Consider the following 72,089-nt stretch of genomic DNA (forward strand, 5'->3'; position numbering starts at 1 on the left):
CATAATCAACAACAATGATGTAAATGTACTTTTTGATTCTATAACCCCTTCAAATGGCCTTTTCTGTTCACCCTCTAAACGTAGTATTGGAGGTCATGGAAATTCTGCTTTTTGGTCAGGGAATTTGTCTGACTTTGAGTGGGAACCCTGCAAAACAGAAAAGCTGTAATTAGTTGGAATGAATAACTATCAAGTAAGTAAAAAAAATGGTTTATAGTTTGGTTCCTTAGAAATCTCAAATGGCCCATATAGTGAACAAAACATCACCAACGTGCCCAAGTTGGGAGGTTGGAAATTTCTCTACTACCGCTCCCTGTTCTCTTTTATAGCAATATGTTTGATGTAAGCTTGTTATTAGGATTTAGTACTCTGAGTTAGAATGGCTTCTACAGCCTCTCTCAGACGGCCAAATCACTGTAAAAGTGATTTTTTTTCTTTTTCTTCTCTGACACAGTTGACATATATGCTGATCCCTACCCGTGGACTATCGTAATTTCAGGAGTATTATGATTTTGAATAAAAATGTATACTAATAGCCCATCTAGTTGCATAAATATTCTCTTAACTTTGGCTGCATCCATTAAAAAAATTATCATAAGTTTAAGTGTGAAAAGTCTTAACTGATTTACAAGGATCTGCAACATCAACTATTGACTGTGATTTGAACTGAGTGTCAGCATGACTGAGGCTTAAACAGCATGTAAAGACAGAATGTTGATGTCATCCCCCCCCCCAGGGTTGTTCCAGATAGTGGATGTAACGTATACTTTTTTACAAGGCAACCCCTATAAATAAAATATATTATCATGATTAATTATTGCTACAGATGAAGAATATCATTTTGAAATTCTAAATTTGATTTCACCCCATTTCTTATATACTATTCAGTCAGTCAAGGTGATCCCTAACAGCTCAGGATTCTCTATCATAGATTAAAGCTTTGGGTCATTGTACTGTCCACAGGGTATCATATTACATCTTTTCTCCTGAAAGTCCCTTTCACCTTATACAGATTTCACCACTAAAGCAGCCTCAGACCCTCAATGTTTGACAGATCTTTTAATCTGTGCTCATAACGTATCTCATAAACGTAGATTTGTCAGTCCATAAACCTTTTCCCATTACACTCCGTTGTTTTATAGGGCTTTTTATTCACAACCAGCTTCCCAGAGATGCCTCTTCACTGTAGATGCTGTGCCTGTTTTTTTGCAGGTCCCAACAGGCATCTGTCTCTGAAATAATCCACTGTAATTCATTTAACATTTGTACACTAATTCGTTTCAGGAAAATGGTCTTTGTTTCTAGCCATTCCGTGTTGAAAGTCAAACCCACATTTGCTGATGTATACAAGACAAGACTTTTCAAAACTTTTGATGATTTTTTTACATGTATGTATTTATCACCATGGTTCTCAAAAAGATGTGTGTGTGTGTGTGTGTGTGTGTGCATGTGTCTAGGTCTAACAGGTACCAGAACAGAATGGGTTGTGGTAAAAAAACAATCCTCTCTGACGGAAAGCAAGGAGGAAACATCATGGAATGCAAAACAGGGAGAAAAACAGAGGACAGGCAGGAAGACATGAGAGAAGGAAAATATTTTATGACTCACTTTGAAAGTAAAAAGACCACTGGTTGGTAGAATTCTGTGGTATAACCACAAAAGGGAATAAAGTGTTTCGCCACACAAAAAAGTATTTGTCTTAATGTTTAATAGTCAGCTGGCTCACAAGTTCTTGCATACGTTTATTTGGATGAATAAGGCTTTTTCCAAGGTTTAACCATACCTGCATTGCCTTACTGTCATATAAAAAGATACATTAATGTTATAGTTCATTATAGTATCATATTTACACATCATGTACAGACATTTACAGAAACCTCCCCATAAAGGTTCTATCTAACATAATTTGACATACCTTACTTGTCCCCTTGCTGTTTCTGTGTCCTTCATTAAATGCTCTACGAAATGACTCTTACTAGGCACTAAGCGTCCCAGCCATTCCACAGGGGCTGTGATGGACACATTTAATATCTGCACGTCCATGAGGTCCACCCAGGTATCACTACTGTACTGCAATTTTTTATATAAAATGAGCAGCTTTATGCATAAGCAATACACATTTGCTAAAACTTAATAAGTACATTAACCTGAACAAAACTGAATTTATGTAACTGAACAGATTTATCATGTTATACATTGCAAACATTTTCATTTCGTCAAGAAAAAAATACTTTTGTCAAGTGCATGAGAAGAGCTGTACATATGGTCAGATTTGATTTGGGACACCACCGTCTCAGTTTAGTACCACTTAGCCTGGCGTTTTATAAGGCAGCAGACTGTAGAGGGGAGCAAAGGGTGGGGGGTTGGGGTCTGGTTGCAGCTTATCCGACGGTCCGGGCTGTGAAACGCCCACTGCCATTGCTGATGGGGTGAAATACAGGGAGCCCTTCTGAAAGAAAGAAATTAATCATTTACACCAATTAATCATTTCTTACATAAAGTGCTCTCTTATATAATATCTGCAGTTTATTTTACAAATGCAGTTTTGAAAATGAACTTTATGGTAATGATATGTAACAATATAAAAAAAAAGACTAAAAGCATTTCTTTTCGAGAGGACAAAATTATTACTTTAACTTCCTTTTGAATAATTTTCTTTGATCCGATGACTTTTAGTTTATTGTTTTTACCCTGTAGCACTTATACTTGTATAAAGCGTGGTTCAGATAAAATGTATTATTAATATTACCAAAAAGCAAACATCTTAAAGCACTTAAAACATATTCTACTTTTATGAGGAGAAATACGCAATACACTGTACTCGTTGTGCCACAACATCTCAGCAGGGTTTGAAATCTGGACTGAATCTGTCTGGACTATTCCAAAATATTTCATCTCTTCTTCCGGGATCATCCAAACTTGTTTAGGTGTTTTGATTAACTGTCTTTCTGGATGATGCAGCTGCCCTTCTACGTCTGTACCCTGGATTCATGCTTCCTTCATGGACGGCAATGGCCCACTGCAAAAAAAACGTTCTCAGACCACAATATCACCTCCAACATGCTTCAGTATTGCTCCTGTTGACACGTTTTGACAGACATGCACTTTTACATGGTCTTACTGGTGCACTGAGATCATTGTTCTGGATCAGCCAGATGTTTTTAGCAAACATTCATACGGTGATATATTTTAATGTTCATTTTATTGTTTTGTAACAGGCTGATCCCTCAGAGTCTTACCAAAAGAGAACAATTTCCATCTGTTAAAAATCTTGTTGGAGCAGTATCTCATCCCTAAATATCTGCAGTTAAATTCAAACCAAAACACAATGCAGCAGCACAACCTGTCACAGCCTGTGAAATGGTGCCAAGGTGAACCCATCCGGTCCCTTAACAAAGGTGCCTACAGTGGACGTGTGTGTGTGTGTGTGTGTGTGTGTGTGTGTGTGTGTGTGTGTGTGTGTGTGTGTGTGTGTGTGAGTGATTAACTACAGAAGAGATATATATTTGAGGAATATGATAGGACATTCACTTCATATTCTCTCATATTCAGTTCAAGGTACTGACTGGGTCTCCAAATTTCCTAGAATCTGAGCCAATCAACCATCTGTAGGATGTGATGGAAAAACAACTGGAGGGCCCACCTCAAAATGTTCAGTCCCTGCCTCATCCACTCCGATCTGTATGTTTGTAACAGATTATAGTGAACCCTGTTGCAGACAGATCAAGAAAGAGTCTTCTGCCTTTCATTATCGCGAACGTATTCATCAAAGTAAAGATCTGGGACAAGAGAAGAGGCAAGGCCTGGAGAAGTTTAGGGCTTGTTTGTAACAACAAAAACATTCAAGAGTTCATGTGACACAAGAACAGCATCGCTCATCTCTGTCATCCTGTGCAGAGTCGGCCATCAGGGAGGCAGCATACAGACAATCTGATTTATACTGACAGCAGGATAATGTGCTAGCCAGAAATCAGGAAACATGCTGTGTGTGTGCGCGTGTGTGTGTGTTTGTGTTTGAGAGAGAGACAGAGAGAGAGAGAGACAAAAAGGGAGGGAAAAATATCTGTGAATTTGAATGTAACCACACAGTGACACAATGAAATGTGTCCTCTGCTTTTAACCATCACCCTTGGTGAGCAGTGGGCAGCCATGACAGGCACCTCAGTGGCACCTCGGCGGATTGGGTTTCGAACCGGCAACCTTCTGATTACGGGGTCACTTCTACCATACATATGGCCACCACTGCCCTGTATGCTCTGTATGCCAGTTCAGATTTTTGAATTGGTGCATTCATATTTTCTTGGATTTGAATCTTTTAAAAATTGTATCAGTACATAATGATAATTTTTTTGTGTGGGTTGGTGGACGGAAGATAAATTATTAAGAGTGCTTTATGGAACATTGCGGTAAAGCATAATTCTTCCATGAAACTGACAAGTTTCAAAACAGGGAAACTTGTATCTGGTCATTGCAATAAACTGAGGTCACGTAAGGTTATTACCAGTGGCAGCAGGGCATAAAAACAGAATGTTTTCATTACAATTAGTTCTGAGCTGAAATGTTATTTCTACCTTCCATTGATCCAAGGGTTCTCCTGGAAATAATTACTAGCTAGATCATTATAAAAAATTGTTTAATAAGGTGCCAGGTCTGAGAACGATTGCTTGCATATAAAGTTCTATCACATCAAACATGCCTTTTTACTGAGTGGAAAATGTTATGGTCAATCAAAACGTGCCTGAATACAATAATTTAATATGATAACAATAAACAAAATCTAAAGAAAAAAGAAATGAATGTGTCCTGAACTGCCACAGATTGCTGGACACTGACCGGGTACAGTTGAGATGAGCTGTGTGTGTTGGGATCCATCAGCTGTGGGGCTGTAGGGAAAATGACCGGCTCCCTGGGTGGAAGAAGAGGTGCGGACACTCCTTCACGGGCAAACGGACTGACCTTCTGCTGAACATCAAGTATATCATGTTACTACTGTGTTGCAATAACACTGCTGTAGAAAGTGGTCTGCGTGATATATCACACACAGTAACATATACATCTCCTTCCTGTTCAATTTTGTTCATTTCACCAAGCAATTGCTGATCCCTTCTTATCACGTGTAGAAGTTCCTAAATCACCAAAAGGAAGTTTCACTTACACCCCAGGTATCACCATAAATACTACACCTTGTTTGGTCCAAATACAATTTTTAAGCTATGGTTCAAAACATATATCTTTTTTCAATTCATTTGTTGTGCTTCAAAAAGAGTCAGGGATCAGCTGAAGTGCAGGGGAAAAAATACTCATTTTGAATGAAAAACACTGGCTAACCATACATTTATTTTATTAATATGTCACACCTAATATTTTAGCATTGGAGAAACATGAATAAACCAAACAAACATGCTGTCAGTAGCATTATAATAAAGTTAAAAAAAATACTCATAGGCATCAATTAGTCAGCTAAGTTTAAAAAAGCAAACTAATATTTTGTAACTACTGTAATGAGAAAAAACACATTAAACAATCAACAGCTACGGTTTACTTTTTTCAGTGCATCCATACACTCAGCATAATTGGAATCAGCATAATTTTTCCCCCAAAAAAGTCAAAGTGATCTGGGGCTGTGCTGGCCTACCAGGTAAGGAAGTTGACCTGTCATCAGAAGGTTGCCAGTTCAAATCCTGAACCGCCAAGGTGCCACTGAGGTGCCCTGATCAAGTTACCCACCCCACACACTGCTCCCTGGGTGCAGCCTTTCATGGCTGACAACTGCTCACCAACTCACCAAGGGTGATGAGTACCAGATCGTATCCCTGTCACTCCCCGTGTGAGCCTCTCACACTTCCCACATTTCTCTCAGTTTAAAATATGGATTATTTACCCAAATATACCCATTTTTTTATGATGTTATTATTACTGTTCTTGTTTGTGATTGGTTGTCACAGCCCCAGTACATCACTTCTGCTAGTGACCTTCCCTTCTGCTCGTCTTTGTGTCACCTTGTCACCACATACAGAGTTCAAAGCCCAAAACGTCTAACTTTAGAAAAAAGATATGGAGTTAAAAACAAATATGAATATCTTTAATACATCAAAGACAATAAATACATTCTTGTTATATATTTCAGTACTTTGCAAATTACCTATTATATTGACATGTATTGTGTCATTTTTGCTGGGTTGACACATAATCCATGAAGTACATTCTAAATAGGGTGACAATATTGATTACGTGGGTTATTATATATTATGCTGAGAGCAAAAAAAAAAAAAAAAAAAAACAACCATGTGCCATGTGACTGACAGAAACCCTAAAGAGGCTTGTGGACAGAGTCTGGGTAGAGCCTGTTTTACGCAGTGGAAAAGGTCAATGATATCCTGTAGTTGTGAGGGGCGAAGATTACTGTGTACTGTTTTAGCAGTGAAATGATGCAACTCGCACATAACCCTCAATTAAATTATAAAACGCATAAATTGTTGCTGCTGACCAGTGGCTCTTGACATGTTGGAAAAATGACTAATGTGTGTGTAAGTCACAATGTCTGGACACAGAAAAAGTTGCTGAAAAGTGTTGGTGTTGCCAAATCTTTCATTTTTACAACAGAGCAGTAAATATCTGGATTCAGTTACTGCATCTCACATGTAGAGGAATGTTATTCAATAGTATCTATAAACTGTAAAAAATAAAAGTTGGGAAAATTAAAAAAATTAAGGCTGTAATGCATTTATAAGTTCTCTCAGCTTAATTTCTTAAAGTTTATAAATAAAAAAACTGAAGTGATTGTCACTTGTGTCACACAGCAGCACAGCACACGGTGCACACAGTGAAATTTGTCCTCTGCATTTAACCATCACACTGAGTGAGCAGTGGGCAGCCATGACAGAGGAGCAGTGTGGGACGGTGCTTTGCTCAGTGGCACCTCAGTGGCACCTTGGTGGATCGGGATTCGAACCGGCAACCTTCCGATTACGGAGCCGCTTCCTTAAACGCTAGGCCACCACTGCCCCAAAAATGTACATAAGTTAAAAGTTTTTTCAACTTTTCATATTAACTTTTACAGTATTAAACAGGTATAGTGCGTGAAGTGGGTGTGTCAGTAGATGATGTGATCCGTCCTTGAGAGACTGTGATCAGGTGCAGGTGTGTGTGTGAAAGTGTGAAACACTGCAGCCAGCACACAGTGCACACAACTAAATGTGTCCTCTGCTTTTAATCTATTGATTGAGTGAGCAGTGGGCAGCCATGACAAGCGCCTGGGGAGCAGTGTGTGGGCACGGTGCTTTACTCAGTGGCTCCTCAGCTCCTTCTGATCTCATGTCCATTTCCTTACCCACTAGGCCACCACTGCCCCTGTTACTATGTGTGGTGTGCAGCAGCAGTATGCTGCAGGTCATTACAGGTAACTTCAAGACTATGCCTTCTAAAGCTAGTCACTGAACCAAAGGCCCAAAATATGTAGACTCAAAATAAATAGTGCAATTGGTGCAGTAGTACACTTTGTCTTCTGAGAATGCTGTTAGATGTGCTGAAAAAATGCTTTCTTCACTAAATTCAGGATGCTAGCTTTCCATCAATGCCAAAATGAAAGCATCCTGGTGTAAACCACGGAGAGATGCTCAAACCAGGGTGCCAAGCTTCACCTTGTAAAGCTTGTAAACGTGCTCGTCTTTTAAATAAAAAGCAGATGTCATAAAAAATATGTAGTTGAAGCATATTATCATTATGTCAATACATAATGATCAAAACAAAATAAAACTCCTTGGACATCGTTACGCTATAAACACCACTTCCCAAGATTTCTCCTGAGCCTCATTACACCTACGTGGTGTTCATATTTTTAAAGGTCCAGTCGAGGCGGTGGTGAAGTAGTTGTATATGACCCAATGGTTTCAGTTATAATCATTTGCATCATTATTCTACTGGTAAACACTGAAATAGAACACTAGACAGGGATTAAACATTTCTATCCACCTTTGGCTCTCACTCACTCATCCTCCTTCTCTGTAATGTAATATAGCCATTAATCTTTGTTATCTTGTTGTTTCCATTTTTTGCTGCAACCTGAAACATATGATCGCAGATATCATCTCCTTTGTACAAAGTGGCATTCAGGAGCTTAAAAAAGGCAGAGAGCACATGAAATAAAATTAAGTTTCTTGAATGCTCAGAAGTGTCCCTGAAAAGGGGACCCTAAAGTCCACGCTTCAGATAATTTAATTTCCTTCATGAGTTTTAGAGCTGTGGTTCGCTGCACACATATTAACTTGCAATTGTGACTCATATTCAAATAACTGTCACATTTTAATATTAAAAAGCAGTAAAAAAGCTGGCCAAAGACTAAAGTAGATGAAGCCAGACACACTGCTGCATTCAAAGTGTCGAGTTTTTTACTGGGAAAGCTGGGGATTGATCTATGACGACCCTACCAGTAGAAGCCTGCAAAGCGCAGGATGTGTCAGTGGCTTTTCATGCTGTCTCAGTTCCAAAGCTCAACCTGACTGTCTTGTGTTTTCTATTACGAGCCACAGACAGATAAGTCATCCATTTAATCAAGAAGACATCCACTGACATTTAGAACAATAAATGATTTATCCTTCCTAAAGGCCTTGGTATTTATTAAAAACTATTTATGCAACAATTTATACAACTGCTGAGTCGTCTTCTCTTTGGGACGTGCACTGTCCCTCCCAAGGGGCAGAGGGATGGAGTGACTTGAAACCAGAACTCAAAATTTGCTTTTGAAGATTTTAAAATGGCCTTCAAAAAGTAACAAAAATCTATGTTTAGGTATACAGCAATCAGATAAGTACCCAATATTAAGGCCCATCAATGCATCAACTGTGAAGGTCAGCAGTGGAATCTGGTACCAAGACTTCAGTAGCACATCCTGTAGTCAAGTTCTTTAAGTTGTGAGTCAGTGACTCCGTATACATCAAACACACCCATCCTCTATACCTCCATAAAATGGTAGCAACCTTTAATGCATGGTCCTGCTCATTCTTCACTCGCCCCTACATACCAGGCCGTCCCCCCAGATCAGCTCCTTCCAGTCTTCTCAGCCATGGACGTGTGCCATTTATAAGTCTTAGTTCCAAAACTCCAGTCAGCAGGACAGCAGAACCGGTTCTCTGTGAGAAGTGCAGCTGGCGAAAAAGTCCAAAGTGGAGCGAAGGCAGAAGAACTGTGCTACATGCGAGGATAAGTCTCGAGCCGCCTGCTGCTAATGTCCGCTCATGTGAAAATAAGAAGGGCAAGCCGAGAACCAGAATAACAACTGGTGAGCGAGTGAGAGAAAGGAATGTGGTGCTATTATTTTCTCAAGGTGATTTCTGAGCTACAGATTCATTGTAACTGGAGACTTCAACCACTGCAACCTCAAAAATACAACATCAACATGTGTGCTTTGGTCAGTCAGACCTTGGTGCTCCTCAGCCCGACCTATTCTCAGCTTCTCAAGCTCCCCCGGTAAGAACATGCACTGAGAATATTATTCCCATGAAAGAGCTATTCCACTGCCAAATGCTGGATGAGCTGGGAAATGTGCGATCCCTGTTACATCCTTGCTCAAATGTATTTCCCTCTGAGGACTATAAAATGTTTCAGTTCAACCAGACAGGCCAAGAGACACTGAAGTTGGAGAGAAATGAAACCACTGCTGATTCTAGGTGCACGTGGCAGCATCTGCAACATCAAGACCAACAGAGTACGATGCTGGACACACAAGTCTCTGTATTCTGGGCTCAGAGTGTAATGAACCCACGCAAGGCAGATAAAACGCAAGGTTTTCTCATCAGAACTGACTGATGCTTTTACGGTGGGGCTCTAATAATATATTGAAATTAAACCAATATAGCCATTTGAATAAATGAGATTTTATCACTCATAATAAGTGATCATCACTCATTGGTTAATATCAGTGTTGTTAGGGGAAGAGGCATTTGCAAACATGCTGGGTTGGCTGGAGACAGTCAGTAGGTGAAAGACTGGAGTGTTGGTGACCCCCCTGGGGCGTCGGGGAGGCAGGCAGAATAGAAGCGAGCTGCAGCGACGCCACGGTGGGGAGAACGGGTCCGGGCGAGTGGCAAATGCAGCCGAATGGGCAGAGCGTGGGCAGATGACACCACTCTGGTGTACACGGGGAGAGTTCTGAAAGAGTCCGTACCAAGTTCTGTCCTCTTCGCTTTTTTTTTTTGCGACAGCCCGTCTAGCGCAGGGGCGCATTCACCCCCTGGCTGTAGCCACTGTTAGGTGTGTAGGTCCACAGTAGGCAGAAACATGACAGTTAATCATGCTGCGTTGAGGTCCTTGTGTGATAGACAGTCATGCTTGCCAATCAGACGTGTCCCATGTTAAAGCCACACCCACTTAAAGGAAGCTCGCACTCAACTTGTATGCTAAAACATCGTAGTTCATATTTGTTATTAGTTCAGCCCTATTTGTCAAATTTGTTATTAGTTCAGCCCTAATTCATGGACATTTTTAATCCCTTGTACACACCATCAGATTCAAGTCCACCACCTCTTTTCTCTTCCAAATTAAAGGAACATCCCAGACATCTTGGACACAAAAGTATGCGCGAATACAATTCCTACACTTTGAATTTAATTTAATTTGAACACACTCAGCGCATCATGAATTACTTTTAATTCATTAATAATAATAATAATAATAATAATAATAATAATAATCTCTCACCAGGTCCTTGATGCTTCCCAACACGGCGGTGGTGAGGATGCCCAAGATGAAGGTCAGCACATTGAGGGCGGTAAGCACCCACAGACACACATAAAGAGAGAAGACCTCCTGGCAGCTCCGAACGCCCACAAACTCGTAGTAGGTATTCAGGTATCCACCACTGCAATGAAACAGAGAGACCCACCCATCAGCAGCTGGTACACAAGAATGGATGTCTGTAGAAAGTACATAGCATTATCCAGTGCATATAACATGAGTATTTCTGCACTTAATTTATGACTGTGCAAATTTAGGCTAATTTATGCAAACAAAAACAGAACTTAATCGAGGTTTACTATGAAGTTCTAAACCCTGAAAATAATCTGTTAAATCCTGTGCCAAGGCCTAAAATGAAATAAAAGCGTTCCTGTGGTTTTGTGGTTCCATTCTGTTATATTCCATGCATAAATTATGTGGCTCAAAATATGTCCCTGCTTCATTATTTTAATTTGAATGGATTAAATTGTAATGAAACATTTCCCTGCTTCACATTTAGGATTTTTTTGTGATCTTATTGCTATGTTTGTTTCAAATTCTTGCTCTCACTTTGTTCTGATTTGTGTGAGTGTGTGTGAGCAACTCACTTGGCGCAGTCATACAGGTCACAGCAGTAACACGTCCCACTACGCACCCTCATTGTGCAGGACTCAACCAGCCCCTGACACGGCACCTGATATAGATAAATCAGAGATTTGTAGCCAGATCTAAATGGGTTTTACACTCGTTTTAATAAGCCAGGTTTCTGTGCCTCTTTACAAATAATTATTCCAAGATGTAGTGTTTGCTACCAGACTAGAGGGCATGGCTCTCTATCAGACACATGGGTTGGCGACGCACTTGTGGGTGGAGCTGGAGAGAGAGGTGCCCTGTGAGTCTGGGTTCTCTGAAAGCTGGGGTTTCTCTTCCCGGTGAAGGCAGAACAGGGGCAGTGCAGCAGAAAGCAGGACCCACGGAGTGGGTGGTCGGCAACATTGAAGTCCAAAACCAAAAGATGGCCAGGGTAAAGGGTAGAGTCAGCGGATAAAGCAGTTGGCCTGAGGTAGGTTAAAAAGGGTCAAAAGGCTTACTGCTCGTGATGCTGCAGACGTGATACTGCAGACGTGATACTACAGACCTGATGCTGCAGACGTGATGCTGCAGACGTGATGCTGCAGACGTGATGCTGCAGACCTGATGCTGCAAACGTGATGCTGCAGACGTGATACTGCAAACGTGATGCTGCAGACGTGATGCTGCAGACCTGATGCTGCAAACGTGATGCTGCAGACGTGATACTGCAAACGTGATGCTGCAGACGTGATGCTGCAAACGTGATGCTGCAGACGTGATGCTGCAGACGTGATGCTGCAGACGTGATGCTGCAGACGTGATGCTGCAGACGTGATGCTGCAGACGTGATACTGCAGACGTGATGCTGCAGACGTGATGCTGCAGACGTGATACTGCAGACGTGATACTGCAGACGTGATGCTGCAGACGTGATGCTGCAGACGTGATACTGCAAACGTGATGCTGCAGACGTGATGCTGCAGACGTGATGCTGCAGACGTGATACTGCAGATATGATACTGCAGACGTGATAAGACATCAATATTCAGTGGAGAGTGCTCCCTCCGTTGTCTTCTGAAGTCAACAATCATCTCCTTTGTTTTGTCCACGTTCAGAAACAGATTGTTGACCTTACACCAGTCTGTCAGTCGTTGCACCTCCTCTCTGTACACTGACTCATCATTCTTGCTGAAGAGTCATGTCATAAGTGAAATGTATGATGTGGTTGGAGGTCGTGGGGCAGCAGGGTGAACAACATTGGACTGAGCACACAGCCCTGAGGAGCTCCAGTCCTCAGTGTGGTGGTGCTGGAGATGCTGTTCCTGATCCAGACAGACTGAGTCCAATAAGTCCAAGATCCAGTTGCAGAGGGAGATGTGTTCAGGCCCAGCAGGCTCAGCTTCTCGTCCAGGTGCTGAGGAATGATGGTGTTGTGTCCTTATTGTCCAGGTGGGTGAGGGTCAGATGCAGGGTGGTGGCGATGGCATTGTCCATGGAGTGGTCTGGACAATAGGTAAATTGCAGTGGGTCCAGGGTGGAGGGCAGCAGGGCCTTCATATGTTCCATGACCAGCCTCTCAAAGCACTTCATCATGATGGTTGTAAGTTCAACGGGATAGTGGTCATTGAGACACGACACTGAAGACTTCTTCGGCACGGGCAAAATGGTGGTGGCCTTGAGACACGTTGGAACAATGGAGGTGCTCAGTGATATGTAGAAGATGTCTGTGAGAACATCTGCCAGCTGGTCTACACATTATCTGAGTTTCTTCCAGGGATGTTGTCTGGTCTGGTAGTGGAAATGGCTGTGAATTTTCTGCCTGTGTGCACACTTTACTGCTCTACTGTTACTGTTTCCTGTTTCCCTCAAGCACCGGCCTCAGGCGGCACCGGGGCCTGCTCCTCACAGCAGTACCAACGTGAGCAGTTGTTCACGTAAATCATCCGGTATGTCAGCAGGATGACGAAGCTGGAAGAGTTTTTTCCGATTGCGCAAGTGTATTTTTCAGAACCGCTGTCACACCGCCATCTTAACCAGAAGTAGATGTAGATCTACTAGATCTACATTAAGGAATTTATGAAGGAGCCAGTTACAGACCGGTTATGGTTTCATGTTGTGGCTGATGACACTAAGAAGACTAGATGTATGACCTACCGATGCATAGTAGTTCTCATAGATGTAACTGTTCCCACTTGTGTAAAACTGACATCTTCCTGCTTTCAGGGGACGAATATCCTGTCACAGATAAAACAGGTAAAAGATATTATATAACAACAACAATAGTTATTATATAATATTTATTGATTTTTGACCAGCTTTTGTGTCTATTTTTTATAATTTTCTCATTCAATTTAGGTATTTTAATGGGCATAACCCTTAAATTAAATTTCATGCTGGCACCTTAATTTTGTTAAACATGAATAATGTGTGAACAAACACCATGTGTGATCACAGGCAGTCAACATAAATATAGACATAAAAACAGTCTTGAGTTGCTTTGTTCTTCCTAGAGGCCACAATGTGGAACACATGGTGGTCCAACCCTGACAAATGTGTGACTTCTTGAAATGATCAATTCCAAACTTTGTAGTCTGTTTTTCATTTTTCCAACTGTTCTCATGGATACGGCTATTTGCATATGTATATCTGCATTGATTTCAAGGGTACATGATTATCTTGTAGTTATGATATTCTTACATTTAATATATTCCAAAATGAATTGCCATTAAGAATCTGAAGCATAACATTAATGAGATAAGACGAATCAAGAACTGATCAAGTAACCACATTTTATTAATGTTCTTACTACATGGAATCAATAAATGTGTTTGACTTGATTTGTTGAACACCATTTAAAATCAAGCCGCATGCACTTCTTTTGTCAAAACGTGAAGGACCAACATCTTCAGGGACCCAGACATCTGTTTTCTGTTTATCCCTCTAGTTTCTGATAGTAATAAAGTATAATAAAGTCACATGTGATACACAGCAGCACAGCACACAATGCACACAGTGAAATTTGTCATCTGCATTTAACCCATCACCCTGAGTGAGCAGTGGGCAGCCATGACAGGCGCCGGGGAACAGTGTGTGGGGACGGTGCTTTGCTCACTGGCACCTCAGTGGCACCTTGGTGGATCGGGATTCGAACTGGCAACCTTCTGATTACGGGGCCACTTCCTTAACCGCTAGGCCTCCACCGCTAGGACCGTCCCTGTTGCGGTGGAATGGTTTGTCTGGCTCCAAATGGCCAGGCAGACTACCGAACGCTTTGGTGAATTATCAGGATGTGCCCAAAAAATTTTGTCTGACCACACCCATTGTTCATGTTGGATCTTCTGGCAGCAGATGGTACTGGGAGTGCAAGCCATTGGTCGACAATGTGCACAAACCATGTTAAAGTAGAGATACCAAGGCAAAATATGACTTTAGTAAATGTCACATCCTTTTAAACTGGCAAAAGTACCAGTACCCAAATGTACTTAAGCAACAAATGTTTTTTAAGGCTCCAATATCCTATTACCAATAACTTGCTTAATCAAGCATTTTAGGTGAGAAATCCTATTTTTCAATCATCCATATAACTATACAACATTGGATGACATGAACAATATAAACTTGTGTTTCATGTCACAGATGTGGGATCAAATACATCAATATTAATGATATTTTGGGGGCATTGGCATGTAGAAGTTTTTTCTGTGGTAAAAAATTTGTATTTTGGGTTTATGCCTATTTTCTTACACAGGTGATAAGCCTGAGCTATAAAGTGTTTTACATGCACTGAATACATTTTTTTTCTAGATTTCTGTGATTAATTCAGTTCACATAATTGCCTCTGTCTCCTTATTAAGTTACATGAAGAACGGGTATTGAATCAAGTAGAGTGTTTTTAATGAGCTTCTTCAGTTGTTTCAGTTGTTGTGAGACACTGGTCCTTGCAGTGGCTAGAAATGGTGATAGGTATAAAGAGTGCTTTTCTCATTTAGCTTCGCTGTTCAGAGAATGGCAGCTCAGACAATCAGATCTGGAAGACAATCAGATATGGACCAACAAGACCAATATAAAACACCTTTACCAGAAGGAAACTAACTAAAACCTGGTAGTCCTCCTCTGCCATCAAAGAGCAGAAATACCCAGAGGAGCAATTACTCCATACTCACCATTCCCAACAAGATGAAGACCCCATCCACAAGTACACACAGTGCTGATCCTATGATCCCAAAGCTCAGGAAAACTATGGAAGCAACCAGCTACAAGAGAAAGTGAAAGGGCTGTATTATTTCCAGCACAGAAATTTATTAAACTGATCTCACAATTTAGAAACAAAATGCATTTTCTTAAAAAGGAAAATTTGTAATTAATGCTATTATAATAGGCCTTTTGCATTATTTATACTATAATATAAATCGAATACAGAATATCTAGGATAATCACTTTTTGGCATTCCAACATGTTCCACAGTAAAACACTGCATGGCACAGACACACACACACACACAAAATAAACCACATCAAAGACATAGAAATAGGCACAACTTCATTTTGTTTATTGATTTATATGCATATACACCTACACAGATTTTTCCCCCTGGAGGCTCTCATTTGTTGGTCATCACCACATTCTGTTGTAGTTTACAGTGTTTTGAGTTTGCAGACTTCATTTCAGGCCCTTTATCCTGTTGATTAGTTCCACAAATGTCTGCCCATCCTGTTGATTCGGCTCATCTGGTCAGGACTGTTCCAGATGTCCAGTCAACAGACTAACAAGAAAAGGTGGCCTGCATCATGGCACAACATGAGGACCAGAGGAGTCCAAGGTGCAAACATTCTTTACTCACGTACAAGTATAGATACCTGTGTTTAAAAAGTTGAAGTATTGGCTGATAATTTTTACTCAAGTTAAAGTCAAATGTACAGGCTCTTATACATTCTTAAAGTATAAAAGTATAATGTACTTTCTGAAGGCAAAACCACCATCTTTTCCAAGTGCAAGCAGAGAAAAATGAAGTGAAATGAATTCAAAAAGCCCAGTTGACCAACACATTCAAAGAATAAAACTGCTGTAAGCTGCTGATTAAGGGATTGGAAACTCAAACTTCTGGTGTTCTAAAACTTCATTGGTATCTACACAGATATTAGCCTACACATTAATATTGTCTGGCACGGACAGCAATAACAGGAGTGAACACAGCCTGTAAGCAAAGGATTGTTTTTGGAAGCCTGTCTTAATTTTTAGTTTTAGTCTTTGCTCCATACTCATTTTAGTCTAGTCAAGTTTCAGTCGACTAAAAGTCTGAGCATTTTAGTCGAGTTTTAGTGTATTTTAGTGTCTTTTTTTGGTAATGCAAATCTATTTAAGCCAGTCATTATAGTACAAGTACCCAGTATAATGCACAAAAACAAAATTGACTTTTAGTCAATTAAAACAAGGTTGTTTTATTATATTATTGTTACCTTATAGACTCATGAATACTCTACATCCATTCCAGACACGGAAGACACTGATTTGTTCCACACATTCTGCTTTCTTTTCCACTTCATTTTTAAAGAAAGTGCGTCTAATGATCGCTTCGTCATTTCCTCCCAGCCATCTGCTAAACCATCACAAGTATCCTGAAATCGAATTAATTAATATTGAGAAAGTGACATAATTTGTGTGACTGAATGTGAAACACAGGTTACAGATATACTGCACAATACTTAAATGAGAAGAAATACTAACGTCTTTATATCATCTCGTTTTCATCAACGAAAATGAAAAGACATTTTAGTATAGTTTGGATGATATATTTCATTATAGTTATCATGATGATGACCAGCATTTATGTTGCATTTCTTCTCGCTTCTGCCATGACTACAAGGTTTGTTGACAAAGAAATTTCATCAGAAATTTAATTGATGAAAACAACATTAGTTTTAACACAAACTGCAAAGCTTCAAATCAATGTGCCCTGTACTGTGTGAATCTGCATTTCAGAAGGTTCTTGTCCCATTATAGGTTCATTAGTTTGATTCTGGTCAGGACAACCTTACATCCATGCTGAGTAATGTTAATACTGAGACATGAGTTCTCACAAATATACAGTGTCTTTCACACCCAAACGCACAATGCCGGACAAAATGTCCATGACCATCCACTGACCTTTTCCCTTTCAATAATTTCTGTACAAATTCGAACAAAAATGAGTATACTTCAGTGTGAAGTGCAGACACTAGAGGGATAATCTGCATGTCTGCCAAGAAAAGCTGAAAAAAAGAGAGGGAGGCGAGGACCAAAGAAAGAAATATGATGAAAGATGTCTCAAAAGAATGAGTAGAGGTGAGTAGAGATGAAAGAAAATTACAAGTCTTAATCTAATAACTAGAGAAAGATAAGGAGGGAAGAAATGATGTTTTATGACATTCTCAGTTGGATGAAAAAAGCTGTGAAACGATGAAGGAATAAGTGTGATATGTGCATCCTCCTGTCCATGTTTAAGAACTGTGAAAAAGACGAGCAAGGAGACAGTCATTTGGAATCAGTTTAACTGCCACTGCATGCAAAGTCTTCACATCTATCAACAGTTCAAGTGCACCTTAGAAAAAAAATAACAGTAATAAGAGGAGCCCTAGACTTGGCTTACTTACCCTATACATCACATACTTAGCATCTGAGTTCTGACAGATTTCTACAGGAGCAATGAATTATGAAGCTGTTCATAGTGGGCTTTGGCTTCCAGCCCAGTGCTCTACATGCCTTGTTTAACTCTTACAGGTCTGGATAAGAGCCTGGCTGGAGTAATATGGGGCGCAACATCCTAATTCATGGAACACAAAGAGATATACAAAAGCTGCTAGAGCCTGAATTGCTGGACACCATCACATAGTGGGATAGTACAACTTTGTGGTACATCTTTTTAGGGAATTGCTGTGGCCTAAAATGTCAGATTTTACAGCAACTAGTGGGTAAAACTAGTTGAACCTATGTACCAGAAGTCACAAAGTCACAGGTTGAAACCCCACTTACTACAACAAGATCCTGAGCAAGGCACTTATCCCTGAGTGTCTCCATGGGGACTGTCCCTGTAACTACTGATTGTAAGTCGCTCTGAATTAGGGAGTCTGATAAATGCCATTAAAAAAAAGCTCAGCCTAAATGGCTAAATCCCATCTTCTCTTTCATATTAAAGTTCTATTACTTATCACAAAATTTTGGTTTAGGGTTTGCGTTTTGCTTTAATATTAAGATCGGAAAATGAATAACTTTAAATGTGCAGTGCTTACAACATAAACACTAACACTTACACACGCACATGCGTACACATTGCACAAACAATACAAAAATGTATAAATACATTATAATTTTTCTTCGTCTAGCACCTAACAATCTCTGAGCATGCTCTTCACTGACAAGTCTAAGCCTTATCAGGGCTCTTAGTTTGTAAACTCAATATTCTATAGAAATCGAACGAGAATTGCTGGTGTCTTCCTCTTGTAAGTCGCTTTGGATAAAAGCGTCTGCTAAATAAAGTAAAGTAAAGTAAAGTTAAGTAAAGTAAATAAACATGTTTAAATAAGATACGTCTATATTGTAACTCATAGTTTTGAGATCAATAAAAATATTTCTGATATAAATTGCTAAATCCCTATCAGATTTACACAAGTCAAACCAGTAAACCAACATTTTCCATTTTCTCACCTCATCAGTAGTTTCAGGCTCAGAGACCTTTGACATTGATGCTGCTTCCTCTATATCCATGCTTTTGTTCTGTGTTTGGCCGATTGGATTTTGGGCCATTAAACTCTGTAAAATGTGACTGTCCCACATCATATTCTGTCACTTCATTATGTCACAGTCTCCCAAGAAAATGTCAACAAGTAAAATAATTGCAGATGTGGATGAACATTTATACTTCTGCTGTGGTGGTATACCACAAGTTTGTATAAACGCTTATGGCAGCGCCATGTAGAAGTCATAAAGTTCCTATTTATTCAAACCAAAATTATTCTTTATTGTGGAAGCATTAAAACATTCAATTATAAAAGTGCTATTATTTAACTTTCGGTGATTACGTTTTATATGCCATGAGCGTTTCTTTCTATTCCAAAAAAACCCAGAAAACTTTGGGAACAGTTGCACCACAAACTCAAACCTGGCAACGAAACAGGTATAAAGAGTCAGGGGTGTGTCGGGCATCCCGACTTGTTTAGTTGGTGGAGGTCTGGCAGCTCAGATGCACAATATAGAGTCAAGGATAATACTTCTTATCTTGCAGGACTGGTGGTTCAAATGAATTCATGCTTAAACCCATCCTCCTTAACAGCATTCAGGCGTGTTCGAAATACTTCTTTACTGTTACAACACTACTACAAGTTAAAGACCACACACACACACACACACAGTGTAATCTACACACTGCTGGTGCTGAGAACACAACAACAAATATCTGACTTTGCATGTTTAAGTGAGTGTGTGAATGCTGTTGACCAGACTCCATGCATGACTTCATTTTCTGTGTGTTCTTTTCTAATATAAAATGTCGAAAGTGGCCCATTTGGTGAAGTCATGCTGGGAAATTTGGCAGACAGCTGTGTTCTATATGATATATTAGTTATTTTCCATTTATTTCCTTTGGCGTCATCTTTTTACTGTAGTAGAAAACTGATAATCACAGTGCATAAAAAGAATTTTCAGTCCGCGTAAAGTGTGATTAAATGCAAATGCACACCAGAAAAAGAATGGCTCTCATGCAGTGATAGAAGCAAAGCAGATGTACAAAAGATTTCCTGGAATCACCACAGGACCGGTTGTGCACAAATGTGAGATTCTCACACTAAATCGAGGAATGTTACACATCGAGACAGCAATTAAACTAGAAGCACATGTAACGTTTTTCAGGAACTAAGGCAGAGAATTTGAGCTGAACAGGTTAGTCTTTATATAGCACACACATTGTCTGGAAAATAATGCAGCTACAATACAAAAAATTTAAAAAGAAGAATACAGTCAGAGCATGGCACAATAGGGCAACTTTAAGTAATTTATTTTGAGTTTAACCCTAACCCTATTTTTTATTGTACCTTTATATAACAAGGATCTTCTATGAAAGTAAAAAATATAAACAGAATTCATTAGAATTATTTCACTTGAACGTGATTTTTCCATTTTAACCATCAGTAATGATTCCTCACCAATGACTAGTGGTCTTTGAAATAAAACAATATACTGATATACCAATAGCTAAATATACAGATGAATCAAGTACAAAATGTCATTTAAACCCCATTTGATTAGTTCTGAGGAGCACGTCCAAAATGCACTGATTCCCAAAATGTGTGTATGTGTTTGTAATGTGGTTATTCTGACCAATGCTAAAGATTGTTCACATTTTTGAAAATTAAAGAGAGTTTTTGATAGTTCTAATGAACTCTTAATAGTCCAAATGCAACACAGAGGGCAGAACATTTTACTTATATCTGGAATTATAGACTGGACTATACAAAAAAAATAAAAACACATCTCATTTCAGTGACCAGATCCTGGACAACATCCTATATGTTAGTGATATGCTGATACCATTTTTAACATATAACATCTTGAATGGTTATAAATGTACAAATGAAATGACACATTTTATGTATATAGCCTAGATGTTGTCCATGGTGTAATTTTGCTGCTTCTATGTTAATATGACCTCATGTCTTTGTTTTTACTGAAAAACATGCACATGACTTCAGAGGTTTCACACTGGTGTGTTAGACGGCATGACAAGAGAAAGTGAAGTGGCACAAAAGCAAAAACTCAAAAGACTGATTAAAAACCTGTAAATTGTGATTTTGCACACTGCTGACAGTTTCTCACATACAGCTGAACTCACATAAACCATCAGGATGTGAGCCCAGTAACAGGCAAAACTTGATACCGGTACAGGGGCATCCCTACTGTTTATTTTGCGCGTACTGATGTGCACTGAATCTTGGTGTGTGCTGAACGATGACATCCACCTGGAATTCATTTCGGGGGTGAATTTGGTCAGAGCTACTGGGAACCTGCAAGATTTGCCCTGTGCCTGACTTGTCAATGTCAATTTGAATAAAAATTTGGCACAGGATAAGGTACAAACTCACTATATCACCAAACATATTGGGGCACTGCTGAGTAATAAAAGTAATGAAATCCATGAATTTTACACTGTTGCATTTCTGTCCAATGTAAAGTGACGGGTGCACTGTGCAATGTAGACTTGTTCGCTGGAGTTACATATTCACGCTTCTCTGTCTGATGGCAATTAAAACAGAGATTGAGAGTCAGTCCTTCCCAAAAGAGTTAAAGAAGTTATAGATGGGCCAACTCCATTTTAAAGCCTGTGGATTAAAAATTGAACGGCATTAAAGTTCACATGCGTGTAAAGGCAGGAGTCCCAAAACTTCTGGCAGCATAGCAAAGTTTCACACCTTAACGATAAAGGCTGATATTCCTGTGAATACTACATTCATAATGCATTATAAATATATTCACAGCACCCTCAAAAATTATTGCCATTTCAAGTGTAATGGCAATAAAACTCAACTCAATATTTGGTTCTTGAAGTTGATATTTTTGGCAGACAAAATACTGGCAAGCACAATATTTGAGCAACTTTAAGAGAAGCTAAAAAATCACCACCTGATCAATATAAACTGATATTAAAATGGGTGCCAGGTATTTACAGAACGGCTTCAGCTCCATGCCTGGAATGCCAAATGATAATATGCTTTTCTCTTTATGGCTTCATTTTAATTGTGTGATATATATATAAAACTCTAATCCATTTTCAAATCTTGTCAAATATGGAATGTCATAAATTTGTTTGTGCACTATTTATATTGCATTATGTGCTACAAGGCATATCATATAGTTTTATCGTGAGTTTTAATTGGCTTTAACCATTATAAAGCAGCTTAATTAACATCTTATGTTCCTTTTCTTGCCATGAACTCACATGTGTATTATTTCATATGCTGCATGTGACAAGCACTCCAGAAGCACTGTAAATGCCAAAAATCTAAGAACTCCTATAACCAAAACATCTAACTGGAAAATAAAGATTTATTTTATTCTATTTTCTCCGGGTAAACAACATTGCCTCTTTCCACCCACATAATCAAAGCCACCTATCTGCTTGCTGTTCCAGATTTGGTACAACATGCAAGTTCTGGAAATGCCTCCCAAACTCTTCTCCACAACATATGCGGATCTGTTTGCCCAGCAATAAAATTGATTTGCTGGTCCAATTAAATAGAGTGAGAGGACAGAACATAAATATAAATCTTATAAATCTGAGAAAAAAAAAACCCATTTGGCTGAGAATGCACAGTAGCCAAGTATTTACCTGGCTGAAAGAGTTAAAATGTTACATTATACTCGCACACACTGCCAAAGACTCTTCCACGCGCGGCCGTACCGTTCCAGAGCCACGTGCAGCCTCTCACCATACACCCAGCGTGAAAAAAAAGCATGTCCCACCGTTGCTGTCACCAGTAAAAACAGACATTGGGCCATGAGACACTCAATGTGTTATGATACTGAGGTCTACAGAGACTCTGAATAAGCTGTGAGCATTTTTAAACAAATGAAATGAATAATCTGAAACGTACACCCACAACCGACTGCGGTGTTGGCTGAAAAATGTATCTCCATTATGTAGAAAGATAACAGTAGACTAAAAGTGAAACTTGAAACTGAAATTTGAATCTGGAAACATCCATTAGAAAATAAATTGAAATGATAAATGTTATTATTCATATTAGTAATCGAACGGATTCTACGTGTAACACAGTATGGTGTACATAATCAGATTATAAGTAGTTTCCAAAATCAAAAAAATATACCGTACAGCGAACGCGATTCAGAAATGATTTTCACATTTAGCTGCTGTGAGCGCTGCTGGGCAACTTCTGTTACTGACTATTCCTGAACAAAATCTTTCATTCCATCTATGTGCATGCGCTTCAATCAGAGTCTAGAACAGGGCGTGCTTCCCCACGCTTGTGAGGTTCGTACACGTGAGTGTACATGCACGCACACACGCACGCACACACACACACACACACACACACACACACACACACACACACACACACACACAGAAACAAATGTTGTAACTCAAACAGAAAAATGTCACAGTCCTGTTGTTTGTGTGTATCTGCGTTCAGGACACGCTGTGATGGGGGCTCACAGCCAGTCGCGCCACATTTATGACATCCATGCGCCGAAATTTACCGTCTCATCTAATAACAAGAGATTTTTACAAGCATATTGTACAACCAAAGTCCAAGTACAGTGTTCCACTGGAGCCATTCAGCATCTTCGGGAAAACTTGAAAAGTCTGTCCGACTATACAAATCACCACATTTATTTGTTGTAATGGCACTTTAATGGCCTGAATGTGGACATGCTTTTATCAAGGGAGTGATACAAGTGAGAACTGTGAAACACATAGAAGCTGAACTATGTGGCAGTTTAAGTGGGGCCTAGAAGCACTAAATCAACATAAAGAGTGAAGCGGAGGTGACACAGTCTGGGACGTAACCTCACACGATGTGCAGGCTGTGGAGCTAATGGATTACTGCAGCCCAGCGGGAAGACCTCTCCGTTCTACATTCCTGAGGCCAGTCCTACACTGTGTGCTGTCCATAAATCAGGGCTCACGTGACGCCCGGAGGGCACTACTCGCCTCCTCGTGCGTGAGCGTTAATACATACATGTAATGGGAATCCCCATGACTGATGGCTAGGAGAGCAGAACAAGCGATCTCGCAATCTTCAGCCGCTCCTGCGGGCCCGGCTACCACGCGGAAAGACCTCAAGCACTCTGTATTATATCACCCATCCACACGGCAGACTTCCATGCGTCCATTCCAGTGTGTCGTGCACATGATGCATGCAGCGGTTTGCGTATTTACCAGCTGCTTGCGGTTTTCTTCCAGGCACAATCCAAGGAGCCCTAAGAACGATCCAAACGCCAACTGCGGAAACAAACAGAGGTGCGACTGTTTAGCTGCAAAGGCTTCACAATTGTCCCCCTAAAGCCCTCATTTTTATAACTCACAGTTCCTGTAAATGATTTGGATGTCATTGCACGGTCCATTGTTCCACAATGTGATTTTTGAAATCAATGTTTTAAATTATTCTAGACAAGTTGTGACTTTCTGGTCTTGCATAAGCTTGCGGAATGTCAAAGCAGTAACCAAAGTCATATTTTTTTTTCCAGTGCACCCACAGGCCCAAATGATGTTGGTGTTAGATGAAAGCCCATGTCTTCTGACTGCACTCACACCCAATCAGTCATGCGACATGGTAGCTCTTCATCCCAGCTACCATAACCATAAACATCACAGAAATCGCTTCCAAATGACAGAGGTTCCTTGGTCCGTGCTGAGTGTTCCTTTTTAAAAGCCGACGATGGTGAGAGTGAGACATGTAATATGCATGAATGTACAATTTGCAATATCTTGCAAGACTTTCTCATATTGCAAATTGATATCCAGCTGGTCAAAACAACAGTCAGAAACCCCCCCAAAAGAAAGAAACGGAGCTCCACTTACAGACAAAACACAGTGGTCTTGAAAATGAAGAATTCAGTGTGACAGGGATAATGAAATAATTTCAGTGACATGAGCCCATAAGCTCTGTTTATGGCTTGGCTATAGAGCTGAGCTGAAAGTCAGCTTTAAGCAAGTTAACAATTAAAACAAAAACCTTCATTGGAGCTGGCTTATTTTGGTATTTTGTTATTTTTCAAATTTATTGGTTTTCTGAAACCATCGGCTTAATGGTTTTGCTTCTGAGATCAAGTTCTGGTAGGACAGAATGCAAATTAGAGGGGAGCAGGCGCTGGTTCCACGTTGCCCATGGGAAGTCACTAGGGTTGGCAGCAAGGTCAAAGATGGCTGTGGTTTTGGCCATGGATGGAGACTGACTCAGTTTCCGAGAAGCTCAACGTTAAACACGGAAATTACAAGGATTGTCAGACCCTTAAGACATGTTTTAGCAATCTCCCATGACAATCTCTGCAGTTGGAGTGTTGATCCCACATCTGCATCTGCAAACGTGGACATGGATGTTACCAATTAACAAATTGAAATTAAAATTAGGCAACATTCATGAAGGCACATTATGATTTGTAGATATGAAAAATAGAAATAAAACAGAACAGTACTTTCTTGTTTTTGATCTCTTAGGTAAAGAGAATGAACAACGCAGACCTGTAATAAACTCCTGGAAAGGAAAGCAACAGGCCTTTTTACTAATAAAATAATCATAAAATAGACACACTGTCTCAGCACACACACGTCAGAAGCACAATCACTCAGAGTGCAGAAAAATAATTCAACTCAAGCTAAATGGCTGCTGGTCGGCACGAACAATGTTATTAAGCACAATGTAAATGGATCGCATTTTGTGTTCTACATCATTATTGAAAAAATGTATCAAATAATCATGTGCTTTATTGTAAAATTGTATTTCAGCAACAAACCATGCAGGTGTTATTTTTGCATGACATTACATTAATGGCTTTTTTTTTTTTCATCCAGTAGTGAAAGGGACAGTCCCTGGAGACACTCAGGGACTCAAGTGGGGTTTTAACCTGTGAATTTGGGGTGAATTTCTGGTTCATAGGCGAGTATGTTACCCACTAGGCTTTACATTTTTTTTTTTTTACCTCTTTTTACCTCTTTGCAGGATTGCAAAGGATTCTTTTTTAAACGCATGGTAAATGCCATCAGTCCTTTGGCATTTATTATCTTGCCCATGCCATGTTCGGCCCGAAACCCGCTTATTACGTTCCACGGTGCAGTCCACCACGTACTGTTCCTTCGAAAGCCAGGCATGTGTGTTGTCACGTACATGCGGCCGTATAGAAAATTCCCACCAGATATGCAACAGCTTTTATCCACAAGCTAAAGAGCAGGAATAGAAATGATCTTTACTGATGATTCCTGCTGAGATGGTCACAAAAAGCACTGTAACCCTTTAACATTTCTTCATAAAAGTTGTTCGTGTCACAAGATGCACCAGTTGATTAGGATCACAGAGATTTCTTATTTTACTACTAATGTCAAGTCATTCTAAGAAAAACAATGTCAAAACAACTGTTTTAATCTGATGTCAGTCATACACTGTCAGTTGCTAAAGTTTCTAAATGTCAATCTTAATTAATTGATTTTTATTGATTATTTACCTATGATGTTAATTACCTTGCTTACTGAATAAATGTTTGGTAATTGTAATAACGATTTGTGATTTTCAAATTTGTCCATGCCATGTTTATGATTTGAAAACATGCTTCATAACATGACATATTTTTAATATTGTCTGCTAGATTGCATTTTTATTATTTATAGGTATAAAATAAAAAATGCTTGGCACTGGACATGGTTAGTACATAGCAACACTCCCTTTGGCAAGTGTCACGGCCTGCAAGATATTTTTGAAGCGAGCTTGAGGGATTTTCTGTTAGTCCTGTAGCAAGAAGCAGATTCTAAGGCTGCCTTGCCTGCACTTCAGATTTTCAATGACTTTTTGTGGTCAAGTGACAGTGAGACTGCGACCAAACCTTCAGATTCAGTTATCAGCAGTGAAAAAAATACTGAAAAGAATCATACTGATTTCATATCGCCCCCTTGTGATCTCCCTGAACGATAACGCCAAGCCATAAGGAATAAAAAATATACGTATTTAATTTCTACTTACATATGAAGTGGCTTACGTACATCGGTAAAATTTCATTTGATTATTCCGATAGTGAACTCTTTTGCATGAAAATATGATTATATTTTCAGATTACTTCCTTGGGTTACTTTTGGTAAGGTCCAGATCCCTGCATAACATTATGAACCAGAAGACCCAGGTTCAAACCCCACTGACTACCATTGTGTCCCTGAGCAAGACACTTAACCCTGAGTGTCTCCCCCCCTGGAGACACTCAGGGTTAAGTGTCTTGCTCAGGGACACAATGGTAGTCAGTGTCCCTGTCACTACTGACTGCTCTGGATAAGTAATGTAAATGAAAATGACTGTCCAGGTTATACTGACTTGCTGCGCTTTCTGCTGCATCCTGGTGCTCAAACGCTGTTACATCTGGGAGATTGTTGGTTATTCTAAATATATAATCAAGCGTTTTCGACACTTCCCTTGACATTTCCCTTGATAAGCTGCTATGTAAAAAACATCCTTTTTTTCTTCTTCAGTGGCTCTTTGCCACTGGACTGGGGAAGCAGCCAGATGTTTCCAAATATTGGATATTGCATCATATACTGATTAATGACAGTATTTATTACAAATACGTGACACATACATGGACATGTTTTACCTGAAGGGATTATGTATCGATGTGAAAGTCTGCATTTAACCCATGTTGCCCGGGCAACAGCGTGAGGAGATGGTCCGTCAGCGGAACCTTGACAGTTCGCAAATTCAAAAGCGCAAACGTCTGGCCAATCCTTCTCCACACATGTGTGTGTGTGTGTGTGTGTGTGGGGGGGGGGGGGGTGTGGGTGTGTACTCACTATGACTCCAGAAGAGTAACCGGTGATGCTGAGACTCTCGGTGCGGGTGGTGGTGTAGACGCCCAGCGCGACAGTCAGCAGCGAGAGGCAGAGCATGCCAGCCACCAGCCACAGAGCCTTCATCCTCCTCTTCCTCCGCAACACCTCTGCCAAAGCAGTGAACGTCCTCCCATCAGTAACCCTCATTCCGCTGTGGCTCAGGTTGAAGGAAAGCGTCTACGGGTGTTTACTGCTGTGGGGTAGAAGCGGAAACGGCCGCAGCTCTGGTGGAGCAGATGCTCTTTTATCCGATTCGAACAGAGACTCGGGGGGGAGGATGGCAGTCAGTGGGAGTCGAACCCGCAACTAGCGCTTCCCACATCCTGCGACCACCCAGAAAATCCCATGAAGGGTGGCAGCAGCCTAGTAGGTAACACACTTCACTCTGAACCAGAATAGCACAAAGTCCCGGGTTCAAACCCCACTTACTACCACCGTGTCCCTGAGCAAGACACTTAACCCCGAGTGTCTGCAGGTGGGGACTGTCCCTGTAACTACTGACTGTAAGTGGCCCTGGATAAGGACATCGGTCATTAAATGCCATAAATGTGAACGTAACGCCCCATTCTGAACCCATCTTCTGATTTCTAAATGTAAATAAGTTTATTAAATTTTGTGTTCATATTGCAGATTCTGCTTTCTCTTGTACACAGTTTTGAGCAGGTCAATTTTTATTTTTGCACAGACAATACCAGGTTCCACAGATCGTACCTGTTCGATCCATTTTAATGCACTCGACACAACCGACACGCAACTCACGAAACGGCGTGAAAGTGCGCGCGCACGCACCTGCGGAGCGTGGGTCCCCGTCCACCGTGTCCCGTGTCGCGGCCGGCGCCATGTCCCGTATATCCCGCGCGAGAGCGCGCGCTCGCGGGCCGTCCGGCGTTTTATAGCGCGGGGGCGCGCACGCCGTTCGCGCGCATCGCCGTCCGCATCACACTTATTCCCGCAAGTCGGGAGTCGGCGAATGAGCAGCTAAATGAAACGAAAAAACGAGTCTAATAACCACTGAGACATGAATAATCATTTATTCATTATTTAGCACACACACACACACAAACACGTTGACCCTTGGGAAGGGAAAAATAATAAAAAGAAAACAAATAAATAATATCATATATTATTAAAAAGCAATAATATGGATAACTATTTGAAAGACAGGAAAATTAAAAGTGGAGTCTTTTACTTATTGGATGAATTGACGGTGTTTTTACAACAATACGGACAAATATGATTAATTTCATGTTATTATTTCATGTTCTCTGTCTCTTTTTTAATATATCACATATTACAACTTAATATCTGTTTTCAGAAACAATGTTCATTTTGTTTCAAATAATTCGAGAATGAATGCATTTTTTAAAAAAGAAAAATGAACATAGATGACATTTTTTCTACATTATAAGCAGGTTAAATGATTTATATTAACTGTTTCAAAGATTCAACGTTCAGTTTTTGGTTGCAATGGTAATCATTTGTCATATTATTCAGTGAAATGATTTCCCTTAAATGATAATAATAATGAGAAGAAATAGAAGACCAAGATTGTGGCTTTCCAAACCAAAGAGAATAAAACATAACAATATTAATATTAATAATAATAACAATAATACTAATAATAATAATGAAGAACGCTTAATGCGTCAGCTGACATCTGGGTGGAATTTGAAGGTTAACCCGTAGAATCCCTGCAGTCACAGACTATCGTGGAAGGAAGCAGATCCGTAATCTGAAGTTTCTGGGTTCCAATCCCGAACCGCCAAGGTGACACCGAGGTCCCCTTGATGATCAAAGTAATGAAAGTACTGCTCCTCAGGCGCCTGTCATGGCTGCCCACTGCTCACCAAGGGTGATGATTAAAAGCAGGGAACACATTTCGTTGTGTCACCGTATGCTGTGCTGCTGTGTATCACAATGACAATCACTTCACTTTCACTTTTACTCGTACATAGAAGCCTTCAGAAGAACGTCTCAGCATGTGTCGCCGCGCCTTCCCATCATGCAGTACTGCACGTCGCCTTTTACCAGCTCCTCTGGCCGTCTTTCTGCTCAACATTTGGTATCAATTCGCACGCAAATGCAACCACCCAAGGTCAGACAAACAAAGTGTGTTTTCTGTCAAACAGACAGAGGAAGCAGGACGCGTTCGGACGTCCTTCACCTGGAACATCAGGATTACAATCTCCTGTTTAGATCAAATTCAACAACACACACATACGTCACGTATTCCTGAACTGTCTTTTAACCTGGTGCCAATGACCCAGTACCGCTGCTGAACGGCTGCGGCTGCTGGCTTTGTTGTGTCAGTGTCACATGTGTGTCTGACACCTCTGATCACGTTCCACGGAGCTCGGTGGAGATCTAAGGGAAGTTAGTCTCTTCTTTTTGTTGAACGTTTACGTCAGCCCTTGTTGGGCCGCGTGTGCTCCAGCTGACAGCATCTTCCTGTCCTCGGCCCCCTGGATGCGTCGAGGTGAGCGCCCAACTATCTTTACTGTCGGGTCATCGTCCTCTTCTCCGGATAGCCCCCTTTGCCCAGTAATGACGCAAAATGTATTTTGTCTCATTCAGAGCAGCGTGTTCTCTGTACATCTGGACTTTTTACATCTAGAAAAGACACTGGATGAAAGACGGGCTTTCAAATTTGTGAAGGTTCCTTATCAAATTGATTGTTAACATCAAAAATATAGTATTTGCAAAAATATGATCATTTGCCACATCAGCAGATTTGACCAATTTAAAAAGGTGTCACTCATGTCCTTTAGAGAGGACAGAAATGCAGGGCAAACGTCATTTGTTCACATTATGAACTGTTAGTTGGGCTTTTTAAACAGCTTGGACGATTCCAAATGACCACAGACATGGGGTTGGACGCTCTGCGGGGCGGCACTGGGAGTCTTCCAGAAACCGGCTGCGCTCCTCTATCCAGATCTGTTCCAGTTGGGGTACCGCAACTGACCCCGGAGCCATTATCAGCTGACGCGCCCTTCACCTCCAACACCGGCGATGGTTTCTCAGCAGGAGCCGCTTACCGAGGGCCCTGTACTACTTGCATGAGAAGCAACACATGGAGGGTAAAGTGGGTTATTGAGCAGGTAAATATGCATCCAGATTATTATCCGTTTTTCAGCTGAATTGCACAGGTTACACGTCTCATTAAAGGCAGGGAAATGATTTATTGTTGTCTGATGTTTTACATCACAAAAAGGCATTTTAAATGCTGTGCACACTGCCCAGGATCGGGCTCTGGCACCCATGACCCTGAGTAAGTGGTTATGGAAAAGCATGAGGGTATATTTCTCAAGTTCATCGAAAAGAAAAATTCAGGCAAGACTGAAGTGCATGAAATGATGAAACTTGTGATTTACACTTTTATCATAAATGCACCTCAGAGGAAACTCAATGTTTTCCATTTGAAAGTGTCTACCAGTGGATATCAGCTGCTCCCTAGACTGCTGTAAAACAAAGCCTGAGAAAAGGATGTAAAAGAGAATGAGTAATTCTTAAACGATGAAGGCACTGCTTTAGAAAGAAGTAGCCAAAAAAAATGGAATGAGAATCTTTTTGTAACCTAAAAAAGTAATGAGATCGCTGAGGCAGGGTGTGGGGTCACCAAGGCCGGCGGGGCTTTTGATACATTTACATTTACATGTCGGCCACCGCTCTTTTCCAGGATGACTTACAATCAGTAGTGATAGGGAAAGTGTGTGTTACACACTAGGCTTCTACTACCTCTTCACTCTGGATAAGGCGTCTGATAAATGCTGTAAATGTAAATGTAAATGTACCCTGTTGTCCCATCTCTGCTTCTAATATGTGCCTTGATGCAGGCATTGTGCAAAAAAAAAAACCACCTGGTTTTAATCCATCCCAAGACTGTTGAAATCTCTGATAAGAGCGATGTTACAGCAACCTGGACATGAAATTCTGATCATTTTTAGAGTTCTGGAGTGGGCACGTAACCTCCAGTACAAAAACCGACAGACACAAAAACAGATCTATTTCATCTGCAGTTACTTAGACAAGGATGTTCGGTCCCTGCGAAATTTGCTCAGCTAAAGGTCGAAGGTCCTTTATTCCAGACAGCCAACTGGCAGCATGAACAGTGATAAAACTGTTTCAGTCTTGAAACATCCCAGGCTGTGCATAATGTCCATTCATGCACCGCGAAGCTTCCCCTTCTGCTTCGATGGCGATCTACACTCTCTGTACCATATATCTAGACGCCCGGTTTGGCAGAGAAAACGGGGAGCGCTTCTGTAATTTACTATCATTTTCAACACATGCGAGGAAAGCTAGAGCAATCTCAGCAAGATAACAGGGATCTGGACATGTGAGAGATGGATAGACAGGTAGTGAGAGAGACAGCGAGCTTTGTGATGAAACAGTAAACCACTTGTTCTCTTGTTCTGGTTTTCATCCACTGAATGGGATCACATCATATCATTCCAAAACTTTCATCTCTCTGTTTCCATGTTAGATACAATACAAAAGAAAAGGCCAACAGCCCATATAAATAAAAGACGAATTTGGGTTTACTAACCTTAAAACAAAAGTTGGACAGAGGCTTAGGCGGGGAATGATAGGGAGATTAAATAAAAAAAAGCTGCAGCCAATGACAATAAAAAAAAAAGTGACGTCACATAAAACTTGAGCTTGTTTCAATAGTTCAGTCAGAAGAACTTTTAAAACTGTTTTTATTATTTTAGATGGTCCGGCCTGCATCTGGTCTAGCCTGATTTCCATTCCCCACGCAAGCACGATGCTCCCGTGTTTGACCAGGACATAAATTGCAGCTATTAACGTGTAAATGTTGACACCCCTAATATATAGTAGTTGTATGGATGTTACAGTGTCTACCAAGAGCCAAGAAATCATTATTTTGATGAATATGGGCTTCAAGATGCTTCTTTTGGCAAACCTTCTGTGGAAGGCGCAGAAGGTTTTAAAATCGATGCCTCACTCCCAAAACTCTTCATGATGCATGTAAACTGTCTGTGCACTTTTAGTCTGTGCCCAACAGAGGTCCCTACAGTATTTACAGTAATTACAGTAATATTCACTTGAATACCAATGGTTCTGTTAAACGGTTGTATTAAAAAACCAGCCAGACTCAACTTTTATAGTTCCCTGCTGATTTGTCCCCACAACAGGATGTTTAAATCTCCCTGGACAACCCCCAAGCCACTGCACGCATCCTTGGGGTGACCATGGACAATTCCCTCTCCAACTCTTCTCTCCAATTCCCTCTCCTATCTCTCTCACTCATGTTGATTCCTTATCTACAACATTAGAAGGATTTGTCCATTTCTATCAACTGAGGCTGGTTAAATATGTCCAAACTGGACTACTGTAACTCTTCCTCTTAGTGGTACCCAACATCTCCAGCTAATCCAGAATGCTGCAGCAGGAATTGGTTTCAACCTTAATAAATTCTCCCACACCACCCCACTGTTGCATTCCCTCCACTGGCTTCCTGTAGATGCCAGCATCTGATTCAAAATACCGATGCTGGCCTACAAAGCCAAGGAAGGGCCAGCACCCTCCTACCTCTGATCTCTCATCACTCCATCACACTCGCTCTGCACCTCGATCCCTCCAATCCTCCAGCCCTGCCCTTCATTTTGGGAAATGATAAAATAATAAAAACAGTTTGGGGTTTGGGTTATTAAGCCAGTGGTATTTACAGGTCGGGTCCTAGTGAGCCAAATGAGGGATTTCAATGATGATTAAATTTTTAAGCACTTATGAGGGTTGCTCTGGATACAAATTATGTAAATAAATACATTTTTTGTATTTTTTTTGTAGAATTTACTAATGACCAGTGCACTCTTTACTGCAACTTCTTCATGTTTTCTGCTGACATATAGTGATGGGGCAGTGGTGGCCTAGCAGGTAATATGACCTGTTATCAGAAGGTTTTGGGTTCGAATCCGAAGCCGCCAAGGTGCCACTGAGGTGCCACTGAGCAAATCACCGTCCCCACACACTGCTCCCCAAGCACCTGTCATGGCTGCCCACTGTTCACTAAGGTTGATGGTTAAAAGTAGAGGACACATTTTGTTGTGTGCACTGTGTGCTTCACAGTATTTCACAATGACTTAACTTTCATGTCCCGATGTCAATTCACTCACTATTGCACTCGCATGGGACCTAATGAGCTTTGAGATCTTTCACAAAAATATAATAAATAAAACACACCTCTACAAATATGCATGGCATCAGAAGAACGCAGAGCACACAATTGCCACCTTCCATATCAGCTAAATATGTGTGAATCAGTAGAAATCTAAATTCACACCTACGCCTGGGGGAGAAGCCACTCTTGCCAGATACAGGTGATTATTAAACCATTTATAAAACCTCTGAAAATATTAGATCGGTATTCGGGTGTGTGTGTAATGGTAGCCATGTTATTTAATTGTCTGTCAGAGGGAGGGGGGATGGAAGCAGTGTGGAGAAGAACTCCTGACTTGCATCTAGGTGCGCTCAGTCCTCTCTGTTCTGATACTCCTCTTCTGGGTTGAATGCGATTCCGCAATGTTTCTCTGCTTTTTCTCACGGATGCTGTAACATGACCGTACGCTTATCAATATTAAATCTTCTTTCAAATTATATTTGTAGATAATGGTGATGTAACTGAAATTTATCAAAAGTTGTTCACTTTTGATGCCAAAAAATTTCCCTTTGGCTGGAAGAGCCTCCATTTTCATACAACGTCTATCAAGATCAATCAATCTCTGACATCGATTGGCAGAACGTTTTCCCCAAGTCTCCAATGCACAGCCTGTTTCAAATCACCCCACTTCATCTCAGTGGGATTCTCTCTGCTTTCTTTTGGGCATTCCAGAACCCAGAATTCCAGAATTTCTGCTTCCAAGCCATTCATTGGACAGATGGACATTATCAAGCACTCTCTGATACAATTAAGAAATCAAAGTGGTAAGCTGGCCAGGTCCTCCTGCAGTAAAGCTCCCCTCCCCCATGATTGACAGTTGGCATGAATATCTTCTGTTCAAAGAGCAAAAGTCATTGGTTTACACCAAACATGGCTGTGTCCAAATAAATAAAAATTTTATTCATCTGTCCAAAGCATGTTTTTTTAAAAGTCCTGGTCTTTTTATACGTGGACTCTGTCAAAGTTTCAGACAGCACTTTAACAGCGCTCCAACAGCGCTCCATCTAACCGCAAGAAGCGATTAGATAAATATTTTACCTGAAGATTTTACCCACAACACCCCATAATGACAAAAAACATCCCTCTCAAACACACTTGATGCTGTAGTTGCTGCAAGACTGTGAATACAATATGTACATGATTCATTTTACATTTAAGCAAAGCAAAGGCTGTAAAATAAGAACTCTACCTTGACTTCCTGTCCTGTCCTGTCCGGTCCTGTAATGACATTTTCTGATTTTTCGTAGACCCTGTCCAGTATCTTGCAGTGTGTACGTGATAGGACAGCATGACCTGGCCATGTTGGCAGCTTTTTTAAATGGTTCCAGGTCCGAACCCCCATCCACAGTCCAGACGCCGGCGGGGTCGGCGTGGCCTATAAACATCCGTTCGCCATTTTGAAACCCGTCCGTTTCTTTGCCTTTGTTGTTGCTAGCTATTACTACTGAAAAACAAGTCTTTGTTTGAAACCTCTGTGTCCCACGGCCTGATCTTTTTTCCTGTCCCGGATTCATGTGCATTTAGAATTTTATTTTGGATCATGATATCACTCACTTCAGCAACGAAGAAAAAATAATAATTTCATGGGGTGACCTAATGTACACCATGCTGTTGCAACATGTCCACAAGCAGGGCTAAGGAGACACTGAACAGCGATAAATATTCAGCCCATGTCACAAGGCAACATTTATTTACATATATCAAAAATGATATCTGCTTCAAAGGCTGAGAATGAGAACAGTAAAAAAAAGGATATTCAGATTGACATTTTGTTGCTCAAGTGCCAGTTGTGAAATACAGAGTTTTCTAGAAGTTCTATAGTGAGCGAGTGAGTGACTCACATTAATGTCTTAAAAGTCACGTGCACGAATGTGACTACGGTCCAGGGGTCGGAAAGTTGTGATGACACTACATGCCGACGGTTGTGTTGTGGTCTGTAATAGTATAAACACAGGAGGAATCTTTCTAGAAAGGGTCAGAGAGTGTATGACAAGTTATTGTTCTCTTTGATCTCCCAAAAATCTGCTGCTGCTTGAACTGAGAGGGGATCTGCCTGCACACCACGGACCTGCATGTTCTGCTCGGCTTTGTGAGACTCTCTGTAAATATAAAAGGCAGGGAGTGTGCTTCTACAAGCCATTCTTTTTTAAAAAAAGACACAATACGAGCAGCGTTGGCAGGAAATGAAGTACCATTCACAATATTTCTGTATCACAGGGTTATTCGGAGTACAAAATATCACCAACCACACGGCTGCATTTATTTATCTAACCTCTGCTTTACAAAAGACTGGTTTAAAGCGAATGCCAAGAGAGGGATGATTAAAAGCAGGCGCTGTAAAGCAGAAATTCAGATCGATATTTGACAGCATGCCAAATGATATGATGGATTTGGGGGTTTCTCTCGGGTGTAATGGGACGATCATACTTGGCCACGGTATAGGGGGTTGTAATAAATGGATCCAGAGGATATGTACGAGTGTCCACGAGATATGCAACATGCCGCTCGATTTTTTTCATGGAGCCCTGGGATCTGCAGAGGCCACCCCTTGAGACACATGGTGTACTGTAACTTTTAGTTTTTTTTAATTTGAACTTTTTTCTTTGACCAGGCATAAACTGCCTGTTCACTTTCATGTCTAAAGTTTACATTGACTGTCTCATTTCTGGCTCATGTAGCGGTGGTGGCCTAGTGGGTAGGGAACAGGTCCCCTTGATCAAGGTATCGTCCCCACACACTGCTCCCCAGGCGCCTTTCATGGCTGCACGCTGCGCACCAATGGTGATGCAGGGTTAAATACACATTTCGTTGTGTCACCGTGTACTGTCCTTGCTGTGCATCACAATGATAAAAAAATATATACAATTACGCTCCTTCTGGAAGCAGCTTACAGGAGAACTTAGCAGGGACCCGGTGGATCAGTATCAGAGCATCAATAAGAATGAACTTCAGAACAAAGTGTTCTGTGAATGCATAGCTCTGTTTTCATTGTTTCTTTGGTTTAACTCTCCTTTTCACCGATGAAGAATGGAAAGGAACGGAAAGGTTCTGCTTGGGCAGTCCTGTATGGTAGTGCACATTGTTTAAAAAGTAAACATGCTGCCCCTTATATGGGTTACCACACACTGCTGGAAATGTGAATTGATTTTTTTTAGAGATGTTGCAATATCTGACAGATTGTTTGGTGGTCTTTCTGAGGCAGTGCCATGAAATGTAAAGGCTGAAATGGGATGAAAGCTGTTTGCTCAGGGAGCCACAGTATGTGGTCCAGGAAAAGTACATTCTCTCTCAAACACACACACACACGCCCCCACACACATAAATACATTCAGACCACTCAGATAAAACCCTTGCATCGTGCAAACTTGGTCCAGGGCTGTCTCTAATGTGTGAGAGATGGAAATAATTATGGCTGATAAACGGACACTGTTTATTATGAAGGATTCCTTTTGGGATGTGCATGAGAATTTTGTTTCTGCATTCTCTGCTCCACTAAACAACTGGCATCTCATCTAACGGCATCATACCGATTAATATCACTTTTTATCTTTAACTGTCAGAGCTCAGAATGCAAAAAGTTTTTAATTGAGTTTTAATATAAAGGTAATATAAAGTAATTAAATTGAACACTTTCTGATTTGTTTCATTCATTTCATAAAGTTGTTAAACAGAACAACATGCCCTTATAAAACAACATGGCCTTATAAGTCTGTTCCAAAACTGTCAAATTTTATTTTAGAGCGCAGATGAAGGGTCAGATTATGTTAAGTTGCACATGCTGCTATGGACACGTTTGTTGAAGCAGACCCCCAGACCACCAGTTACGCCCTTGAATCTATTCAACAGCACGTTCTTAAGGATCTGGGTTTCACTAGCATCATTATTTGCTTCAACAAAAAGCTGAGAACAACATCTGAAATGTTGAGCCGTCAAACGTGAATTTTATGGGAATTCAGTTATGATGCATTCAAATTATGATATTAATATTTCTTTCCAACTGTATGTGGTTAACAGTTCAGAATCAAAATTTGTACTTCAGTCTAACAGCTTATTCAATTATTCAAACTGACATGTGGGGAGGGATGGTGAGTATGTTGGGAGAAGGATGCTCATACCAGGCAGCAGGAGGAAAAGAGGAAGGCGTGGGAGGCTTATTGATGTGGTGAGAGAGGACATGCAGGCGGTTGGTGTGGACGAGGAAGACAGCTGTGGCGACCCCAAACAGGAGCAGCCGAAAGTAGTAGGAAAATGACAAAAATTCCTCTGAACATATACCGCTCACTAAGCCATCTAATAGCGCTGTATTGAAGAAAGAAGCGATTTTCTTTCAATTGCAGAAGCTGCATGCATGCTATCTTGCACGCTAGCTTGCCGTCCTCTAATTTGGGGGGCTGGAAGAAGGGCAATTAAATGCATTCCAGACCACTTAACTGCTGAAACGAAGCAAGCCGCAAACAGCAAGCATGATGAACAACACATGCTGACATGTATAACCCTGGCTGTGACAGAAATAAAGATTTTTCAGCATTTCCACAACTGCGCTCAGATTTCAGCATTGGAGCTGTTTACTGTGAATCACTTAGCGTCGTTTTGTGCTCAAAGCTGAGCCAAGGCTGAAAAAAAACATCTATTTCAACATTCATAATCACTCGTAAAGAATCTCTGGTCTACGTTTGGATGAATCCTCACAACATTTCTGTTTTTATAGTGTGGTTGTATTAAACGGCATTAAGCTATTTTGATATTCCAATAAGTGGGGATTTTAGCACAGCTTCATGCGCCAGTGTAACATGTGGGGGTGACTGGTTTATTTCATTTATTTATTTCTTTGGTCAGAGCTTCAATCTAGTTCAGTTTTGTTCATTAATTTTTTACTTTTTGTAATTGGACAAACAGCAATTCAACAAAAGTTACCTGACAGCTGCATTTTCGGCCCTCAGATCAGGATTGGAGCTGCGGTCTTGTGTAAATGTTTGCCTATTGTCTTGTCGTGTCGTAAGACCTGTGTTGGTGTGTGCTCGTGTTTCTTGTGATAAACATCCTGTTTGTTCCCAGTCGTGTGGATGCATCCGTTCGTGCATCCCGTCACCTGTGACGATGTATCATTATGAACAGGCAGAGATGTTTTTTATTGCAATGAGATGCAAGAACACACGCACAGACCTGCAATTTGGATAAGATGTATCTGGTGTGTCTGAGGCATCCTATTCCCAGGCATCATTATAATCATATTCATATTTTGTGAACATATTTATGTCCTATCTAAAGGCCTTCTTGGATCCTCTACGAGACTTATGAGCTCCTTTCTGCACTCCCATGCCTGCTCATCACTACTTTAGTGCTGTTGCAAATCACACCATTCCGTCACAATGAAAGCCACTAAATTTACAGTGATGCAAGCACAGGCCCTTTTGAAGATACGACATTCTCTTATTTCCATACATCAAATGATAAAGAAATACTACATGTGGAGATGAGATGCAGGTTAAATTTCAAGCTTTAAAGGGATCTGAATGCTTCCCAGAGATGAACAGGCTCCCAAAGGAGAAGTCAGCAGGTTAAGCAAATAGGGTGTAGTCGTTGGCCACTCTTCAGAGGGTGATGAGTGAGACTTTGGGAGGAGCTCATTCCTTGATATTATACTGCCTGAAAGAAAGAAAGACTTTTTTGTTCATATTACCTGACAGTAGTATCCAAACTAGTAGAGAAAAGAAGTACAAAAGTAAATAGAGAGGAGACGAGCTAGAACGTAGTGAAAAAAGGGGCATGGGGTCTTACACAATGCCTGATGGAGCTGCAACGCGTAGGCATGCAAACACCACCATTCCGGCAGAGTGCTTAGTATCAAAGACAAGCCCCGCCCTGTCTCTACAGTAAAAATGCACTAAACTAGTCCGCAACATTTTACCCCTCAACATCAACAGAGCCAAATACATCCTTACTGACTGCAGGAGGATCTGTCCGAACCCCCCCTCACTCAGCATCACCGGCGCTGCTCAGGAAACTGTAAAGAGCACCAGGTTCCTCGGGGTACGCATAGCCGAGGACTTCACCTGAAGCAACATCACCATAGCCAAGAAAACACTTCCACCTATCATCCTCAGCGCCTGCTGTATTTATTATTTTTTTGATGCACTGCACATGTTTTATTGCTAGTACACTTTGCACAGCTGTTTGTATTCGAGTTTGGTGTCGAGTCATGTGCAGTGGTGGCCTAGCGGGTGAGGAAGAGGGCCCATAATCTGAAGGATGCCAGTTCAAATCCCAGGCCCTACAGTTGAAACCCCACACACTTGAACCTTCTGCACACAAGGAAAAACTTCACACAATAAAAAAGTCTAGGAGAGAGAAAAGAAAGGAAGAAATGTTGGGAAGGAGTGATACAGAGAGGGGTCCCCCTTCCAGGGTAGAGTGAGCCTGCAAATGGTGTCTGCAGGGTTTGTGATGGTCTGTCCAATAAGAGAAAAAGTCCTACAGTTGTAGAGGTGGAGAAGTCCAAAGTGTAGTATAGAGCATCTGTTCATGTTTGGAGGTACTGGACAGTGCAGAGTAGGTTTTAGTGCCACGGTGTACATTACGTGTCCATTATGATGCTACTGGTCCATTTGAAGATCCCTGATGCTTTATTTGTTACGGTGGTGGTGGCTGTGGTGACCCTCTGGTTGGTTTCATGCTAAGTCCTCGTTTAGCAGTTGTCAGGAACAAGGAGTTATCTGGTGGTCTCTTCACTGGGGTCTGCCAGTAGTCTGTGCACTTGATTCCGTGTCTCAGAGAGAACAAACAGGAGCAGCGGCAGACGGTGGCACTGTACGACCGATACTGAAATATGTGGCTTTAATGGTATATTTGTGGCCCGGTACCCTAACTGAATTTAACACTGTCTGTGCTCGAATCTGTGTAATTAAGTGGACTTAGTAAATGACACTGTGTCTGGGACTTTAACAGAAGGCCAGAGAAAACAGATAAATGTTTTCAGTTTAGATTTAAACACTGAGACTGTGTCTGAGTCCCGGACACTGACGGGCAAGCCGTTCCACAACTGCAGAGCTCTATATGAGAAGGATCGGCCCGCAGCTGTGACCTTCTGTACTTTTGGTACCAGTAGTGACCCCGCACCCATTGATCAAAGGGGGCATGACGGGTCGTAAAGAACTAAAAGTTCACTCAGGTATTGCGGGGCGAGACCATTTCGAGCTTTATAGGTCAAAAGTAGGATTTTGTAGTCAATCCTAAATTTGATGGGTAACCAGTGCAGTGATTGTAAGACTGGGGTGATGTGGTCAAATTTCCTAGTTCTAGTTAGAACTCTGGCTGCAGCATTCTGAACTAGCTGGAGTTTACTCATGCACCTACTAGAGCATCCAGACAATAATGCATTGCAGTAATCTAACCTTGATGTAATAAATGCATGGACCTACTTTTCTGCATCGTGCATTGAGATTATGTTTCTTGTCTTTGCAATATTTCTAAGGTGAAAGAATGCTATCCTAGTGACATTATCTACATGCGAATCGAATGAGAGACCTGCATCAATGATGACACCTAGATCCTTCACTTCAATACTTGGTGAAATAGAAAGGCTATCCAGAGTTATGATGTAGTCAGCCATCTTACGTCTGGCTGCTTGAGACCCAAGTACGAGAGCTTCTGTCTTGTCAGGGTTTAACAGAAGAAAGTTGATGAGCATCCTTTGTCTAATGTCCTTCAGATAATTCTCTATTCTGCTGCCTCTCGTCTGGCATTGCTGATAAATACAACTGTGTGTCGTCAGCATAGCAATGAAAGCTAATACCTTGTTTGCGAATGATGTGACCTAAAGGTAACATGTATAAGAAAAATAGCCATGGACTGAACCTTGTGGAACACCAAACTTTACTTTACTAAGTGAATACGAATCACCATTGATGTCCACAAACTGATACCGATCAGGAAGTGAACACACTGGTCTAAACTGAGAATGCTTAGTGAACTTTATCTTCTCCATCATATCCATGGTGCTACTGCTCTATTTATTGTCGTATTGCTAATTGTGTTATTACATTGTTCTATATTTCTGTACGATGCATTTAGTTGATTGTCATGGTTCCCATTCTATCTCCCCGCCTGCAGGGGGCGTGCGGACGTCCAAGTTGGCCACCTTGAATAAATTTTGGACTAGCCCTTGCCTGCCTTACTGTTACTGTAATGTTACTGCCCTCCCACCTGCTTCCCACCACCACTTCTGTTCTGCGCTCTTGTACCTTCGCCAACCCACGGTGAAGATTCTTCTACCGCCTGCTCCAACTCCCCAAGCCCAAGCCACGGTAAACTGAGCCACTGAACTGTTGCTCCCACCATCGCCACATGGTCTCTGTACACCAGTTCGTCCTCTTCTGCAGTTCTCTCACGCCAACCTCAGCGATCTCGCACCTCCTACCCCAGCCTGCCTGCATCTCCAGCCTCTCCTATCATGTCTGCTAATGCCCACCCGGCACTTCCCCTTATACTGATGTATGTTCTACATGTTTGAAGCACACTGAATAGTATGCATTTACTTGCATTGTTGTCTATATTTGAGTATGGTCTCCAGGCTGTCTACTCATAGCGTGGTTTATTTATAACACCAGAATTGTGTTGTCTGTCCATTGCACAAGGTCCAGCATTTTTATGAGCACATCTTGCTGGAAGTGAGTTAGGCAGACACACACACACACACACAATCTGATATAGAATATCTGAGGGAGGGTAGCTTGGAAAATCTTCATCCACACCCTACCACCATGAAGGAACATTGCTGGGACAGGAGTAAAGCAGCACCTCTGCCCATGTTGGACAGAAAAAGCAGACACAGGCCAGGTCAAGAGAATATGATATGTTTCAGGCTGGAGCTCTCCAGACGCTGGATGGATGGCTCATGATAGAGCTCCTGTTCCGAGAGCAGCCCAGTGTGGGACATGGCACTGCATCACACATATGTTATGTCTTTCTACATCTGCTGGGGAATGCTGCGCAGAGTCAGCTGCATTGACCACTCCTGAGCTGGCGTCATCACCTGCTGAGCCCTGCTGGCATGTCCATGTGGTCAGACATGGCTGACAAGCTTCATTTAGATCTTTCATCCTGGAGGTCTCTGAGGTAAAAAAAAAAAAAAACTACACTAAGAAGCTCCAAACGGGCAATGTGTTTGTCAGGTCCACAACATGTTTTCTACTCTACTGATGTGTATTTAATAGGGCTGTAGGAGTATATGTTTTCAACACCACACTTTGCAGTGAATGTTCGAAGATTGATTCATCTAAGGAGAAACCAAATTCACATGGAATCCTTAGCATGCAGCCCTTACCCACAGGAAGAGCTGATCTTTACCTGATTCACATGGAGAAGGTACTGTAACACTGCAGTGGCATTGAATGAATGACGCAATGCTTGTTTCTTGCATTAAAGACTGACTATGTACCTGAAATGTCCTATCAATACATCTTCAGTCTATCTTCAAAAAGGATGTCCAAAGCTTGGTTGTTCTGAATGTGATACATTAAAATTTTACAATAATATTTGTCTTGTACAGTTTCAACAGTTTTTAAATGTTATTTTTTATTGTTATTGATAATTTACCAAGACAATATGATGACAATAACTCTCATGAGTCAGGTGAGGGTAAACGAGACAGACTGGCCAAGATAATATTTATCTTGATTAGACCGTTTTATTAGTACGTTGCAGCAGTATTTTCCATACAGTTTAATAAAGAAAATATGTGTTTTGTGTCTTTTGCCCATGCTGAGTTGAAAACCACTGGAATAAGTGCAGTTACATTCCAAGTATATGATTTTCTTTTTTTTTTCATTTACAATTATTTTTATCCTGACTATCCATTATTAGAATCAATGCCTTGAGCTCCACCAGGGCACTAGTGGAAATGTAACTATATAAATTACATTTTATATTACATTACATTTACGGCATTGATCCGACGACCTTATCCAGAGAGACTTATGATCAGTAGTGCCAGGGACAGTCCCCCTGGAGACAATCAGGGTTAAGTGTATTGTTGAGGGGCACAATGGTAGTAAGTGGGGTTTGAACCTGTGAAGCCCCGGGGCCATGGGGGCCATCACAGCAGGTGCCAATGCACCTGATTATGGAGTCCTGATGCCTCCCAGCTGACACCAATGGGGCTTAATGGATCTGGACTCCATAAAACCTGAAACGCAGTATACAGACAGGGCTGCTGCATTAATGTGGACATTTATGTTACCGTTGTGTGTCAGTTTATGCTCCTGGCCTTGTGCCTCAAGCCTGTGGGTTTGCCTTTGTTTATTTCCTTTGCTTTGGCCGTCGTGCCATTTTCATTTGTGTTATTGAATAAATTCCTGTCTGCACTTTCTTGGACCCGTCAGTCCGTGGTCATGACAGAACCTGGGTCTTCTGGTTCATAGTTACCCTACTACCACCCTTAATATTCCAAATGAAACATATATTATATATATAATATATTATAAAATATAGTGTATTCATATATAAAGGATTTAGTGTCATTTGGTGAGAATATATATTTTGCCAACTAAATGCTACTGTGTGAGAGATTTAATTGTACATGCCTCCATTAAATGCTATTTGTTCTGAGATTCATTTGGGGCTAAATGAGTTTGAACCAATCACTCTTCCTCTACTCCTAATAACCTGACCATCCTGCAGACCATCCTCCCTTTAATTCATACACATGTCTTCATTCCTGTCCTCTTTAGAGCACCTTACTCTTTACAAAACACAATGTCATCAGCATCATCATAGTCCATAGGGACTGTATGATCTGTCAGCCTGTCCATCACCTGTGCTAAGAGCTGATCCTTGGTGTAAACCCATCTCCACCTTGAACACATCTGTAATTCCTACTGCAGACCTCACCGCTGTCATGTTCTGAACTCTCACATACCTCTGTGCCACTCCCTTTCTCACCTATAGTGCTGTAGTGCTTTTTCATATCATGAAACTACACTGCTGTACACTGCTCCACTCATCAGGCATCCTCTCACTTTTCCACTCCAGAAAAACTCCACTTTCTTTCTTTCCTAAACACCTCCATGCTTCCACAGGTATGTCATCTGGACCAACAGCATTTCCATTCTTCTTCTTTCTCATAGTTGTATTTACAGGCTTATTTTCTGCACCTTCTGGTTCACAATCTCCACCTCATCCAACCTTGTCTCTCTTCCATTTTCTTATTTCATCAGCTCTTCAAATTTCTTTCCATCTGCTCAACACACACTATAGTGTCTACCTTTTATGTTCCCCTTTGCTCCCCACTCTTCTTTTTTTGCTAAATCTACCACCCTCTGCATACTTCTAATTTTTACCATACCTACCCATCACCTCCTCTTCACTGTTGTTTCCTTCACCATCATCACTAATCAACACTCTCTCTCCCTTGGTCACACACTTCATCCATCTCAGTCAAGATCTCCTCTTTCTCACCTGCTCGTGGGGCATGTGCAGTAATAACATTCATCATAAACCCTTCATCTTTATACTCAGCACTCGGACTGACCCTGCCACTCACTCCTGCCATTCACCCCATGGTTGAATAACCTGAATCCTCCTCCAACACACCTGATCTCATTTCACTTCCATCTGGTCTCCTGCACACACAACCTTCCTTCTCTCCATCATATCAGCAGGTCTCTCCCTTCACCAGTCATACTGCCAACATTCAAAGTCCCAACGCCTCTCCCATCTTCTTCTTCAGCCAACAGTTGTCCAACTTCGACTAACACCCTATCAGCTAAGTGTACTTTAATTTATATACAATGCCTGTCCACACACTTGTTGGACTGCCTTTAGCCCTGATTACTGCATGCATTTGCTGTGACATTTTTTTCAACGAGCTTCTGGAATGTCCCAATATTCCTTCTCATGCACAGGTAAAAATGTTTGTTATATATGGAAGATTTGTTGAAATTTGACTTGTTCCCTATTTTTGCATATGAAGGTTAATGGGACTATGAGGAATAGTCAATGGTGAGTATCACCCACTGCTAATGTTCAATACTAGTAGGGGTCATTTTTAGACCTAGTGACCTGCACTGTCTGCAGGCCCTCTCTTTCAGTCATAAACACCTCAGTACAAGTTCATCACATAATAACAAGCTTTGACCACACAACCACAAAAACTCTTCTGTAAATGCTCAATGGCATATATTGTATAGAATATGTTTAGAGTGCATAAACAGGGGAAGATGAGGTCAGACACACTTGACAGATACATATGCATATAATCAGATTTGTGAATCTCATTAATATGAGATTTTATTGTCCTTGGCATGTCTGGACAATGTAAACTCCCAGTGGAGTCTGGGTGAGGATGCAGACCAGACAAAGTTTAGGTGTGGCTTACAGGGAAGTGCACAACCCTGTTAATGAATATGATCCCTATTCTCTGCTGAAGAAATTGAGCATAGTCCGATTATTGAAATATATACTAAACAGAGAACACACATACCAATGTATATACAGTGCGCCCAGAAAGAATTCAAAGCACATCACTTTTTCTATGTTATAATTTTTATACAGAATTCTACACTTAAAACCCCATAATGACAACATGAAAAAGTTTTGGCAAATTTATAAGAAATCGCATGTACATAAGTATTCACAAAATGAGCCTGGAGTTTGGCAAAAGGGACCTGAAGGACTTTCAGACCTTGAGAAACAAAATTCTGTGGTCTGATGAGACAAAGATTGAACTCTTTGGTATGAATGCCAGGTGTCATGTTTGGAGGTAACCAGGCACAGCTCATCACCAGGCCAATACCATCCCAACAGTGAAGCATGGTTGGTGGCAGTATCATGCTGTGGGATGTTTTTCAGCTGCAGGAACTGGGAGACTAGTCAAGATAGAGGGAAAGATGACTGCAGCAATGCACAGAGACATCCTGGATGAAAACATGCTTTAGAGCGCACTTAAACTCAGACTGGGGCAACAGTTCATCTTTCAGCAGGACAATGACCATAAGCACACAAATATCAAAGGAGTGGCATCAGGACAATTGATTGAACATGGCTGTGCACCGACACTTCCCATCCAACCTGATGGAGAATGAGAGATGCTGTAAAAAGGAACGGGCCAAAACTGGCCAAGGTTAGGTGTGCCAAGCTTGTGGCATCACATTCAATTAGACTTGAGTCTGTAATTGCTGCCAAAGGTGCACTGACAAAGTATTGAGCAAAGGCTCTAGTGTGATTGTAAATGTGATTTCTCAGTTTAATTTATTTAATACATTTGTCAAAACCTCGTTATTATTATAGGGTGTTGTATGTAGAATTCTGAGGTGGAAAGATTCAATAAAAAAATCAATCATTCAATCAATAAGGCTGTAACATAACAAAATGTGGAAAAAATGATGCGATATGAATACTTTCTGGATGCACTGTATGCAGTATGTATTAAGACACACAGGTCCTTGTTTTCATGAGAAGAAAAAAATACCAGAAAGCAGATATACTGTTTTTAGAGAGACCCACTTGTACTGACATGGGTGGGCTTATATGAGAAGGGAGTGACTGAACCTGATCTGTTCCTATCTGCCAGGACCCCTAAAGAGCAAAAGCAGAATTCCTTTCTATATGAGGGTTCTGCACCATTATTTAACCATCGATTTCTTTTCTGCTTTCCTTTGTTGCCCCCCTCTTCCCTTATCTGTGACATTGAAAAGTGTAGCAGCATAGAAAGCACACACACAGAAATAGTCTTAGAATTTTGGATTCTGACATTTTAGATATATAGCAAAACTCATTTTGATACATTTCAATATATTTTGTTGCTACCCTTAAGTTAGTGAACATTTACATTTACAGCATTTATCAGATGCCCTTATTCAGAGCATCTTAAAAATAGTAGTAGTTACAGGGACAGTCCCCCTGGTGACCCTCAGGGTTAAAATGGGGTTTGAACCTGGGTCTTCTGGTTCACAGGCAAGTGTGTTACCCACTAGGCTATAATCTATGGTTTAAGTATATATACAATATACAATATACTGTAAGACTAACATCAGATCAAGTCAAATCAAAGCACACTGTTTCTGTTTATATTTTATTCTGAATGCCATTTACCTATGTAGTACCAGATGTATAATGTAATCGATATTCACCTCTATGTACAATGTGCAGAACATACAGAATGATGGTTAATTTTTGTGCAAGTGTCTGGTGTACAGTGTATATTTTGATATTTGAAATCTGTTCAGCATTTTTTTATAGCTGTATTTGTTTTAAATATATTGGATCTTGACCACTGAGGCATGTGTGCACATGTGTTTTTAAAAAAAAAAATCAGTGAGAAGTGTGGGAATCAGGCCTGTGATTGAAATCTATTGATGATTAGGCTGATGGCTTACATGAACTTTTACTTGACTGTTTTATTTGGCATAGTAATAAGACTATGTATTATTAGCCCCTCCAATGAATGAGCTACGACGGCTTGGATGACAATATTTTTTTACGTTTAAAATATTCGTCTGGCTAGGACATTTTATTTTTAGAACGCTATCAGAACGCCATTTTTAAACTTTAAGTCAACATCACAAATATTGCAAACAACTGTTTACTATCCCCAAAAGGCACCAGATTGTGCTGCAGTGTATCAAAATGACAATCGCTTCACTTTCACTAGTACTAACTGTAATCATGTACGTAAATGGTGTACGTCGTGAATGCGCTTGCAACGTCACTTTTAATGCAGTTAAGTGTCACCCAATACTGCATTTTACAGTATTGTACAGTAACAATCTCTGCCCTGTGTGCTTCAAAACTGAGCTAACAATGACTAGGTGATACTTGATGGCCAAGTACCACACCTTTACGGTAGCCAAGCGCTGCAAAAACGCAACCTGTTCCCCTTCTGATGATGTGTGTATTTCAGCAGGACGATGAAAAACCATATATAACAGCATGGTTTATTTTGATGACATCATTGCAACTGGACAAGTTAACAAAAGCTGTATTAATGGTACTGAAGTATCTTCAAAACCAAAATGTAAATATTTCAAATATGTCTTGAGAACCCTGTTGCTTTCTTATTAAAAGGCAAGTGACACTAAACCAGAGACTTTTTTTTATTAAACAGACTTTTAATAAAAGAAACATTCATAGCACAGTTAATCCCATCCTAGACAACTATTAATATTTCCATTTTGATTAGCACTGACTTCTGATTTATTTAGTTTCCAGTTTCATCTCACAGATTTCATCTGACATAGAACACTGGGGCAGAGAGCAAACAGCCCACACATACCATTCTCCTCTGGTCTGCAAAGATATTGCAAAGAATGATGGCCCCATGGTGACTTCAAGCAAGTTCTAGTCAGTAAGAATTGCTGATTAATGGGTTTGCTCAACACACACAAATAAACCTTTAGCACATTAGAGGGTGCAGAGACATCGACAAGTCCAGAATTAAGAAAAAATTACAATGACTAACACAATATTACTTCTGCTCTCAGTAACACGCAGTGCAAGGGATTACAACATCCAAAACAGAAACTAATGCAACTAGTAAAGTCTAAATTGAAGCTTTTTTTATGTCTTGAAAGTTAAGCTGTTAAAGCTGGTGGACCAGCAACTTTGGCTTAATGTATGTTAAGATAATTTAAGGTGTGTTGGCCAGGTTTGAACGTGAATTCTGATCCTCTTAAGTATATATTTTTTAATTCTGGTAATGTTGGTTTACGGGGCTCTAGAGTGTGACCATGCAACTTAATTTTCAATTTTTCGACCAGCTGCACGGGGGAAAACTCTCTGTAAACGGCCAATCAACAGAAACATATTCTAAACCAATCAGAGATTGTGAAGAGCGGGCCCACCTGATTGGTCTAGATGTTCCTGTACGTTTGAAAATGCGCATGCTGCAGTCGGACAGAGGTGATTAAACAGATCATCAGGCCGAGATGATGACTTCAGGCCCTTAAAACACTTATCTTGTTTTAATTTCATTTATCTTGTTTTAATTTTAGCTCGGAGAAGCCCTTTAAGCAACAACACATTTTCAGTAAGTTTCCTTTCTTGTAGAATTGTGCTTCAAATAAGCAAACTTTACATGAATCAGATTGTTAGTTAATAATTTACAAGTCAATACTATCTAAATGGACAGCAGATTTAAAAAAAAAGAAAGTGAACCTGTAAAACTGCGTTGTTGAACGCAATCAAAAATGTATATGTGCTTTCTGGTAATTTTTTTATTTTCAGGAAAACAGGTGTGTCGCAATACATACTGTATACAGTGTATCTGGAATGTATTCACGGCATATCATTTTTTTCCACATTTTGTTATGTTACAGTTTTTTTTTTTACATTTACAGTTCTACACACAACACTGAGAACGTGACAATGTGAAAAAAAGTTTACTTGATGTGCAAAAAGTTAGTCTAGAGCCCTGGTCTACCAAAAACGAGGTAAGACCCGGTTTAACCTGCTAATCAGCAGGGTTGATGGAGAATAATAAAAAAATAGTCAAAATATAGTCATTCATAAAAAGGTGGCACTGACTGTAATATAATATTTTATGATTTTTTTGTATTAATTTGTATATAACATTTCAATATTGTTGCATCCTTTACAAGAAACTAGTTTTATTGCTTTTTTATGGGACAGTGGGTGTTGAAACTGATAATATAATCAGTAAAAAAATTGTTTCTTCCAATAACAGCACAACTAACATTATCATCAGTAAAAAATAACTTTATTACGTCTTCTGTGTACATTGCTCAAGTCAGTATGCTACGCTTTTAATTTAATTCTTTAGCTTTTACTTAAGTGAGATGAGTGGAAGCAACAGGTAAAATAAACTTTGAGCCATATATTACTTTGGGTTGTTGTCATAACACCAGGGAGACCTGTACCTCTACACGTTCTCCTCATAAATCAACAGAAATAGGGCAAATTTATGTTTTTCATCTGCTCTTAAAATCAGCTACTGTCAGGGATGAGAAAGGAATTGTGTCGGTGCAGAGCTCTTTATATGGTGTGGGAAAACAGGCACAACCAAATGTAGCAAGTTTAAACGGTAAATCTGCCTGTCATCCATTATTGAGGGGAATGTTTCAGAGGTCTGCCAAATCAGAAATAAGTTCTGACTTTCATTTAGAGGAAAATAAGTGTTCTCACTTTCCACCAGCCCACTGAGAATAATACTCTGTGCAAGTCTTCTTCATATTTACCGGTTATTGCCATTTAAATGCAATGGTTTTAAGCATCTGCCACAAGTTCATTTAAAGTGCACGTAGCAGCACACACACCATGCTCTTAGAGTGCATCTTTAGTACCTCAGGTTAAAGCTGCAGCATGGACTGGTCAGGAAAAGTCACCACCCTGACTCCACAGTGGATTGTGCTGATTACAGAAAAGAAAAAAAAAAAAATTATTTTTCACACTCTCTACTCTCCCTTCTTCCATCTGGCAAAAAGTTACACAGCATATGGGCCTTCAACATGGGAACTTTCTTCCACTAGGCCATCAAACTCCTAAATCGGGCATGTAATGATTGCTCTCACAAACACACTTATCTATCCTTATCTGAACCTTTTCCAATTTCACTCATAAACAAGAATCAATGCTAACTCATCATTACACCATAACCTATGCATCTGGGCCATAAAGCTGAAATCCTCCCAGTATGGAAGGAGCCACCCCACTGCAGGTCCCATCTCATATGAAGTTGTCCTGTTCCACACACACTTGGTAATTCCTTTCACACAACACGACGCCCTACCAACCACGGCACCATACCCACGAGTGCACCATACACAGGATAACGCCCTACCAACCACGGCACCATACCCACGATGGCACCATACACCCAACGACGCCCTACCAACCACGGCACCATACCCACGATGGCACCATACACACAACGACGCCCTACCAACCACGGCACCATACCCACGATGGCACCTTACACACAACGACGCCCTACCAACCATGGCACCATACCCACGATGGCACCATACACAGAACAACGCCCTACCAACCACGGCACCATACCCACGATGGCACCTTACACACAACGACGCCCTACCAACCACGGCACCATACCCACTATGGCACCATACACATGACGACGCCCTACCAACCACGGCACCATACAAACGATGGCACCATCCACACAACGACACCCCACCAATCACGGCACCATACAAACGATGGCACCATACACATGACGACGCCCTACCAACCACGGCACCATACAAACGATGGCACCATCCACACAACGACACCCCACCAATCACGGCACCATACAAACGATGGCACCATACACGACGACGCCCTACCAACCACGGCACCATAAAAACGATGGTACCATACACACAACGACGCCCTACCAACCACAGCACATACCCATAAGTGCACCATACACACGACAGCGCCCTACCAACCGCGGCACCATACCCACGATGGCACCTTACACACAACGACGCCCTACCAACCACGGCACCATACCCACTATGGCACCATACACATGACGACGCCCTACCAACCACGGCACCATACAAACGATGGCACCATACACGACGACGCCCTACCAACCACGGCACCATAAAAACGATGGCACCATACACACAACGACGCCCTACCAACCACGGCACTATACAAACAATAGCACCATACACACAACGACGCCCTACTAACCACGGCACCATACCCACGAGTGCACCATACACAGGATGATGCCCTACCAACCACAGCACATACCCATAAGTGCACCATACCCACTACAATCCCATAACACAACAGCACCATTCAGACCTCGGCACTATACCCACTACAACCCCTTACACACAACCTGCCATGCCGACTGCGGCACCATTCCCACAACGACACCATACACACGGCAGCCCCATACACTCAGCCTTACCCACGATTGCCGGATGGTAATGGCCTCAATCAGCAGAAACTATTTTCAGAAATAGTTTTTAGCACGGTCCTGCCAAGAATTCTGACTAATTTTCTTTCTTTCTTTTTAGTTGAGTTTCTTGATTGTATTTTTGGAAATACCCTTCATACACAACATGATCTGGAATCGTGATTTGGAAAGGTCTTTATCCTAGGTTGATATGTTGTGTACATAAGGGAAGATTAGTGGCAGACATTTGTTGTCACTCTGCTCTTCTATTTGTTTATCCTTAAATATTCAATCTAAACAATGAGCTTGTGGGTTACCGAATAACCATAATCTTGGTTACAAACACTGACACTTGATTACATTTTATTTCATAACCCGTACCGTTGTGCCAATATGTTTTGGAGACTGCTGTTCTTGTGGGATATTCCTGGTCAGATATCATCAGTGGTGAGTTGGTTACCGGTTCATGGGTGGCCAAAGCCCGAGCACAGGAATACTTTAAGTCTTTCTCTCACTATCCTAAAGCACTCAGCCCTGTTACTCAGGGTCACGGCTGCCGGAGCCCACGGGCTGAAAGTGAAGTGATTGTCTCTGCACTTAACATCACCCCTGTTTCCATCACTATTACCAACCTACATTTATCGAAAAGGATACCTGAACCTGTACCTGAAGTTGTTATGTGTGGGTCTATGTAGCCACAGACCAAAGTGCCCACGGCGACCTGTGTTCCCACCACAAAGCCTTAAAACTGCTCCTGAGCATCAGAATTGAATGATGGTTTGATGAATGGATGCAACATGCATATCCATCAATCGTTTTGTTTTTTTGTAGTTGTACCAGTATATACAATAAAATTAATTTGATTGCACATATTTCAGTACCTTAACACTACTGCTGCATCTTGGACTAGATTTGAATGCTGCCCTGCTATAGTGTACTCCTGTTAAAAACGTAGATTCTTGTCTTTCAATTAAGGTTGTTGGCTCACAGATAAGAGAGGGTCGTCGTCTGATGGTGTGACAACGCCAGTCACTTGCCTTCTGATCACCAGTCACACCTCCAGACATGTGTTGTGTATTTAAAACACCCCGGAAATCTGATGCCATCCTTCGTTCCACCATCCTGCAATTACATTATAAGGCCAACATTTGTTTTGTTCTATTGAGTTACAGGTAAACTAATCTTGAACTTTAATTTACTGGCTGAACGTTGTCCTTTTTATTGTTCAAGTCAGAAAGGGTAGTTGTAAATTTTGGACAAAATCATTTTACGCACAGTCTGACTCAAACAAACAAACCTTTTTTTTAACCGATTTATGTAAAACGGCCAAACGGTCAAAACAACCAATAGTTACATTCTAAAGTACTATATTGATATACCGTATAAAAATTGGAGTACTGATAAAATCCAAAGGATGCCCATCCCAACAACAACAGGACAAAGGCACAATGTAAAATGGCCCACCGCTGTTAAGTAAATGGTCCTCCGCTGCTAATGAAAACAAACCTGGGCAGCTTTGGTCCACAAGACGCCAGCAGGGTCTGAGTCTGTCAGTCTGAACTGCAGTCAAAATAAATCACTCGGCCAAGGAATCTGTAGGCCTGAACTTTTTCTGGCAAATACTACTGTGTATACGTGATGCAGGCAGACGTCTTTTCCAAGAACAACACTGACTGCTCTTTTTTTTTTTTAATCCTTTCTAAGATTATGGTAGCTAACTTGGTGAAGAAAGTAAAGATTTACCAATAATCAAATTGGAAGCATGCGTTAGTATCGCGTTTAATTAAGTTTAATTCAAACGTCAATTTGCTAATTTGAACTCACGCTCAAGACGTTTCTAGTCCCGTGGCGCCACCGTGTGGCCGATGTGATGTACTACATTAATCAGTCGTCGCGCGTTTTCTGACGGTCGCAATAAAACCACAAACGAACGTTCATAGGAGCATAAATACTGAACAAACTCAACTTCTAACGAGTATAAAAACACGCAAACAATATCGTTCTAGTTCTATCATTCTTTTTATTATTATCGACTCCTTTTGATCAGTAAGGCTTATTTTCGTTGAATATTGCATTTGGCTGCACGTATTTACGATGTGAAGAGGACTTGCTGCTCTGGTTTAGAATATTATGGTCATGCCGCTGATCCAATTGGACTAGAGCGACATTGTTCGTGTTGTTGAAGTTATAGAAGCTTTGCGAGGAACAGCTACAGGCGATGAACCATGCGCACCATGAGGAGCTGGGACGTGGAGTGTGACACCTGAGACGCCTGCACGGTTCAGGTTCTAGTTACGTCGTCAGCAGCTAATACTGCTGTATTTAAAGCCTGTTCGGAGTTTTTACAAGAAATAATTAATTTGAATGCATTTCGTTTTAAATTGGGTGGTAGTAGCCTAGTGGGTAAGACACTCGCCTAAGAACCAGAAGACCCAGGTTCAAATCCCACTTACTACCATTGTGTCCCTGAGCAAGACACTTAACCCTAAGTTGCTCCAGGGGGACTGTCCCTGTAAATACTGATTGTAAGTCGCTCTGGATAAGGGCGTCTGATAAATGCTGTAAATGTAAATGTAAATTGAGGTTTGAGGCGACGTGACGTCACACTGTCGACAGAAGAATGAATCAATGAATGAATAAATCATTTCAGAACGAATCAATTCAAGTGCATCAACGAATCAAGTGCATTTCGTACCTGGGACGCAATATCAGGTGTGCTGTATCATACTTCGCGTTCCTTTATCTCCTCTAGATGCATGCCTGATGTGCCAGGCTGTGTTGGTGAGTTCAGCATTGTGGTTATTATTTGACAGATGAATCAGTTTCCAGGTATTTTTCATTAAACGAGAGAATGCTGATTTGTGCTGGGGATCTTAGATGCACCTTTTACCTTTTCTCCCCCACAGTTGTATGGGGAGGATGTAACCACTGTGGGTGAAGCAGAACAATGGCTGTACGTGTTTTGTTGCTGAATTTAACAGTGTTCTGGTGATGGCGGTGCATTGAGAGCTCTGACTGCTCGGGGGAAGAAGCTCTTGCAGTGTCTGGCAGTTCATGTTCTGATGCTGCTGAACCGTCTGCCAGACGGTAGGAGGGAGAACAGGGCGTGTGAGGGGTGGTGAGAGTCCTGGGTGGTGCAGCAGATTGGCAAGTGACCGCCATTGACGGCATCTAACAGGATGAAGTCTTTGTACTGTTTGTCTTCCTCTGCGGTTTTGGAGTGATTTTTCTGGAGATGAACGTGATCATTTTTAACTGGAGGTACAACGGTTCTTGGTAAAATACCGAACCATTCACTCCGCCCTGCATGGTCCAATATGGCCTTACGTACCGCAGGATACGTTCATTTTTAAATTGCTCCAGACATGTCCAGTGATTGGACATTAAATCGCAGGGAGGGATTTTGCCAATGGGCATTGTAACAGAGCTGGGGCCTGTTACCAGCATAAACACTCTGATCAGCCCAATAATGGTAACTGTTCTTATTGGGTTTATAGTTCTTGCCTTATCTAGTGTGCAGTTTTAATGGGGAAGGGCAGGGAATTTTAAATGGTTCCCAGGTGCTGGGGAAGGGCGGAGCTAAGAATTTATCAAAACGGCGTCAAGGCTTTATTGGTAACGATGTGGAAGGATTTTTTTAATTTATGAGAATGTGCAATTTGATTATGAACTTTTTTGATTATGAAAAAAATTGTGTATAGATAATTAATTTATTGTCTGTCTCATAATGGTTTCAGGACCATAAAGACTGGCCCAAGTTTTCAGAATAAAGATGAGATGAAATTGTATTTTTCAAATGATTGACTACGTTATATTACTTTTATTTTAAAAAATACCATTTAATAAACTGAGTCTGCTTCCGAAGGGCAACCCCTTTTATCTTCATCCCTTCCACCATCACCGCTCAGATGTCCTGCACAGGGGGATCTTCCTGTCCCCACTCACAGGCACTTACAGTTTAACAGGGCCTGGTGCATCTTCTTCTGTGTTCCTGGAACAGTGGACGTCACCGAAGCACCAGAGCCTGATAAATTGTAAATGATAAACTGCTCTTCTCACACTGTTATAACTGGAGCTGAGCTGGACGTGATGTGGAGAGAAGAAGGCAAATCATGAAGAAAAATCAGATGCTGGGATTTCCATCTTACTCACCATTTATTAACGCCTGGTTGAATGACTATGTCATCAGACATGAAATGATGTAGAGTCACATGTTCCTTACTTCACTTTCACAAGAGAAAGTAAAATACGGAAATCATTACAAGCCGCCTGGTTGCAGTTTGACGTATTACTCAACTAAAGTAAATCGTAAGGTGCATTTTTGCTGTTCCGTCTCTCTTTACATGTAAAATATTCACTGCAACGGTTCACTGCTGTAAATTACCATAATTTAGACACTGGCTCCATCTGCTGGTCAGCACGATGTATTGCAGTTGGACCAGAGCGCTAACTCGTCCACGTGATATCAAATGTATACACTTCAATTGTAAAATTTCCAAAACAACATCACTGTATTGGTTTAAAATAAATAGTCATCGTAGAGAAAATCTCATCTCACAGCACCACCCCCAAACTAAACAGACAGAGATCTCCGCTTTAACTAAACTAACATTCTTTCCCAAACTAAACAGACAGAGCTCTAAAGCGCTCTTTAAAGCCACAGGGAAAAAAATATTATAAATAATGGCAGTTGTCTACGTCCACAGATTTGCAGAGAGTGATGAATCATATCAAACTGTCTCATAATCGTCATAAAAATCATAAAAAAGGTCTTAACTGCAGGTCTCTGAAATCCATGAATCCTTGAAAGACACTCCTACTACCAGTAGCCTAGTGGGTAATGCACTTGTCAGTGAACCAGAAGACCCCGGTTCAAACCCCACTTACTACATTTGTGAGCAAGATATAAAGCCGCTCTGGACAAGGGTGTCTGATAAATGCTTGTTTGGTTGATGATCTAGCATGCTGCGGGACTGTACATGCGAGAGAGAGTATGTGTGTGGTAGTTTTAGATAGAAGCCATTCAGCAAGTCTGGTGGGTAGAGCAAAAAACATTTTAGGTTCATTTAGAAATGTTCTTATTGTTCTATGAAAAACACCACGAACCCACATCTGATGATGCAGTAGATACTGTAGTAGTGTGATGAAGGCCAGTTTTATTTTGATTTGAATTGAAAAGGGTTTTGAAAATGACAGGCTTGGATTGATCATCAACAGCATCATTCCACTGGATCTCAAGACTAATTGATAAAGTTCTAAGTCACCCTAAACATTTTCACACTTTTCCACGAACAGAGTATTTTATTAAATAAATGAGTTTGAGTACACACTGACACACATTGAAGTGCGCACACACACACACACACACAAGCATGGTTTTCCCTTTCATGTGCATGAAAAAGATGAAAGCTTTTACTTTTACACACAGACACAAATGTGGTTTAAATTCAAATCAAAGAGTCATAAAAGTTTGCCAGGAACAGCTGTGTGTGTGTACAGGGGGACATGGTATCTGAGGTGTGAGCTCACATTTAAGCACTTCCCTCGGGAATGCTTAAGTGTATAAGCCCCTGTGCACATGTTTGGAGTGTGTGTGTGTGCACAGATCCTGTTTTAGAGTGTCTGCCCATGATGTACTAAATGTACAGATGTAGGTCTCACTATGTATCAGTGTGCAAGAGTATGTCAATATCATATGTGCTGCATAAGTGTGTGTGTGTTTGTGTGATTTTACGTGTTTTGGAGTGAATGAGGCTGTGTGTGGGTCTGTATATGAGGCAGAGTGTGTGATTGGGAATGGTCTGGATACTGCTCACCTCTCCATAAAGGCCTCTTTGAGTGGTGGGGTGGCAGGGCGGGGCTGGTAATCTGCTGCAGATGTGGGTAAAGTGGCCATCAGGACACCTGGAGCTCCACCACCTTCATAACTTCTCTTCACATGTTGTTGTCCTCTATCTCTGTGTTCTCCGTTTCATGTTCTCTCCATCACTCCCTTTGCAGTGTTCCCAAATGCCTCTCATTCTAATCATTAAGGTTTTTATGGAATGTCATTTGTCTTGCGATTATTTCTTTCCTTTAAAAAGACAGATTTCCCTCTGCAGAATGTCCTGAAGATTAATCTCTGGATTAACCAGGTTTACTGCTTTACATTCTAGTAAAGGGGCTGATGTTAGTAAGTAGATCCTTGAAATGGTACAATACAGTTGAAAAAAAGACATCAAATGAAGACAGGGAAGGGGAGACGGGCGGAAGGTTTTCATCACAACTGATGCCTCATAAGATTTATATAAAAAGAAATAACACCCCACATGAATTTGGCCATGAAGGACGACCCCTGAGAAAAGGCTGGAGCCAGATGTTGGGGCAGCCGTGCTACAGATCTGGCCCTGCCCGCTGCTCTGTGAAGGAATCTGCTCACACTGTCGTTTGTCGGATTAACAGGGCTGTGGATACAACACGTAGATCCTGGTTCATATTTCACACCCTCCCTCTCTCCGTTACTCACTCCCCATTTCTTTTGCTCGTTCTCCCACTCACTTTATCTGTCCAGCTGGATTTATTCTCTTGAGTTTGTTTTTGTAGTCAAACTATGGACATCTGTTTAATTTAGTTGCAATTTCTTTGTGTGGGTGTGCGTGGGTGTGTGTATGGGTGGGTGGCATAATAGCATGAGGATTGAGTGTCCCACACTGATCCCACATTGACCACCCGTTTTTGGTGATCAGCAAAAAACAGACATGGACACATCTACTTCAGCACCCTCACCTCTCCTAAACCTAAAACCTCCTCTATCTTAAATCATCCACAGCATTTACATTTACTTTTATATCACATTTACTGCAGACCATATGCCAGATGCTTTGTCTCTGTGTGTAAAAATTGTCCCTCAATAGGATGTTCTGGAAAGCAATTGCCAGAAGTAATAAGGGTCAGGTCATATGAAACACTCATTTCAATGACTGTATTAAAATGTCAGCTTTGCACATACAGGAATATGTGGCATAGTGCTGTGTAATTTGTTAATCACCCGGATCCATTAAATAACTCACGAGTCATGAATCTGAGGTCTCCATTGAACCGAATCCTTTTATGCCATGACAAAATTTTAAACTCCATCAGATAAATACATCTTATAATCATTTAAACGTCAATTAACACCATTAAAGGTGCATAACTGACCATTTCTTTGCACCATTTGGGTAAAATATTACAGTATTACAGGTCTAATGCGGCATCAGTTTGGGCGAGTAAGTATCTGAGAACAACACTAGTCTGGGACCTCTGCAGAGCCATCATATTGGCCTCAAATCCTTTTTTTCTATTACAACATGCTTACTCCAAAAATATATATGTGTGTTTAACTTACGATGCAACTTACGATGTAGTAAAGGAAGTGCGAGATGAGTGTGGCAGTAGAGAGATGGCTCTGTCAGCGGGACCAGGCTTTCAGGGTGGGAAGTCCTACCGGAGACAGTTCTGACGTCTCATTCGTTATTGTCAATACAAAATGCAGCTATTGAACAATGCCCTTCTCATAAATCTAGTATAAAGTGTATCGACATCAGAATTAGTACAATAAACATTGAATGGCAAGCTTCATGTTTTTGAAGAAAGACTGCCTTATACCAGAATAAAGGATTCCTTTTACCCAGAAAGCCACAGCTCCATCACTATCCACTGCCAAACCAAAATCCTTGTGTGAGACTGATCCATTTGCAGCTGGAATGATTTTAACAGGCACCTGAAGTTCCCTCTGAAAGAACAGAGGCTCTTTCTGGGTAGGCGGTGGGCGAGATGGTCGGTGCCATACAACAGCAGCGTGTGTGTGTGCGCGTGTGTGTGTGTGTGTGTGTGTGCGCGTGTGCCTGTCGTCCAGCCGTTGCTTTTCAGTCCACTTGAAAATGACTTAATTGACATCTGGGTTCCCTAACTGACTGCACTCATCACCATTGGACCATCAGCTGGTTGGACCACAAACCATGATTGGAGGTCTGATGGGTTTGACCCTAAGTGGTCAGAATTTGAGTTAACTTATAAACAACTTCTGGGTATCGTGAGTGTTTATTGTGGATGATCCTATAAAGTTGATGGTAAGTTTTTGCCAAGGTCCACTGTAGAGCGTGGACATGTCAAGAAGTTCATACTGAGCTTCAACTGGACAGGCTGCTCCTGTTAGGGGTCACCACAGTGGATCAAACGGTCTGGTTGTCCACTCAATCCAACGGGTTGGAGCTCCTCTCTCAGTGACTATCATTTTTGTCTGATGTGATGTTTCACAATGACAATCGGGGCAGTGGTGGCCTAGCAGTTAAGGAAGTGGCCCCGTAATCAGAAGGTTGCCGGTTCGAATCCCGTTCCATCAAGGTACCACTGAGGTGCCACTGAGGTGATTGTCACATGTGATACACAGCACACAGTGAAATTTGTCCTCTGCATTTATCCCATCACCCTGAGTGAGCGGTGGGCAGCCATGACAGACACCTGGGGAACAGTGTGTGGGGATGGTGCTTTTGCTCAGTGGCACCTCAGTGGTACCTTGACGGAACTGAATCCTGAATCCAGTGGTACCTTGATGGACTGAACTGAATCCTGAATTTCATCATCCTTCTCCTCTGATGATGATGATGAAATTCAGGATTCAGTTCAGTCGTAACTTTGAAACATTTGCTTTTTTGGATTTTACAGTAATTAGACTATGTTTGTAGGGTAAATTGCCTGGCCAACAGCGTGTACTCTTGCACAGTTATTCCAACATTTTTGGACTGTTTTGCTTTCTGATTGTGTAATGACTTGTTGGTGTCATCATCTTCATGCAGTAATAAATAATTGTCATAAAAATTATTTTCACCCTTGAAATATTACAGGAATTCTGACATGTAATTATTTTTTTACAGATTATCATATATCTAACTTGAAAAGAATGGTAATATTTTTTTTTTGTGGATAATAAACACAAACATTTTATTAAAGGTTTGTGGTATTTTTGATGTGGGTGCTATGATTTAACCCCAGTCCCCATGCCACTAGGGGCCACCACATACAACGTTGGACTTTAGTGCATCACACCACATCTTATTGCGCCTGTGTTGGATTATCAGCTTATGTTGTTATGTTGCATTTTGAATCCAATATTATTATTTTGTTCATCTGCATTTTCCCTCCTTTGTACTGTAACAAGAAATTGTCAAAAAATTATGTCATTGAACCATTTTTTTGCAATGTGCATAATGAACAAGTGTGCCTAATTTTTATTGATTAAGCTTCATATGATCTCACCAAATATTCAAGGGATAAATTAGCAGGTAATTTACTAGGTACTAGGTCAAGAGGTATTAAACATCACATTTTAAACACACTCACCAGATGAACCAGAAGACCCAGGTTCAAACCTATGTGACAAATAAAATTTGAATTGAATTGAAACCCCACTTACTACCATTGTATCACTGTGAAAAGAAGCACTTATGAGACACTCATGCAGAAAACATAAAACTGGCTACATTACTACATTTCTACTAATCTTCATCAAAGTGTAAAGTGGCAGTGTATTAAACCACTACACATGCTGCTTATGATATCAAGATCACGCTTATGTGAGTGAACACCTACAGGGAATTTGATTCCGGTCGATGATGTCTGTCAAGTGCAGCTGCATCGTGTGTTACAGGGGAGAGAATCTGTTCTTGTGTCGGCAGTTCATGGTCAGCAGGTCAAAAAGTCTGTGTCCAGGACGTGTGTTCATTTTTTCTGTGCCCTTTTCCTGGTTCTTGAGACTAACATGTCCTGGATGGACAGCAGGGGGACAACTTCCTGTCATTATGCAGATTCATAACCATGCTGCATGAGTCAAAATAAAAATGAAGTAAACACTAAACAGATTCCAATTTTGTTTTAAGCACCTCATGAAACACGCCATCCCAACATGGCCCTGAGCTCTCCACTGTACCCGGGTTAATGGAGTAATGTGGCCACTCACCATAGAGGTGCAAAGCAATTTGGCCAGGCATGTTAATTAACGATGTGTCTGATGAATTGTAGGAAACAAAACACCCAGGGAGCTTTTCATTAACCGTAGAGCCTTCAAATTCACACACACACACACACACACACACACACACACACACACACACACACACACACACACACACACACACACACACACCACCTGGAGAGACTATTAATTACACATGCGTCTTTCCCTTAACACACACTTGCCCATCCCCCTTGCCAATTCCCCACTGATGGCATGACCTCCCCGCCCCTCCTCCCCTCCCTTTGTTTGAAATGGTCTTTGTAGTGAGTCTATAGAGTGAATGAGAAAAAAAAGGAGGGCAAAACAGAGTGATGGATGGATGGTGAATGAAGTGGTGTCTCATCAGTCACATCTATAAAACCATCAGCTGAACTTCAGTTGTGAGGTGGGACACACACTTACACACAAATGCACAGACTCACACAAAACATCATCATTTAGTATTCTGCTTTGTGGAAATGCAAAATAGTCTGAAACTCATGATTATAAAGACATTTCTTTCAGTTACAAACATCTTTATTATTACTTTTATCTTCTAACCATTCTATCATTCACTCACAACACCCCTCAGAATCCACAGCAATAACATACAGTAAAAAAAAAATCCAGATGGTTTGGGGTGAGCTGGACCAACAAGTGCTAAACACCTCTGGGAACTCCTTCAAGACTGTTGGAAAACCATTTCAGGTGACGACCTCTTGAAGCTCATCAAGAGAATGCCAAGAGTGTGCAAAGCATTAATCAGAGCAAAGAAACTAGAATATAAAACATGTTTTCACTTATTTCACCTTTTTTTTGTTAAGTACGTAACTCCACATGTGTTCATTCATAGTTTTGATGCCTTCAGTGAGAATCTACCAACGCAAATAGTCATGAAAATAAAGAAAACACATTGAATGAGAAGGTGTGTCCAAACTTTTGACCTGTACTGTAGCTACCCTGTAGCAACCTCCTGAGAACCATACCAAGCATCTCAGACAGCTAGTGCTGACCTAACGTTGTACATCAGGACTGTATGGTGGGACCATCACTTTTCCTTTGACGCTGCACTGACGCTTCAGGTATTTTTTGGTGGGGTTTTGGGGTCAACCTACTCCAGACTTTGAGACAGCCTCAGGAGCGATTTGTCTGAATGTTACAAAGGTTGAAGATTGCAGAGTCTTATTTAGATTAGCTCTATAAAACTGCTTGAAAACAGGATGAAACAAGGTCTCTTTGAAGAACATATTCATTAGATAGTGAACAAAAGAAAGAAAAACTGAGCTGAACGTTTCATCATCAAACAACGATTCACACTGAGTTGGAATATTTTTACATTCCCCGAGGAAACCAGAGATATTGAGAGAAAAGAAAAGGGATAAAACAGGAACACAGAAAGGCACAGACAAAGATGTAAAATGACAGTGGTAAAGGCAGTGGCTGCGCTTCATTATTCCTTGTACATTAAACAGTTGGAATAATGCAACTATCCAAATAAAAGTTATGGGGAATTTGCATCAGTGAAAAAAAAAGCTCCTAGTCGTCTATGGATCTTAAATAAGTAAAATGGACTGTAAGGGTGAGAGATGAGAGAGCAGCAGAGGGAGAGACTCTGCATTTTGAGTCTTTGATGGAAATTTCCGTGTGACAATGAAACACACACACACACACACACACACACATACAATAGCTCTCCAGCTCTCTCTCATATAGACACCAGGGCTACCATCCCACCACTGCACAGCTTCCCTGTTAAACTCAGGCCCCTCCTCAATGCTGGATGCCACTCCATGCCTGAGATTAAAGGGAGCGCCGGTGCCACCGACTCAGGGGACGACAGAGGAGTGAAGATGGGCAGAGGGGGCGGAGAAAGAGATATTATCACCTCGTTCCTCGTTTCCCCCCTTTCTTAGCCACTCTGAAAGAATGTCAAGATGCTCTGCCGTTTTCCACCCTCTTGCTCTTTCTCCCCCCCCGACCCCCTTGATCCCTTGTTCGCTCTTTCTCTCTGGAGAGACTTTGGTTCTCCAGATTAGAGAGGGGTGCTGCCTAGCAACCGAATCAAAATGGCAGTGATGTCCTTCCCTTCCCGCCGACCTACATAATCCCGCGCCTGCGATCCTACCCTCTGACAGCCGAGATGAGAAGGCCTCATGTCTTACTGTCATATTGTCGCACCATCGTTTTGCCGGCACACCTCTGGGTTCCTCAGAACCGATGGGGTCTGGAAGCTTTCTTCAAAAAAGCCAGATGTGAAACTCTACTACTCAAAATGCTCGTATAATAATAATAATAATTATTATTATAATCATAAAATTGAGGACATTAGAATGTATAAAAGCACGAAGGCCCCCCTGGCTTGTGAGAAGGATGGAAAGAGACGGAGAACGTGAGCGAGAGATCAGAGTGGCTCATGGCGGAGACTCTTAGCCCCGCTCTCTGAGTCATGAAAGAGGGGGATGAATCGTGCTGAGAGGGGTGGGGCTCAGATGAGTTTACTCGCCGCTGATCAAAGGCAAAGCGGCAGCAGCTCCGGAGAGGATCAGGCGGGGAAAGAAATAGCATCACACCGCTGCCAGTTAATTGTTATGGTGTAGCTCTTGTTCTCCTACTCCGTATCTCCACATGCTTCTTTTCAGTTGAATCCACGATGTGTGTGTGTGTGTGTGTGTGTGTGTGTGATATACTAAGGATGGACTGGCTGATATGAGTGGAGAACGTGTGTTTGATGTCAGAAGATTCAGACGTCAGTTTGGGATTTCTGCTGTGCCTCAGCGGAGCGCTGGAACCTTTTGCTGCTCTAATGCCTGTGGTGACAGAATATATTTATGGAAAGGCTGCCATGATGCCCGGAGCGTCACACACATTCCGTGTGAAATGAAGATGAACGTTGGTTCTGCTTTTTAAACTAAGCTCTAACTCTCAGGTGATCACCACGGCCCTGCGCCCAACCCCGTCCAGGAAATGCCACTGTGTGGATGTGTTTTACCTTTACCACTGAACCAGTGAACAGAGGCCAGCTATAGCCACTGAGATCATTCCGTGTTTTTATGATACTGCATTCAAATGCTTTCGTTTTTATCCTGACCGATTGTGGAAAACTGACTTTTGGGAGAAATTGGAACGAAGGAGCCACTTTGTTGCACTTCAGATTTCTTTGTACTAGAGATTCCTTTGACTTGCTCCCCTTATGTTAATTCTAACTGGTTAACAACTTGATAGGAGGCGTTTTATTCCAATAATTTTCCAGGTCTTTCCATACCAGAAAACATCTAAATGAGTCCACCTCAGTGTGCATATTAAATAAGTGCATGACATTTGGGGTTCGATGTGAGTGCAGCCATGAATGCGGTATGTGGAGAACTTCACGCCTGTTCGGCGTCTCTGACGCGGATAATCCACTTGGACGCGCATCATTTTTATACACTTCACAGCTTTACAGCATCACAGGCAGGCTGACAAAGACCTCACTGTGCCACACACGGGAGCTTTCTGGTGAAATCTTCTGTGCTATTCTGAGAATTTCACACTGTGTTTATTTGACGAATGTTTTAGCTCTTTCGTTCCCGTCTAGGAAATTCCAGCATATTTTTGCACCCTAAAAACCATTTGCCAGCAAAGCCTGACTCTGGTGTTCCATCCTACAGGGATAAAAATAAAGAGAACCATTGGATGACGTGTTTTTGACCTTCGAACATGAGTTCGATCTATAACCGAGATCTATAACCGTATGAGTTTTTTTTTTTTTAGTCCACTATTTACCAGAATTTAACAACATAGACGATGATCTAGCAAGCAATGAGTGGGGGGGGGGGGGGGGGGGGGGGGTGGTTTTGTGTGTGTGTGTGTGTGTGAGAGTGATCTCAGACCACTGCATTTTCATGGAAAGCATCTCTTTAGGTCCTGGAGCTTTTCAGTGATCTCATTTACACATCAAAACGGGCCAGGAAGGGATCCGCACTCAGGGGGGTGGGGATCACAGTAACGAGGGACGCTTTATTCTCCACCACCCTCACTCTCCCTTTCTCTCTCTTTCTCTTTAGGGCTTTGATGGAACTGTGGCAGAGGGAAGGGACAATTGGTGATGGCAACATGAGATGGATCGTTGAGGGCTGATACCACACCATAATGCTTTCTGCTAATCGGCATGAAAGAGGAAAGAATCCCCCCTTCAACCCCGCAGACAATCAAAACCAGTTATCCATGCAGAGGACGCCATCCCATTTACATTTACAATCTCTTAAAAGCCATCTCTACTTCAACTTACCTACTTCTGATAGAAGATCTAAAAATGTCAAAGCATTTAAGGTAAAAACATTTTAAAAATTACCCCAGACCGGTGTTTGCAGAGCATTTTCTCTCCAATTTTGGTCTTTTAAGGTGACACCACAAGCCATACAGTTCATGTACTAAACCTAAATAATAACTATTTTTATTAATATTATTAATATTATCCTTGTGTTTGTACCCTTTTCTTTTCGAAACATCATGTCTTTTTAAGTGAAGTAATTGTCATTGTGATACACAGCACTTAACACGATGTCACAATGAAATGTGTCCTCTGCTTTTAACCATCACCCTTGGTGAGCAGTGAGCAGCCATGACAGGCGCCCGGGGAGCAGCATGTGGGGACGGTGCTTTGCTCAGTGGCACCTTGGTGGTTCAAGTTTCGAACCTGCAACCTTCTAATTACAGTGTCATCATCATTTTCACATATTCATTGGAACATTTAAAAGTCTTTAAAAGTCTTAAAACCCAACGGGAAATGAAGTCTACTACTAAGTTGAAGTTGTGGAGTCAGTTTCATGACAGGTAGAAGAACTGATGATGTTTTAAAGGCATGATGTTTTAGATGTGTCTTCTGTTCCTTCATTTTGTTAACATACACACATTACCGGACTGAAATATTACCATACTGTAGAAGCTGTAAAGGACTCCAAACAGGAAACTTGGTCCCAAAGATGAAAGCATGCACTTAAGCTCTTCCAGCCAATGAGACACAGGTGAGACACCCCACTTTCCAGTCCCCCGTGGAAAGCTACCTGCATTCACCCTTTTAAAATCCAGATAAACAAAAACCCCGCACAAGGACTGAGTGTGTGTGAGTTGGCCCGGACCCGTCCTTCAGCAACTCCACCTCAAACATCTTATCTTATCAGCTGGACCGTGCTGAGCCTGTCCTTGGCCGAGGCGGAGCACGGACACACGGGACGCCCTCGAGAGCCGAGGGGGTCTGTATGCGCGCAGAATCACACGCAGGCTTCCGAAGACGCTTTCTTTGTCACTGCAGAACCCCACACACACTGATCACTCGCTTCAGTGCTTCTCACACACTTTCTCTTTTCGACTCCAGGGACATGGGACTCAAAACTACGCAGACAAGAACAAACTCAAACTATGAAACGTTCAAAAGAAGTTTATTTCCATCTCAACACAGGCAGCCAGTAAACTGGCCGAGGTCAGGTGGGTGTTTACATGGATTACGCCACATAATATGCTTCCAGTCTATATATTTATTAAAACTTTAATATCTTGTGGTGATGGTTGTCGTATATTGTGTGTTGTGTTAATTATGGTACCAGAAAGTTGCTACTACATATTTTAAAATAACTGAAAAATGAACAACTGCAGTGTAATAATAAGTGCTACAATAATCTAAATAATAAAAAAAATAGCCCAATAACACACCCAATAGGATAATCAGAACTCTGGATAATCCTGTATGCTGTATATACTAGAGCTGTAAATCTTGAGTTGGGTTCGCACTCTACTTTTACTCAGGTACATGGTGTGGACACAGACGGGGGTGGGGGTCAGGGGAAAAGGCTGGGGACCACTTGCCTAGCGGGCTAGACACTCGCCTGTGAACCAGAAGGCCACAGAGTCACAGGTTCATAAGGGCGTCTGATAAATGCTGTAAATGTAAATGGTGATGCAAAAAATATGATGTAGGTGTCATCAGTAGGATATGAGGTCACTTGTGTCTAAGATCAGTGAAACTGTCCTCCATCACCGCGTTTCTTGTTGTAGGGGTGTAGGGCCAACCGGCAACCTTTCCTTATGTTTTAAACCGTATAAAAACGGTTCTTATTTCTCTGGCAAAGGGCTTTTTGAACGCAGCAGCTCGCTCCGGATCAACAGCAGGGGACGTGCGAGGAATCAACATCAAAGTCCCGGAAAATAGGGGCGCAGACTTGCTACTCCCCGCTCTACTGATGACTCGGTGCTTGTGGTGGAGGGGGGCAGGGTATTCAACTCATTAGCGAAATTTAATAGCAGAAGACGAGCACAGCAGACGGGGTCAACTCTCGCCATGCCACAGCTTATTGGAAAATGGCCGCTTTGTACCTCGTGCAGCTGCGAAAGTGGTTTTATTATGCTCATTATACTGATTATTTCCCAAAATCGATACAGGAAAATAAAAAAACAGGATATTCAGTTTATCATGCAGATGAGACATGTCGTTTAAGATGAACGGTGTGTCTCACAACCCCAGGTATCAGTGGCAGAATGGGTTTGAAAATGACCATAAGAATCCAACAAGAGGACGGAGCAGCAGCCTTCAGGAGTGCAGTGTTTTAGCTGGGCTATTCATGGCCGGCCCATTGTGAGCGCCTGAATACGTCTTTCATGTCCTCATTTGCATATGAACCAGTCGAACCTTTCTCTTGCTAACTTAACTACTTCGCCTAAATATTTGCATTGCTTTGACGCAGCAGTTTTCTCAAGTGAGAGAAGGGTGAGGTCCAACCTCTCCTCTCCTCAAAAACTCGTCGTTCAATAGGCTAACTGGCATTCGTTGTAAAAGAGAGGTAGATATGACTTGATTAGAGTGAAAAGGATCTTTCCAGAGCAACTCAGTATCAGTAAGTTACTTAAGATGGAACTCCTGAAACACAAATGTCCTTAAGCATTTATCATTATATACCATCACACATTTGGCACATTGATGAATCAAAAGGTCATTAGATTAAAAAACTACTATAATAACCTAATTTTGCTTAGTGAACTGTATGTCATTGTGATACACTGCAGCACAGCACACGGTGACACAACGAAATGTGTCCTCTGTTTTTAACCATCGGCCTGAGTGAGCAGTTGTCAGCCATGACAGGCACCCGGGGAGCAGTGTGTGGGGACGGTGCTTTGCTCAGTGGCACCTCAGTGGCACCTTGGCGGATCGGGATTCGAACCAGCAACCCTTAGGGTAGCATGTAATATTAGATTTTTTTCTCATTCGCAGAGGTGAAATGCTGAGCTCTGGCACGACTGGAAACAAATAAATCAAACATTGATAAATATGCTGTGGCTGAAAATATATAACAAGATTTATTACATTCTGTAGCATATTTCATAGTTTCATGTTTTTAAAGGCACTACCTTGGTCCACTGTGATACTGACATAACTGAATTGAATGGTTCCGTCAGGGGCATTCAAAGAAAAAAACAATACAAACTGAAATTAAATATATATGTAATAAATAATAATATATTTGACATATTTTAACATTTGTTTGCAGAAGAGGGTAGAGTCTCCTGATTCGCCCATGCAGGTTCTGGCTACTATAAGCAGTATTTCCCTTCAGAAGTCCCATACTAAGCCATCCCTTTATTCCACAGCACGTCTGCGGCCACGCCGAAGGTCCAAACTCGAATCGAAATGTCACGCGCACGTGTCACACGCACTGGCACGGGGTGGTGGCCTGGCCACGCTGTCCACTTCGGACTCACACGTGCGCCGGGCTCTCCGAGTAATGGTCAGTCTTGGACATGTGCAGCACCACGGCAGGGGCTTTGTAGTGACAGTGCGTGCCGCCGCACGGCTTCCTGGTAGTCCTGTCTGCCAGCTTCCTGCTGCACAGCCCCTGCCAGGTCTGCAGGGTCTTGGAGCTCCACACCCACACGCCACTGGTGATGCCCACCACCAGCGACATGAAGATCTTGAGCATGAAGACGCCGACGGTGGGCACGGACCCTTCCAGGGAACAGTCCTCGTTCCTCCGGCCCGGGAAGGTCACACACTTGGCCTCCAGGCCGCGGAACTTCCAGTAGTCCATGTTGAGTCGTTCGTAGAAGTAGCAGACGATGACGCAGGTGGCGGGCACGGTGTAGAGGATCGAGTAAATGCCGATCTTCACCATCAGCTTCTCCAGCTTCTCGGTGTTGGTGCCTTCTGTCTTCATGACGCGCCGGATGTGGAAGAGAGCCACGAAGCCGGTGAGGATGAAGGAGGTGCCCACCACCAGGTAGCAGGAGAGCGGCACCAGCACGAAGCCGGTCAGGGCGCCCACGTCCATGCTGCCCACGAAGCACAGCCCCGTCAGCTCGTCCCCAGCCACCTTCCTCATGGTGAGGATGACGATGGTCTTCAGAGCCGGGACGCCCCATGCCGCCATGTGAAAGTAGCTGCTGTGCGCCTCGATGGCCTCGTGGCCCCACTTCTTGCCAGCTGCCAGGAACCAGGTGAGGGTGAGGATGACCCACCAGATGGAGCTGGCCATGCCGAAGTAGTAGAGGATGAGGAAGACGATGGTGCAGCCGGTGCTCTCCAGGCCCTCCTGGATGATGTAGAGCTCGCCGTTCTCCCGGTCGCAGGCGATGTTCTCAGCGCCGGCCACCGAGCGGATAATAAAAGCCACCGAGTAGACGTTGTAGCACATGGAGAGGAAGATGATGGGCCGCTCGGGGTACTGGAAGCGGTGGGGGTCCAAGAGGAAGGTCAGGACGGTGAACGCCGTGGAGACAAAGCACAGCGTGGACCACACCGCCATCCAGATGAAAGCAAAGTCCTTGTCTCTTCGCGACCAGAAAACGTCCACGGCCGAGGAGCAGCGGGGGGCGCACGACTGGCTCTTCTCCACGTACTGGAACTTCTCTGGGTTCTCACAGGACCCCAGCCCGGCTGAGGAGCGCCCGCCGCCCGGGCCGGGCTTGGGAGGCCTGGGGGGTACAGGCAGCATCCCCTCGCCCTTCTTCGTCTCCATTTTGGTGTCATTTTCAGGCGCCTCCATGCACAGCGCCTGGGGATCGTTCCTGGTTGGCAGCTTGGAGCAATCCAGCGACTCGGGCCAGGCGTAGTTGAACTTCTTCATGATGGGGGAGCACTTGAGCCGCGCCTGCTCACACATGGGCCGGCAGGCCGGGATGGAGGTGGACACCTTGTCGGTGCACA

The 72,089-nt window shown here is 41.8% G+C and overlaps 2 protein-coding genes across 4 annotated transcripts in view; both read right to left on the bottom strand.

Moving 5' to 3' along the window:
- Positions 1-1,691: 1,691 nt before the first annotated feature.
- LOC114769748 (transmembrane protein 255B) lies at positions 1,692-28,736 on the bottom strand. 3 transcript variants are annotated; one of them, XM_028963057.1, is made up of 9 exons: positions 28,643-28,736; positions 27,815-27,960; positions 24,209-24,271; positions 15,447-15,536; positions 13,438-13,518; positions 11,319-11,404; positions 10,696-10,855; positions 4,834-4,959; positions 1,692-2,449 (listed from the first exon to the last, which is right to left on the bottom strand). In XM_028963057.1, exons 1-9 carry the CDS (start codon positions 28,692-28,694, stop codon positions 2,309-2,311), a joined length of 945 nt encoding a protein of 314 aa, XP_028818890.1. In that variant the 5' UTR covers positions 28,695-28,736; the 3' UTR covers positions 1,692-2,308. The 3 variants fall into 3 exon arrangements, with proteins under 3 accessions (XP_028818890.1, XP_028818889.1, XP_028818891.1); XM_028963056.1 differs by having other exon boundaries at positions 4,834-4,962; XM_028963058.1 differs by lacking the exon at positions 4,834-4,959.
- A 41,485-nt stretch (positions 28,737-70,221) lies between these two features.
- The window catches only part of fzd9b (frizzled class receptor 9b), a 2,465-nt gene continuing 597 nt past the window's right edge, over positions 70,222-72,089 (bottom strand). Inside the window, exon 1 of the mRNA XM_028961825.1 lies at positions 70,222-72,089. This exon is cut by the window's right edge and continues 597 nt beyond it. Coding sequence (XP_028817658.1) covers positions 70,645-72,089 — 1,445 coding nt within the window. The 3' untranslated portion in view covers positions 70,222-70,644.

Source organism: Denticeps clupeoides, chromosome 19, assembly GCF_900700375.1.
Source record: "Denticeps clupeoides chromosome 19, fDenClu1.1, whole genome shotgun sequence".
NCBI lineage: Eukaryota > Metazoa > Chordata > Actinopteri > Clupeiformes > Denticipitidae > Denticeps > Denticeps clupeoides.

Excerpts from the sequence above, each read along its gene's own strand:
- LOC114769748 (XM_028963056.1), bottom strand. The coding sequence starts at position 28,694 with ATGGCGCCGGCCGCGACACGGGACACGGTGGACGGGGACCCACGCTCC. Across the intron at positions 27,961-28,642 it reads CGGGGACCCACGCTCCGCAG|AGGTGTTGCGGAGGAAGAGG; the intron begins GTGCGTGCGCGC and ends CTGCTTTGGCAG. Across the intron at positions 2,450-4,833 it reads GCTCATCTCAACTGTACCCG|AAGGGCTCCCTGTATTTCAC; the intron begins GTCAGTGTCCAG and ends TCTTTCTTTCAG.